Source organism: Diadema antillarum, unplaced genomic scaffold (assembly GCF_040938485.1).
Source record: "Diadema antillarum isolate AM-2024a unplaced genomic scaffold, OU_Dant_1.0 seq00000379_RagTag, whole genome shotgun sequence".
NCBI lineage: Eukaryota > Metazoa > Echinodermata > Echinoidea > Diadematoida > Diadematidae > Diadema > Diadema antillarum.
This window is the reverse complement of record NW_027271378.1, coordinates 349,942-415,086: the sequence shown is the minus strand read 5'-3', so window position 1 is coordinate 415,086 and position 65,145 is coordinate 349,942. Positions and strand designations below refer to the sequence as shown.

At 38.5% G+C, this 65,145-nt stretch overlaps 4 protein-coding genes across 4 annotated transcripts in view; 3 read left to right on the top strand and 1 right to left on the bottom strand.

Annotated features, from left to right (window-relative positions):
- LOC139731564 (metal-response element-binding transcription factor 2-like) overlaps positions 1-9,236 on the top strand; it is a 15,801-nt gene extending 6,565 nt beyond the window's left edge. Inside the window, exons 9-15 of the mRNA XM_071642454.1 lie at positions 1-26; positions 728-796; positions 1,952-2,075; positions 5,460-5,527; positions 5,939-6,112; positions 7,244-7,355; positions 7,992-9,236. The exon at positions 1-26 is cut by the window's left edge and continues 17 nt beyond it. Coding sequence (XP_071498555.1) covers positions 1-26; positions 728-796; positions 1,952-2,075; positions 5,460-5,527; positions 5,939-6,112; positions 7,244-7,355; positions 7,992-8,573 — 1,155 coding nt within the window. The 3' untranslated portion in view covers positions 8,574-9,236. The remainder of the gene's footprint in view (positions 27-727; positions 797-1,951; positions 2,076-5,459; positions 5,528-5,938; positions 6,113-7,243; positions 7,356-7,991) is intronic.
- Positions 9,237-17,704: 8,468 nt separating this feature from the next.
- LOC139731563 (transmembrane protein 141-like) lies at positions 17,705-20,499 on the bottom strand. Its single transcript, XM_071642453.1, has 4 exons — positions 20,455-20,499; positions 19,922-19,988; positions 18,852-18,941; positions 17,705-18,075 (listed from the first exon to the last, which is right to left on the bottom strand). Exons 1-4 carry the CDS (start codon positions 20,497-20,499, stop codon positions 17,846-17,848), a joined length of 432 nt encoding a protein of 143 aa, XP_071498554.1. The 3' UTR covers positions 17,705-17,845.
- Positions 20,500-31,071: 10,572 nt separating this feature from the next.
- Positions 31,072-33,208, top strand: LOC139731573 (carbohydrate sulfotransferase 6-like). Its single transcript, XM_071642463.1, has 2 exons — positions 31,072-32,155; positions 32,730-33,208. Exons 1-2 carry the CDS (start codon positions 31,072-31,074, stop codon positions 33,206-33,208), a joined length of 1,563 nt encoding a protein of 520 aa, XP_071498564.1.
- Positions 33,209-41,688: 8,480 nt separating this feature from the next.
- On the top strand, positions 41,689-62,066 carry LOC139731562 (WD repeat-containing protein 46-like). The gene is made up of 14 exons (XM_071642452.1): positions 41,689-41,752; positions 42,923-43,114; positions 44,009-44,121; positions 45,472-45,559; positions 46,426-46,592; positions 47,279-47,429; positions 48,647-48,782; positions 49,866-49,965; positions 51,887-52,040; positions 53,267-53,414; positions 54,930-55,024; positions 56,461-56,556; positions 58,478-58,585; positions 61,961-62,066. Exons 1-14 carry the CDS (start codon positions 41,741-41,743, stop codon positions 62,063-62,065), a joined length of 1,665 nt encoding a protein of 554 aa, XP_071498553.1. The 5' UTR covers positions 41,689-41,740; the 3' UTR covers position 62,066.
- The last annotated feature ends 3,079 nt before the right edge of the window (positions 62,067-65,145 follow it).

Below are 65,145 nucleotides of genomic sequence, written 5' to 3'. Positions count from 1 at the left end.
GAGATCCCAATGATGTATGGTGATAGGTAAGAAAGAGTTATGTGAATCCTCCTAGACATTCTCTTTTCTTTAGTTAAGCATCTCCATATTCAGTCACGTACATGTGTCATATATGTATTTAGTCAGATTGTCACATACCAGTGACAGCGTCAAGACTCTAAATCTTATTTTCTTGTTCACTGGTATGATTAACAGCTCAGCCTTGGAATTATTTATTACCTTCGCCGAGAAAGGAGGTTATGTTTTCATCAGCGTTGGTTTGTTTGTTTGACTGTGTGCAAAATAACTTAAAAATGGATATGGATGAAACTTATAGGAAACTTTGAGAATGACACAAGGAACAGATAATTAAATTTTGATAGTGATTTGGGAATTTTTATGGATTTTGTGAAGGATTTTCGATATTTTGGCAGGTAGAGTCAATGAACTTGGGAGTTCAAGCTGCGCATTTTTTGAGGTTTGCACACACTTAAGTGCATGCTTTTCTGTGCTGTGTAATAAGGCCAGTGCAATAAGGATTATTAGAATGACTAGTACCTATTCCTATGGATTTAAGGTGAATTTGAGGGCATCTGCATTGAATATCTAGCTAAAAAAGAAAGGGGGGGGGGGAGGAGAAAGCATACCTGCACATATATAATTTTGTGAATGAAAACACTTTGAATTGTAAGGCCGTTTAAAGCTATGACATCATTTTGTACTTCTTCCTTCTGTGTTTTCCTCACAGGTTCTATATATTTGTGTGTTCTGTGTGCAATCGAGGCCCCGAGTACCTCAAGAGGCTTCCCCTGAAATGGTGAGACATTAATCTTTGAATTTGGACATCCAGTGATGATAATGATGAGTGTGATGATGATGGTGATGATAATGGTGATGGTGGTGATGAGGGTGATAGTGGTGATGATGACGATGATAATGGTGATTGTGGTGATGTTAATAGTGATGGCGACGGTGATGGTGATGGTTGATGGTGATGGCGATGATGATGTTAGTGATGATGGCGATGATGATGATGATGAAGATGGTGGTGATGAAGATGGGATAATTGTATTATGATGGTGATGATGATGATGGTGGTGATGTTGATGGTGGTGGCAATGGTGATGGTAATGATGATGGTGACAGCGATAGTGATGGTGATGGTAATGATGATGGTGACGGTGATGGTGATGGCGATGGCGATGGCGGTGGGGGTGACGGTTACGGTGATGATGGTGATGTTGATGGCGATGATGTTAGTGATGATGGCGATGATGATGATGATGAAGATGGTGGTGATGATGATGATGATGAAGATGATGATGAAGGTGATGATGATCATGATGGTGATGTTGATGATAATGATTATGGAGATTATGATGATAATGACTGTGATGATGCAGTATTAGTGATAGTTTTTATTTGCATTGTTACCATTAGACTTCTCTCTGAAGTCATGATGTTGTACTGTTAGCATCCATTAAACTCCCCGATACAACAAAAAGCACAGGCACTCTAAAAACTTCAGAGATGACCAGTGAACACATAACAGTGATAGATCATCTCTGTGATGTTAAAAGCAAACAATATTTTGAAGTTGCCAACAAAATAAAACTAAGTGAGGAAAATTGCAAAGGGCTTTGCTGGTAATTCCACATGAACACTATATACGTGTAATGAGAAGATCCATAAGACAGTCACAATTTTTCCTCTCTCTTTAAAGGTGTCACTTTGCTCAGGTATTTAGTTCTGGAGTGTGACGTAATAAGGACAATGTGAAAGGAAATATTTGCTTTCACTCAACTTATCATGTCAACAGCAAAACCTGACTTTCTCTTCACACCTCACCTTGTGATCTTCCACATTGTAAATATAAATGACTTTATCATGACAGTGTTACATGTTTTATTGAGAATTACTTGATTGTGTATGCAATGTTCCATAATGAAAGATTGTCGTTCTAAATCTGCAGGGTGGATCTGGCACAGCTGGTGTTGTATAATCTAACCCTGCTGCACAAGAAGAAGTACTACGACTTTGAAGACGAGATCCTCCCCAACCTGACCCAGGAATGGAATAACTACCAGGTTCCCCATGTGAGTTTAGAGACAAAATGCTGCTTCAATACTCTAAATTTTCACAGCTCATTTATAGCCTGAAATGTCGCTGTCCTGGGCCCTGTTTCGTAAAGCTGTTCATGAAGTTATGCATGACTTTACGAACGACTGAAATATGAAGTGCCAATATGTGTGCCCATTTTTTTTCCCCTTAGCTTTTAACAAAGTACAATTGTATATCAATATTTCATTTACATTGGGGCAAAAATACACTTTCAACTAAAAATGTGTCTTAACATGTAAGAATAATCATTATCATCTGCAAATTACAACTTTAGCTATGGAAATTAACAATGACTAGGAAACCCACTTGACTTGCCATATTTAAGCCGTTCGTAAAGTCGTGCATAACTTTACGAACAGCTTTATGAAACAGGGACGTGATCATGTGACTCTGACATATTTTCTTATCCAATCAATTGTAGCAAGATGATTTAGATATTATTGAGATCTTGGACAATTGAAGTGATTAAGTGGGTGATTCATGATATTTGCTGCTGTCATGGTTATTGGAAGTTCCTGAACTCCTGAAACCTTGGAAACTTGAAACTTGTCAAAGGACCTTTGTGCAGTATCCTGCATTTTTCTTGTGTACTGCATGAGAGTCTAAAGTCTTTCCTCAATACCGTCTGTCTTCCCAGTATGAGACATTACATATATGTCAAGAGTACAGTTTTTTGCCAGCTTCATACAAACAATTTGTGGCTTCCGTGTCATTGAAGCAACTTTAGAGAAGATTTGTATGTATTATACTGTTGGTTTATTTCACAGAAGGTGTTGTACTGCAGGATTTTGCTCGCATATCTGAGTATCTCAAACAGCTCATTGCTCTATGGTCGGTGAAGCAACTTGGAAGAAGATACAATATTCTTCACTTTATGATTGCAATGAGACTGCTTTACCATAAGATTCTTTTTTTTTTTTGTGCCTCCGCCACGAAGTGGTGCCGGAGGCATTATATTTTCGGGTTGTCCGTCCGTCCGTCCGTCCTTCCGTCCGTCCTTCCGTCCGTAATGAATTTTGTGGACAGCGTAACTAAAAAACCTTTTGAGATATCCTAATGAAACTTGGCATGTATGTGTATTAGGGGGTGAAGTTGTGCTTATCATCTTTCGGGTGCACATGCTCAAGGTCAAAGGTCAAAAGGTCAAGGTCAAATATGTAAAATTTCACTATTTCCACCATATCTATGCAATGCCTGAAGATATTTTTATGCCTCCGCCACGAAGTGGTGCCGGAGGCATTATGTTTTCGGGTTGTCCGTCCGTCCGTCCGTCCGTCCGTCCGTCTTTCCGTCCGTCCGTCCGTCCGTCCGTCCGTCTTTCCGTCCATCCGTCCGTCCGTCCTTCCGTCCGTCCGTAATGAATTTTGTGGACAGGGTAACTACCAAAACCTTTTGAGGTATCCTAATGAAACTTGGCATGTATGTGTATTAGGGGGTGAAGTTGTGCCTATCAACTTTTGGGTGCATATGCTCAAGGTCAAAGGTCAAGGTCAAATGCTTAAAATTTTACTATTTCCCCCATATCTATGCAATGCCGGAAGACATTTTCTTGAAACTTAGTGTATACATGTACTACCCAATTGAGATTCTCTGGTGAAAGTTTGGGGTCATGAGGTCAAAAGGTCAAAGGTCAAAAGGTCAAGCAAAATGTTAAAATTTCACTTTTTTCTCTGTATCATGGAAATTGTTCAAGGTATCTTCATGGAACATAGTATATATGCATCTACTGACTGGCAGTGGTTATCTAGGGAATTTAGGGTTCATGGGGTCAAAGGTCAGGGGTCAAAGGTCAAGGGCAATACTTCAAAATTTTACTATTTTCCTTATATATTCATGCAATGCCAGCAGGATTTTTTTTTTTAACTTGATGTATGCATGTATAACCCAATAGAGATTCTCTGGGATTTTTTTTTTGCCAAGAAGGTCAAAGGTCAAAAGGTCAAAGATCAAGTGAAAGTGCTGAACTTACTTCTTTCTCCATATCTCGGAAGTGGCTCAAGTTATTTTGAAACTTAGTACATGCTGAATTTATGTATGTTCTGCCTGACAGTGATTCTTTTATAAATCAAAGGCCAGATGAAAATGATGACAATTTACTGTTCAATACAGAAATTGCGCTTTTTCTCCATACCTTGAAAATTACTCAGTGCATAAACTTATGAAATGGTCAAAGTCAAGTTAAAGTTTTTAAATCCCAAATACATGCTCTCCTATTCATCCAATTAAACATAGGTCAAGGAAGGTAAACATTCAATACATTTGTGACAAACTTGTCATTTTAATATTTTGCCAATTTTGTGAAAATGTAATCACACATTGTCCACATGTACTATAGACCTATTAGGAGAATCATGCATTATGGCGGAGGCATACCAGTCGCCATAGCGACATTTCTAGTCTTAAAACTTAGTGTATACATGTATTACCCAATTGAGATTCTCTGGTGAAAGTTTGGGGTCATGAGGTCAAAGGTCAAAGGTCAAAAGGTCAAGTAACAATATTAAAACTTCACTTTTTTCTCCGTAACTTGGAAATTGTTCAAGGTATCTTCATGGAACATAGTATATATACATGTACTGACTGGCAGTGATTATCTAGAGAATTTAGGGTTCATGGGGTCAAAGGTCAGGGGTCAAAGGTCAAAGGCAACACTTTAACATTTTACTATTTCCCTCATATTTATGCAATGCCAGCGGGATTATTTCTTTTTTACACTTGGTGTATGCATGTATAACCTAATAGAGATTCTCTGGAAACTTTTTTTTTTTTTTTTTTGCCTCAAAGGTCAAAAGGTCAAAGATCAAGGGAAAGTGCTGAACTAACTTTTTCCTCCATATCTCAGAAGTGGCTCAAGTTATCTTGAAACTTTTTACGTATTTGTGCATGTTCTGCCTGACAGTGATTATCCTATGAATTTTAGGGTCAAAGGCCAGATGAAAATGGTAACAATGTACTTTTCAATACAGAAATTGCACTTTTTCTTCATACCTTGAAAATTACTCAATGCATAAACTTATGACTGGGCAAAGTCAAGTTAAAGTCCTTAAATCCCCAAATACATGCTCTCCTATTCATCCAATTAAACCTAGGTCAAGGAAGGTGAACATTCAACACTCTTGTGACAAACTTGTCATTTTAATATTTTGCCAATTTTGTGAAAATGTAATCACACATTGTCCACATGTACTATAGACCTAATAGGAGAATCATGCATTATGGCGGAGGCATACCAGTCGCCTTAGCGACATTTCTAGTTTATAATAAAAATGTGCGAAATTCTGAATTCCTTATACATATTTTTGAAATGGGATTTTGTTTGCGTGTCCTTAACCGTATGAATATGTTAATGTTTTACGCAGCTCTCGGAAACAACTCGGTCGGAGAAGCAGGAGAGTATGCTGTCTGCCCTCCTGAGCTCTAAGATGAGGTGAGCCACTCTGATATATGTTAAGTGTTTCCTCCATCATGGTTGTCATGGAAACATAATTTTATATGCGATTGAAGAGGACCTTAAGCTTTTGGATGATGGAGATGGACAGGAATGAGAAAATAGGACGTCGTCTGTTTGTTCCATTTTCTTGTCATGTAGCTGCTAACTATGTCATTTCTTTCCCAATTAAAAAAGAAAATATATTTCACTTTTAAAACTCTGAAGATAGCAGGAAAGCAATTCTTTTGCAAAAATCTAAGACATTTTGTGAACAATCAATGAGTGGTCAATTTTCAGAACTGTGCAAAGTAAAGATTTAACGACTACTTGCAGCAAAGATGTATAGTGCCATTTCTCATATGATTTTGTGAAGAATTATGCTGTTTACATGGTGCCCTCCCACCCCAGGTTTGCATGTGGCAAGGAAGTGAAGAAGAAGAAGAACCTATGGGGGTTGAGGGTACGCACACCACCCGTCCCGCCCACCATAGTCCTGCCCGCTATTGGTCAGATCACTGATGAGGTCATGAATGACATGAAGATGAAAGGTCGGAAGGTCGTGACCTTTTTCCCAGTGCAGAGGTGAGCCATTCAGAGCTTGAAGTGTTATTTCGCGTTCATTTCATCTTGTTGGTGCAAGGTTGTTTCAGTAATTTCAAAACCTGTTTGAAAATATTAAAGAAAAATTATGTCTGCACAACATTAGGAAGAACCTAGATTGATATTCATGGTGATATCTAATAGGTCACACTTCTGATCACAATAACTTTGCCATATTATTGTCATCATAGAGGTGCTCTTTAATACAAGCTTAGCATATTCTTGTAATGTTAGTTCTTCCTTTATAGTTCCATTATCATTTCATCTTGTATTCACTTTGGTTAGTGATGAATCCAAATCTTGTCTACCAAAGTCTTTGAGTCTCTCCCATTAATGATACAGTGACCGAGTGGTTGCTTAGCCTTTTCTGTGCCGGAAACTATTTACAGTGTGTACAACACTTTGGGGTTTTCTGTGCCAATCAGCACTCAAAGCACACAAAAGATTAAAAATTGCATTACAAAGACCTGTTGGCAATTTCCATGCTCTGGGGGGTGTTTCATCAACATTTGTCACTGCTGACAACTTGAATCACCATAGTAACAGTCAGTGACCAGAGCATCTCAGCCAATCAAAACCAAGGAGTTTGCTGAAATTAGCGCTGACAAACGTTGATGAAACACCCCCCTGATTGTAGCATCTTCAGTCGTTGAGTCCTTGAATGTCATTTTGACGGACTCGATGAACTCAGTAAGGTTAGCAGTAATGTCAAGGGAGATCAAAAGTCCAGAATTTGAATACTGTTAAGCAAGAAATATTTGCCGTTTGATATTTTTGTAAATTGAAGCTGTCAGCCTCTTTTTCATGGCATGACATTTTCGCAAATTTCCACTGGCATCCAGTGCATTTTAGTGTAGACAAAAAAGTTTGCATGCATTAAAATTTTGGGCATCTTGGCTTTCGCAAAATTAAAATCCATATGAACATTTCTGGTGTTGCAGTACTACTAATGTACAGTGTAGAACAAGGTTAAGACAGTTTCTCTGTATATCATATACAGTCTCGTCACCAAATCTTCCTTTTTTTCTACTCTCTCTTCTCTTTTTTGGAATACAGCAATGACAGAGACTCTTTCTCTTGTTGCTTGCCTTTTCACAAATTTTCATCTGACAGCTTGTCTCCCGTTCCGCTGGAGAGGAGGAGGAAGCAGAAGGGGCTCACCGCCGAGGAGATTGCAGCGAAATCGAAGAAGGCCCGGAAACTTCTCCTGGAGGCAACAAATAATGTGAGTAACCGCTACTCCAAGTTGGAAGGTCAGGCAACTGTGTTATTGAATGTGAACGAGCTAGAACATCAAACCTTGCCTGCTGATAACTGATGTCAGATGATCATGCCTGTATGCTGCACTCTGGATAGATCCAAACTGTTCAATTAATGTTCCCTGTTTCTAGTAGATGCAAAGGAAGAAGAGTTTTCCCTCTTGGCAAGGAAGCATTCTAAAGATATTCCCCCGATGTCCAGGTCTAGTTAATTTTACTCCATGATTTCTTATGCTGCTGTGAATACAACTGTAGGTCTCCACAACACACTTTCAGGATTTGTTTGAACAAAGTATGTATCATATGAATATATCTATATGATTTTTTTTTTCTGCACCCGCCAAGCTCCACCCCTTAAAGAATCTTTCTTGCCTCTCATGATGTCATCAGCAAAAGTCAGCTTGTAGAAGTAAACATAGTTCTAATTGTATTAAATTTAGGTTCTAATTCTTGTCTGATGATATTGTGACTCGAGTTAAGAATTTTTCTTGAGTTTTGTTTGTCTCCCCCTTTTGTTTTCTTCTTTCACTCCCAGCCATAATCTGATTTGAGTTAACTTGCATAACATGTCTCATTGTTTGCATTTCTTCTCTTTGTGACAGAAATTACCTCACCCACTCACAAGCCCCAATCAGTTGTACCGGGGCTATGCAGGGGGAGTGTGCTCATCATCCATAATCACCAGTGGGGGCTGTTCTGTGCTGGACATGATCCCCCCTCTGGAAATGGTCCCCCTGGGCAACAGCGTGGTCCCTTGCTCACCCAGCGTCCCGGAGGAGGGAATGTCATCAAAGAACGGGGCCGGGCAAGACAACGGTGCGGTCAACCAGTATGGCCGCCTGCTCTCGAGACAGTTGGAAGGGAAGAAGCGCAGGGGCCGGAAGAGGAAGCACAGACCCAGCGAGGACGCAGACGACCTCAGTTCGAGCGAAGTCAGCCAAGCGCCAGACATTCACAAACCGTGGCCGGAGAAGCCGCCTCAGGGGACCAGCCCCAGCAAGCTGCGGCTGAATGGCATGTCGGAAACGGCCAATTCGCTCTCCATTCTCCAGAAGTCTGTCTCATCGTACTTTGGCGCAGAGGGGCGGCTGGCTTGCGGGGAAGGCTACAAAGTGCTAGGGAAGCGAATCTGTGTCGACGGCAAGGTGCAGTATCTCATACAGTGGGAGGGATGTTCACCATGAAAAAACAGAAAAGGCCAAAACTCTCGTTTAAACATACTAGAGAGCAACACAGATAACATCAGTGTTGAAAATCACTTTTGTGTAGAACATCTGGAAATGTGAATGATAGTAAAAGGAGACTTGTTTGATTGAGAAGAGCAAGCAAAGGTCATTCGCATGTATGGAAGACACGAGCTCTGTCATTTAAGGGACCACTTCTGAGACATTACGTTTTATTGTGTCATTGTGTATCTTTATGTCATGATGTTACATAATCAAGTGTCCCGAGAGAACAGAAGGGAAAATTACTTACAGTCAATGGAACACCTGTGATAGTAATCTTGTCTCTTTGTTGGCATTGGGCAAAGACGCAGAATGTTCTGGAATATTTTCCAGGTACAGTGGAAGACGAGGAGATCAGCTGATGGTGAAACAGTATGAATTTCATCTCCCGCCTTTTTCTGTCCACTTGCAATTGTGATGTATCATTGGTCTTGGATCTTTTAGCATGAAGATTAACAGAAAACTGGGTTCTGGAGAGAGGTTCATTTCTGGGAAAGTGGTTTGCAGGAATTTTGACTGAAAAACTGAAAGTATCGAGTCATCTATCTGTATTGTCTCATATACATCATGTATCCTAATCATATTGTATGACTGTTTACTTTCACACCGTGTTAAAAATTGTGTTTGTGTCAGGTGCCGGTAATAACCGGAGCAACTGTAGTCTTTGATTTTTATATGACGCCCTGCTTGTTTTGTTTGTTTGTGTTCTGATGTACCTTAATCAGCAAATTCAAAACTTGGTTACTGAATAGATCAAGATCCAGTGTCAAAACGTGTATTGAAGTGGGCACAGTCATTTTAAAGGCTTCACACACATCCCCAGTAAGCAACATTTTACATTTTGTCCCGGTCAGGAAAATCTGATGTAGATGTATTGTGTTATGAGCATATCACGTCTAAATTTCAGTTTTCTAGCTGACAACTTTAGTTGAGGGAAATATTGATGAGTGAAATTGTAAGTGTAATACCCTTTGAGGGAATGCTATTCATGTAGTATAAAGAGGTACCAGTACATCAGTAAAACAGAGGGATTGCCTAACTGGCTTGTCACAGATCCTTGTGACGTTGCCCATTTCAGTTTTTCTCCACTGGTACACATTTCTGTGAATGCACTGAAATATCTTGGGGTAGTTGTAATAGTCTACTGTCCAGACTTCCTTTTAGCTGGCGTGCCTTCGATATCAAGAAGTTAGAATTAAGCTTTTGATTACTGTTCTCAGATAATCACAACAAGAATGTACACAATGTGTGTCTGAATTCTTGCAATTTTGAGGTGCTTTTTTCTTGTTTGTTTTTTTTTAACACATTGGGCCGAATTCACGAAGGTGGTACAAATGAAATCATGGTTTAAACCATGGACAAAAACCATGGAGCGCCAAGTGTCGCACGGAATATTTGGTTACAAAATTGGTCATTTTGTTGACAAAATGACCGTTTCGTTAACGAAATAATAATTTCGTGGACGAAATGTTCATTTAGTTACAAAGTGTTGTCATTTTGTTACAAAAAAGTCATTTCATCGACGAAATGACTGATTTCGTAACGAAATATTCCATGCGACACTTGGCGCTCCATGGTTTTTGTCCATGGTTTAAACCATGGTTTCATTTGTACCACCTTCGTGAATTCGGGCCATTGAAAGGGGTAACATTGTACGAGCCAGTAATCATAGAATGTGAAGAACCAGACACATTCACATGGCGCGCTGTTTTCTTGATGTTCTGATGGCGTATCGGCATTGATGCGATAAAAATCGGAGCTGGTATAAAGACCACTTTTTGTACCACTTTCATGTAATGTCAACCCATGTGTCACACAAGTTATCTGTTCTCTCCTTTCCAAATTTGCTTCACCTCGGTCGACTTCCAGGCACACTTTTTTATCACGATCACAATTAAATTTATGTTCTGGGTCTAGCTTTAAAATAGCCTCCCGAGGGTGCAACTTCGTGATTTCTAGCAACCCTAGAGCATCTCAAGGAATGGCTCTGTGGACTTGTATTTTGCACAAACGTTGCAGTATTGAGTTATTTGCGTTTTTTAGTAGCTATCTTGTGTTTTCAAGGTTTAAATTTCTGTTAAGTATTTCATTGTGTCTGCAGCCCTAGTCACATACTTTTTTTGTTTCTGAGGAATCAAACAATCTGTTCTGTTATTGTGACTATCATGTACTCTCATAATCCTTCCTGTGCTGGTAAGGACCTTGGACAGTGTGTACAATGCTATGGGGTATTCTGTGCCAATTAGCACTCATTGCACTGGCAAAGGGTTAGTAGAACAAAGATGAAGCGTTGTGCATTTTTCCTCAAAGTTGAGTTTTGGAAGTTAACAGTGTAACCGAAATTTCCTTCCCCCCTCCCCCCTCTCTCTCTTTTAACGTCAAACACAGTGTAGTTTTTAAGTTTGTGAGTCCATTTTTGCTTAAAACAAGCAGTATGTTACAGCCAAACCTTACACTTGTGACAGTGAAAAAATGGACAACTACTAGTACTTGAAAATATGATTATTTATTACATAGTGCCATGATTTTAAGTCCTCATTGTGTAATGGATGTGATTGGGCGACTGTACTTATAGTACAAATAAAACTAGAACAAAACATCATGGTGACTGAGTGTTTAAGTGTATGAATAACTGTATGGAAGATTATGAGTGAAATCATATTGTGTTCGAATCAGCAATTGTGTCTTTTCTAGTCTTCGGATTGCTAAATTTTGTCTTTCTGTCTATATTTTTTAGGCTTGTGTGTCTGTAAGGGCAATATGTTTGCAAAACAACTTCAGTCCCACCCTTATCAATTCCAGGCCAGTAAAACTCCATTTATATTTTGTTTTCATTTCTTCCTCAAATATATGGTGACAGAAACAAAATCATGTGGTTGATTTTGTGTTCATGAAACTTTTGTTTACTCTCAACTGTTCATGTATTGCTACCCCCTTCTTTAGGGGTTGAAGTCGGTTTGGCTTACCACATATAAAATGGGGAGGAGCCATTTTGCCATAACGTATCTGAAGTGAAGCCAAATGTATATAGCTGCCTCTCTTGCCTCCATCTCTGTGACAACTTTCTCTGTTGTAGGGAGACATGTACATATGAGGTCCTGTGGTCTGTGTCGTGGGCAATATGCAGGCCCTGGGTTCAAGCATAGATGCATTGAAAGTCCATTAGTTTAGCATGGTATTTATCACTTCTCTCTACTAAAAGAATATGAATGGGTGTACTATTGAGGGCATGCAGGCTGTGTTGTAGAATCGTCGTCACATGCCCCCACGTGAGCGGTCATGGAACGTTCCTCACTGCGAGGAGATGGTGTACATAAATGCATGCTTGGTGTGAAAGACAGACCCCCCATAACCTTCAGTTATATCTTGTACAATACAGGCGACTTCCACTGTAACAAAGTCCTTCAAAGACTGGCAGTTTTTTAACGATATATCAAAATTTTGTAATAGTCGAACAGTCAAGCATATGTATGAGGACATTTAGGTGATAGTTTTCTGACCTAAATTTTTACTTCATTAAGAAAATTTCTTTTTACCGTGCTCGTTATAATGGGAGTACACTGGGTATTATTAAAAAAAAGATTACATTTCATTTTCATAGACACAAATCAAATAAGGCATATGTCTATTAAAGAAAACAAGTATCATGTTTGAACGTGATGATACAGGAAAACATCATTGTAAAGAGGTCAGTGAACCACCGATTTTACCTTGTTATAGACAGTACCTTGTAAGCATACTATGTAAGAGACCAGATACACACAGTAACGAAAAATCGGGATTGCCAGATTGACCCAATTAAAAGCAGTACCTTCTTGTAAGTGAGCTTGTTAAGTATCAGGTTAAGAAGGTTTGTGGTTGTGTTTCCACTTCAGAAGCTTTGGGTCGATTCTCTGCCCTTAGGTGCGATACCAGTGTACAGTGCACTCCTGTTGCGATGAAGTCCTCAGAACCAGCAGTTTTCTTGCGGTGTGTCAAAATTTCGTTCTAACCGAACAGTGAAGTACAGAAGGATATGAAGATGATAATTTTGGAACCGTAATTTTTTGCTTTGTAGTGAGAATGTCATTATATCTGTGCTCATTAACCCTAACTAGGCCGGGGGGGCCTCTGAGCCCCCCCCCCCTCAACGTTCCGCGCGATGTATCGCTATCGCGAAAAGCTATCGCCGCGACGTTTCATGAGTTTTTTCTTTCGAGTCTCCCGCATCTTTTGACACCAGATTTGTAATGCCCGGGCGCGCAGTTCCGAAGTTGCGCATAAATATGTACATATTGTATGTGCATGTCAGACCACAAATTCCTCAAAAACGTGAATTTGAAATGTGAATTTCAATGCAAACTGTGCTTACAGGCAAATTTCATAAAAGCATGATTATTTTGGGGTTTTATTGATTAAAATCAATTAATATCATATTTTCTTGTTCGGAACAGTGTCGCGGACAAATTTCATCGAAAAAACAAATGAAAAACATAAAGTTGAAAAAACAAAGAAATACATAAGAAATTTTAAAAAACAATAAAATACTTCAGAAATTTTTTCTGATAGCACGATTTTTTTCACTTACATTTGCTAAGGACACTAAAAAGAATATTTACACAAAAAATGTGCCTGTTTTGAGCTTTATTTAGTGATTTATACCAACTTGTCTGATTTCATGCATCATTATGTATAAATTAGCATAATTTAGCATAAATGATTAACTTCATGGTACTTTAGATTACGTCATAGGCAATGTACGTGCCAAAAATTCGGTCGACGGCTGAGATCAGGGGTGGGGGGGCCTCAGAGCCGCCCGCCCCCCCCCCCCCCCCCCCCCCCCCCCCCCCCATCTACCTAAATAGCCCGGCCTAGTTAGGGTTAACACACGAGTTTCAAAGTACCGGTATGTCTCTGTTTTTGGACAAACTTTTGGTGCATACAAGGGATAGGTGATACCTTTCACCCGTTGAGGACGGACTGATTTTGCTACAACTTGCATTTCTTATAGACACCTGCCCAAGTATACTCGGAACTTGCCCTCAACGGGTTAAGACAGGTTTACTTTATTTGTCAAGAGCAGACCTGCTTTTGTCATTCCAAGACTCCTTTTCACTTTACCTTCTGTGTTCTTGCACTGCTTTCATTCTGTGATGCGTCATTTAAATTGGAAATGCTGTCCATCCTCATGTTGATGTGAAAGACCAATGTACTTAATGTGGTAATACATATGTTCCCATATCAGTATGCTTAAAGGGATGGAATAGTTTTGGCTGAGATGGGGCTTCAGGAGGTCAACTTTTTTGTGAGATAATGAGAAATCTGTTATGAAATATTAAAGAGCTTACAATTCTTAGAGGGATTGAACGTTTATGTGATGAAAATTGGTTTTGAAATGGCTGAGATATCCAAAAACAAAGAGGTCCTAATGAAAGGTGGGTCCCACCTTTTATTACGACCACTTTGTATACTTTTTACTTTGTTTTTATTATATCTTAGGCATTTCAAAACTGATTTTCATCAAATAAACTTTCAATTCCTCTTAGAATTGTATGCTCTTTAATTTTTCATGAGTGATTTCTAATTATCTCACATAAAAGTTTGAAACGTGAAACCCTATCTCAGCCAAAACTATACCATCCCTATGAGGACAAAAAATGGATGAGGGTAGAAAATAGAGTGGAACCTCATCATAAATAGGTCAGATATTACAAAACTCTTGTCTGACAAGGTGATTTTGCAGGACCCAACTCTTTATATATCCTTGCTTTTGTACCCTAGTATAGTGAGAGATGTGATATAACAAGGCAATTGTCATTGAGGCCCTCATTATAATGATGTTCCCCTGTATGACCTCTGTGGTGCACCCCCTTCGGAAGGGTTTGATCATTAACTTTCCATATGCAAAGATTGTTCACAAACTTTAACAATGTAACTTCTCTAATGCTTGTTCTTCCACCTGGCTGCATTTGAAAGGTAGCCACTATGCACAGGGGTCAGTAGTATTTTTTTTCTTTCTTTCTCTCTCTGCAAGGAAGTGTATATGGGGTTCACTGCAAGCAGGGGCCAGACTAGGTAAATGGGCTGCGAATATGGAAGGGAACTGAACCTCATTACGGGCCGTCCAAATACTGTACATACAAGCTGTTATTTTCGCGTACAGATACACTGTATTTTCACGAATGAGGAGGCTATAAACATTTTCGCGAGATGTTGTTTTCACGAAGTGATGTCAACACTAACGTACTTGCTTTATTACCCTAGCACATGGAGACATTTCCTCTGTTAAATTCACGATCCAACTGTGATACTTGCGAAATTAACGAAAATTAAACCCTCGTGAGTAACAGCTTATACAGTAAATTGAGGTGGGGGAAGCCTCCGCTTCCATTGCACAAGGGGAGGTCAGTGGTGGTCTGTAAAGGAAAAATTGCCTCTTTTTCAGCATAAAAGAATATAAAGCACTAGATTCATGAGCAAAATGTAATATTTAACCTGGAAATTAAACATCGTGTATCCATGGGGATTTTCAGCTCTCTTTGAGGACAATGCACAGTGATGTTTAAATCTGTGAAGACTTGTAGCATTAAATTCAAGAGAAACACATTCCACATGGCAAGTAGTTAGCAACAATAACAACTAACCAAAAACATACATACAAAGAATGGTTTGACCAAATTGAAGTGAAGGTGGCTCACTTCAGAGAGGGTGTATTAGCTCTGAAGTGGACAGGTTTAACATACACAAACACGGCATTCGTGAACTTGAACTCTTTCTTCAAAGGAAATCAATGATTTTTATGAACCTCTAAAACTGCCAATAATGTATTGGGAAATTTTCTCTTTTTGTGAAGCAGTTCATATGACCAAGATGAGTATGTTACTGGTATGTCATTTCTTTAAGTTGTCTTCATTACGACCATACATCCATTGCAAGGTATGATATGTTAAACAAGTGAAATGCATTGTGTAACCTGTAATAATAATAAAAATATGTACTGTATTGTACATACAGCAGTAACGTTCCACTACAGTAGTTGTTTGTTGTGCATGAGAACATTTTGTTCTATTGTATTTGAAAAGTCCAGCGATGATGAATGTGGTGAATATTTCATGTGACAAAATTTGTCAGTTCTTTTTTATTTCTTCCCTTTCACAAAATGTGAGTTTTCTCAGAATTGTCAGTATTTACAATAATGTGGTGTAATATCATAATACATGTATGTGGCTCATTCTGGCTCATGCCCACTCAATATCAGTGTGGAGTTAAGGTGTTCTAAGAAAGAAACAAAATTTACAGATGGATCAAAGTCTACATTCATCTACTGATGTGACCAAAAAAAAAAAAAAGAGTTACATACTGTTACATTTTATATCCAACTTACAGGTAGGAGCATAATTTTGTAAAATGACACTTTTTAACAGATACACTGTAACTTACTTTGTGCTGGATCATTATGTGACTGGGCTATTGTTCTTTGAATGCTACCAATGCAGCAAATACATGTACAAGCATGCAAGGTGGCAAATGATGCACACGATCTAGAAATCAATATGTGACATGGTACAGTTTATTGCTTGACTTTGCATCATCCCATACAAGTGGCATTTTTTTGACATGATTCATACAAGCTGGTACACCACAATTCAAACTCCATAAACCAACTCGAACCTAAACATGCACCATGTATTTCAAGAGAACATCACATCATTCCTACCACTTGGCTACTGTAGGCAGGCATATGCTTGTTTCTTTTTTTCTTTCTTTCTTTCTATATTGCCTTTATGTCACTTATTATTCCTTAAATTCTTGAATGTGCAGGTATAGTATGAAGGTAAATTTGCTAAGTCAAATTTTCATATCCTTGCTCCTTGCAATTTACAATCAGTCTTGAAGTACACGACATATTACAGGTAATTCATTGCTCTCATCATAAGTGATCACACATGAAGGTGAAATTGGTCAAACTTGGGTAGGCCTATTAGTATATTATAATGGTGGCTTACAAGGACAAAAGGGAAAGATGCAATCATAAATCGGAAATCTGATAGGTGGCGCTATTATAATAGGCAACTATGACATGCCATGTGTCTTAAAAGAGCAAATAAAACATATTTAATTCTCGCTGAAGAACATATCAGACAGAATGGGCTTATATGAAGAACGTATCAGATAGAATGGGCTAACTCCTCGACACATACATGTACCGGTATATTGCACATTCTGATATACCTAGTACCCAGTTCCAAGGCATGTTTGGTAAATGTATCAGATGGCTTACAAAGGAAGGTTCTCACACATGTAGCCTTGGATTTCTACCACATGGCATGAATACCTATTCACTTATTTTGAATTGAGTTTGTTTTCTGATATCATTAATATTCAGGAGACTATCCAAACATACAATACACAAGAACATGATCCAGAACACTTGAGTTCACTTGTCTCATAAACGTCTTTGAAAAAAAAAATGTGATTGACAAATTGCCCCTCATTGACATAAATATCAATGTCATTCAGTTGCAATAAAAACAACTTGAAGCAAGATGCATTGATTTGAATTTACAATATAATGTACAATATTTGTCATACTTCTAACCTTAGTGATGAAACATGTGACTGATGCCAAGACACAAGTCATCAAAGAAATCATATCTATACAGAATGCTTGTGATCATTCTCCCTTTATACCATCCTTTCACAAGCAAAAGGAATTCTCCCTATACAAGCAAAAAATGAAGATATTAATAGCAACAAAACCTAGAAAATTCTGTCTAGATAATGAAACATTGGTCCTGCCACTGTCTGATTAAATATATTATACCTACACAAAATAATTTCTGAATACCCCTCAAAGAAAACCAGACAAAGTCTCAAGGTTCAATAAACCTCTTCTGAGATACTGTTATCTTCAGTGTATAATTTCTCATCTGGTTAAGCTAGGGCACTATATAAAGTCCTGAGCACACATCAATGAATGGTTTGCATGCACACTGGAAAAGAAAGTGAATACACAATCTGTCCTGATATATGAAAGTTGCATGCATCTTTGGCGTTTCATCATCCTACAAAATGCTGATGACAAGTTAAGCATACATGATGGTGTGCAAGCAGGGCTTCAGTCCCAGACATTGAAAATCATGTCCTGACATTAGAGTCTCCCTGGTTGGGTCACCTTCATCCTCAAAGGCAAGTCCGGGATTCTTCTATTATTTTAATGCCCCATCAATTTCAAGTATCACAAGTTCTTTTCAGCCCATTGTGTCTCCATACTTCGTCTTCTTGAAGACAGGGACATCCGTTTCGTCTTTCCCCACTTCTGATGTCGCGGTGGGCTTTTTGGTCGTCGAATCGGCCTCTTTCTGAGCGGGCACAATATCATAGGAGTTATATCCCTCCGCCTGAGCAGTTCTCACCCAGTTTCTCTGGCATTTCCTTGAGGCAACTGACGCTGTGATGTATCCCAAGACAATGGCCCCACCTGTTGGAGTACAGTAAGTACGCAGAGGTTGCTTTCAAGGACACACAATTTTCTCACTTTCTCCCTCTCACTTGAAGAAAGTTTTAGCATTTCTTGATTTGGACCTACAGCTAAGTTTGAATATATTCTTTAATATCATCATGGCATCAGAGCAAGTGAGTCAGATAACATCTATCATCTTCAGACATGAGATTTAACTACAACTGAGTATTTCATTTCCATTAGCTAACAGCAATACATGTATCAATAACATGATCATTGCTAAGGTGTATAAGTGAGTCAGATAACACCTATCAGACATGAGATTTAACTACAACTGAGTATTTCATTTCCATTAGCTAACAGCAATACATGTATCAATAACATGATCATTGCTAAGGTGTATAATGTTGATTATAAATCGCAATGACAATGCTCTCACACTAGTACAGATGCTTCACTCTCATCATGTAATATGACATAAGTAATGATATTAAAGAGCACACATAAGAAGTAACATGTTATTACCATGCACACTGATATAAAATGTATTTCAGGTGCATTTACCTATATCTTCAGTGAGCCAATTCCAAACCAATCCAAGATAAATGTATGACCTGCATTTTTCTGTAGCTATTTCTGGCAGTTAGTCAATCATGGTGTCTTATTCACCAAACAGCAAGTTTAGACAACCACAGTAATTTCTACCTTAGAATCATTGTCTATTATGACAGTGGTGAAGCTAAGATTGTTGACACGTTAATCAAGCAATGTAAAACAGTCTATACATGTAGTACCTGCCATCACTGATACTGTGTGCTTTGGTGCAAACTTTGAAGCAAACTTCTGACGAGCATAGATACTTCCTGTCAAGCCTGCAGCTCCACCTGAGAATAAGTGAAAATACATGTTGTTTTTTTTTGTTGTTTTTTTTAAATTTTAGATGACCAACAGACATACAATAAAACTTAATCTCCAAGGAGGTACTATGTGAGCTAGTATCTCCTTGGTTTCGAGCTTGTGTTTTCATCTTTCAAATCATCAGAGTTCAATGGGTATTTTTGCAGATACATGCAGACAAAACTGAGGGGATGTGGATGAGTGGATTTATACATGTAACTGGTGATCTCTCAGTGACGTAACAGAACTGAGCTTAGTGTCACAATTAACCCATCAAATCCTAGGGACCACAGTTCTGTGATTTCGTACTGTATCTCAGCAATGTAGCTTTGCTATTCATCGTTAGTATTTCATACGGTACCGAAAAAAAAAACTTCTTGAAGTCAGCAACATATTAAAGAAGACTACAAACTCCTGTCAAAATTCTCTCTCAAATTTGCTCTCTTTCTCAATAAATCTTAGTAGACTTAATGAACATAGCCACTTCTGTGTAACAATTTTCATATAAAAACTACATGCAGTCATAGCAAAGAGGTGTCAGTCTGGATAATGACATATGATGATGATAATGTCTGCAGCAAAATTCTCAAGAATTTAACACTTAAATGCTTGGACTGTGAAAATGTTTAAATGTAAAAACTGCAAGAACACCAACTGATTTGGCAACTTAATGCAAACTATTTCATTGTGGCAATTTATATAAACATCATACACCAATTTTTGTATTTGATGGAATCATTGCAAGGCTTTAATGAAGGAATCATAAAGAAAAATAAGACACAAACAAAAGTTTCAAACAAAAAAATTCAACAAAACCCATGACCAATTTGGGGGGGGGGGGGGGGGAGGGGAGGGGATGAACCAATGCCCCTTGCCTAGACTCCCCCCTCCCCCCCCCCCCCCCCCCCCCCCCATTGCATTGCACAGCCCCAACACTAAAATACATGGGTCCCTGACAGCTTCTTACCTGCGACGAAACCGATGAAACCTTTCATGAAGGCTCTTGATTGACACTTTGCATATTCCTGCACACCCTGGGCGTCAAAATAGAGGAAATTATGATACATGTATAGATCTATTATTATTCTTCTTCTGGTTAATAAGTCTGCCTTCAATACTATAGGCTGAACATGCTGAAGATTCTTGCAGATTCATGAGCATGTCAATGTTATCACAATGATTATTTGGTACCTTATGAAGTACAAGGAAATGGCCACAAAATGTGAGATAAAGAGGAGCTAGATCATCTAATCTAGACTAGATGTTCTAGATGATCTAGTACTAGTATTTTATTCACTGCTGCGAGCTGCGAGCGAGCCTGCCCTGTAACGGTATTCACGCGATCACGAACATCACATTGAACGAATGGGACTAGGCCAGACAACTTGGAAACTCTGAGCAGCTAGCAGGATCTTCTTTTTCCCAAATATGCACCTTTTCACGTTCATCGAATACCAATATGAGCAACTACATTCCCTACAGCTGAGCCATTATACTCACGGGATAGACGTCATCTTCTAGATCATTTAAACTGACCAAAACCATGATTTAGTAGTGCTTCTCGTTAGACCGAGCAAATCTAAACAAACTGCTGATGTTACGCAATTCACTGAAAATGCATTTTGTCGCCCTCTATAGTGTTTCCTGCATACTAAACCCGACAGCGTCGATATCCGACTCTTTTCTGAGATCAATGACGGCTTGGTGTCGATATATGGGCCAGTCACACCGATCTGAAATACTGTAGTACTCGGATTTTTAACAAGAATGATTTCCATTTATGATAACTGCTGGTGCTTCACAAGGAAACTAAGTCAATCTTAAAAGTGAAGGTCAACTTGAAATCATGGTATGCTGTAGGACCTACTAGTATGTGTTTTCAACTGTATAAAACTTCCTAATCAAATCGAAAATTTGGAGACCCTTTCATGCAGCCATGATATGAAAAACAAGAACTAACAAAGGAATTTGTTTGACAATTTTGTTGACAATTTTATTTGAAGTGAATTCTGAAAATATATATCAATGGAGCTGAATAGGAAAGCCAGTGGTATAAAATTATAAAGTTGAGCTAGTGAGCTTAACTTTTAAGATCGACTTAAATTCTTTGTGTAACACCCCCCCCCCTCCACCCACCCACCCATACAGACATAGGTTGATCAAGAATGCTGCGCAAGTTATCATGTCTTTTTAACCTGATCAAAATATCTGCAGTATGTAAGTCAATGAAATAATGGTGTGATTTGTAAACAACATCGCTTTTTTAAAACGAAAAACATTGAATAAATTGGAAATTCCTTTTATTTTTGCTGTCTTACATCCGACATTAATAACGTATTTAGGGCCTACTCATGCTTGCTTCATTTCTCTCCTCTAATAATCAAAAGTTAAGTAGGGTACATAATAATTTCACTTCGAATATTGATTGTATAGGCTACTGAATAGCATGCCTGAACGCGTCCACTTCTCACGGTGTTCCACTGCAGCTTACCATATCGGTAGAGAACCCAACAAAATAATGAATATAGGCCTTTAGGTACGGAATGACCGTGGTACCGCTGCCATGGTATGAAATACGGAATGTATTATGATGACTTCGAATACAGACAATATTATAAACGTTATAGGGCCTATTCTTTGAATGTCAGTGCATGCCTAAATCTCCTTTAATTCATCTATAGGCACTCCGGTCTTCACAGTGTGTGCTTGGGAAATTACTCTCATACCTTCTATTTGCCCTTCAATCATCAGACTTCAGAGTGATATGAAAAACAAAGAAAATATAGACAATATTGCATTTACATTGGATGTATAATGAAAAACTTGGCTGTGGAAACTAAAACAAAAGTGCTTTCATGAAACAGTCATATTGATCACAATAACAAACAATATATGCCGCGATATGATGTCCATGCCCTGCATGGAAGTCTCTTATTTGCCCGCACACAAATATTCCATAAAATTACTTATTTGGCATTCAATTCAAAGAGAAAATATGTCTTCCGCATCATCATACAGAGATTTAATGTTTTAGCGATAATGACTTTCAAACTTTGATTGTCGCATTTTGAGTGCCTCCTTCTTTCCAAATTTGAATGGAACTTTCACGTAAATGCTTGTTAGTTTACCGTAACACTTCCGATTTGTATACTACACAACTCTTATGAATACAGAACGGAGTTAGCGTTGGCAGCATAATTATGAAAATGGTAAAGTTTGTTTGTTTGTTTGTTTGTTTTTATTGTTCCGTATTCCACGTTTCCACAATAATAAACCATAACATAACCCCCCCCCAAAAAAAAAATGCATTGGTGAATTGTCGAATACAGCACTTAAGACAATATATTAAACATGTGAAATATGAGGAATCTACATAAAAGCATTGCTTGTAGGGTGTAGATTCCCAGATACTGATATGAAATTAATTCTTACTTGATATTTACAGTTGAAAGGAATGACGATTTATGAATTTGGGAAATATAAACGACGAAGAATAAAAAAAGAAGAAGAGAAGACAAAGAAAACAATGTCCGCGCCACAAGACTTCTATAGAGAGTTGCGTGATCACCCGAGCGAGGTACAAGTCACATACAGTGTGCAATGGCAGATATACAAAGTATATGCACAAAGAAAGTCCAGGAGAACGAAGAAATTACGGGCGAGGCACATGTTAGATACAATGACAGAATTACGAAGTATATGAACAGAGAATGTCGGGGAGGATTGAAAAATAACAGTAAGTATTATGGATTCAGAAAAACTAGTTTAAGTTTATGCTTAAATGAATTAAGAGACTGAGATTGGATTATTTCTCTATCCAAATCATTCCAAAATTTAGGTAATATGAAAGATCAAGTTTGGTGGGGAGGGAAAAAATATATATATAATAATATTGGAGATGAAGGTTATATATCCACTCTTATCAGCGCAGTTTTCCAGTCCAATCCGTCTCCTCCACATCCAGTGAACTTTCCCGACCCTCACACACTTTCCCCAAAGGTCAAATGCCAAATACGAGCAACGCAGACTCTCTCTCTCCTTGCCCTCATCAACAACACCTCCCCCCCCCCCCCCCGTAATCTCTCTCCCCTTGGGACAATACTACACTTGCGCACATCCATCTGTACACTGCAGTACACTGTGGTAATAGGATGGAAGTCGGCGGATGCTAGTTTTCTGTATAGGGTCTCTGCTTGTCATGATAACGGATAGCTTCGCAGAAATACATCTGGAGTACACCGTGTATTATCATTCACTGGGCAGGCGTCTCTGTGACATGTCAGCATTTCTTTCCCCTATCTGTACACAGGAAAGGAAAACGGAACACAAGACTGCTGTGCATGTGACAAGCGTTGATGTCACTCATCAGTACACACTGAAGTTTAGAAGGTGAGAATTGACATACACATCTACATTCTCGAAGTGTTAAACTATCGATTAGAGGGACCAATATGAAATCCCTGGTGGTATACTCCAGCTAACAATCTGTCTTTCGACGTGCACGTGCTCTCCGTAGACGTCATGAACTTGGCCAGAGTGATCAGTCCCCCGATCAAAGCACGAATTTCGGTCTGCTCTCCCGTCGAAGATCACACTCGACAATAGTTGTAAGGAGTGAGTCACATAAAATATATCATGTTCTTGTTTAGGGATTATTGGATGATAATGGATGGGCATGATTAGATCGAATGGCAATTGGAGAGACAGCTCGTCAAAGTGTGCGGAGAGCTGAGCCAGGTAATTTGAAAGTGTGTGTGTACCGTGTGTGTGTGTGTTTGGGGTATTTCGTGGAGCTAAAAGAGTTCACATTGCTCTTGTACTTGTGGTCCATTTCACTGGAGAAATATCACCTTGCTTACTAGCGCTTCCACAACATCACAACCATTGCTAACCACCACCATTAGGCCTACCATACCACCAACATCAGCTCAGCATCATCACTCCCACGAAATTAATTTACCCGCCCCAACATGACAGCCATCACGACTACCGGCAATCCGTAACAAGAATGTTACCTTTATGCATCACGGTCAACATTTAAGCAGCGACGTCCTCTTCAACAAAATTAGTGATGATGACGGTGATGATAATGATGATAATTTATCGTCATCACCACAGGCCATAACATTTTGTTTTACATCGCCATCTATATCATTCTCGCCGCCGTTGTTGGATGACGTCTGTCAATATAATTTTCATTTACGACACTCTGACTGCTATGATTAATATACCAGGTATTTGGGGGGCTGCTCATTTAGCCGTCTGTTGGGAGAAAACAGAATCTCACATCTGGATGAAATAAAACCATCCGATAATTTGCTGTCTTGAAACAAAATTTCCCTCTATTATGTGATACTTGATATTCGATTATTTTCAATAATTATTGACGTCATTGATAAAGGTTATCCTAAAAATTGTTGTCCTTGTTACATATTGACACTATTATCGTTATTATTATTATTATTAGATTATTATTATTATTATTATTATTATTATTATTATTATTATTATTATTATTATTATTATTATTATTATCATTATTATTATTATTATTATCATTATCATTATCATCATCATCATCATCATCATCATCATCAACGCGACCTGTTCACTCTGAGCCACACTTTGCCCGACAGATGTAATAGACTCCATTATTTAGCGTCACCTATTAGCAATCATTTATTGATTCCCACCAGTCCTGCCAGCCCGCGTGCGACGTAATCAAATTAAAGAAAGTATTCCTCCCAAAAATAAACTCTTTACCGGACAACACAATAGTCAGTGCCACTGACGTGACGAGGCACATAATATACGGGACTATTTTGTGTTCGCGATCATAAATATCGTACCATTACAATGCAAGTCCACTCCATGTTTCAGTAGTCCCTGATAAGAAATATCATAAACTCGCAATAGAGCAGTGAAAGATTCATACAAACTCGAGAAGAAGGTTACGGCGTTAAAATGTCAAATTATCATAACCTTGCCCACACATTGCCGTTCGCTAATATAGCTCATAATCTTCCCTGAAATGAAATGTCTTTGTTTGACGTGAATTCAAGCGAAAGAAATTCGACCTTTATATCATTCATTGATCTGAAGTTGCAACAACGGAGTAGTGACGTTTTACGTATAGAGTTAGAAGCATCGAACAAAAATATGATTGTTTTACCGTACTTTGTTGTGTCCAAACTAACGCAGTTTCGAGACAATAAAATCACCATGTCTAATTTGCATAGGGATTGTCACATTTTGTCACTGTTTCGTTTGAAGCTGTCAAACTATACTGTATTTATACAGTGCGTATATGAAAAAAAAAATGTAACCCAACTTTGGAGGGCTACTATTTCATAATTGTCAGCTATGGAGAGCGCAATGTTGGTTGTTTGGAAAGACAAACTCTTCAATTCAATTTTTTCAATTCAATTCAAAGTTTATTTCATTTTTCGACAAAACATGTGTTTCACTTCTTTTGATAACAGAGAATAAGGTAAATAGAACATAGTGAAATGAAAAGACTGTACAACAATTGAGGACCTATAGTAATCATACATTGTATAGTAAAAAAGATACAGAAGTGATCAAAGTGAAGTACATATACCGTTGCTTAAAGTGCGAAAAATGGAGGGACCCACTAAAAAGACAGAGCTTGTAGTATGTGGGCCCCTCTGAAAAATAACATCGATGGAAAGATAAATTGAATCATCGTAGATACAAAAATAACAAAGTGGAAGAAGTCTGGAAGCCCACTGAAAATTAGATTACCAGATATACACTTTCATAGACGCGAACAAACATGAAACAGGACTAGACAACAAGACAACTACTGAAGAAAAGGTTGTACAGGATAAAACGGAGTGGACAAGACTGACAAACTGAAGACAAAATAGCAGACAAGAATGCACGACAGAAACAGAAACAGAACAACAGAAACAGCGATCTTCGGCAGAAGCATGCCAAGAAAAACAGAAGATAGTTGTGGGGAAAAAGTAATATTTTGACGACTGAAAAAAAGACACACACAAAATAGAAAATAGAGGGACGTATGAACAGGAGTACATACGATAAGTCAACTTCAAGACGCTATGGGCAAAATGGCATAGATGACAACATTGCGAACATCCAGGAAAAAAAAAAAAACCAAACCATTAATTCTTCGAAGAGGGGACAAAGTGAGCAGGTCAGTATGTAAGAAAAAAGGCCACATGGTTAATTCGGTATTGTAGAGTCATACGATTGCAATAAAAAAGACTTCAGTCTCCTCTTGAAAGAATATATGGATGGAGCGTTTTTTATGTGATGATTCAAAGAATTCCAATAATTTGGGCCTTCATAAATAAGTGTGTTTTTAGCAAAAATCGTTCTAAATCTCTTCCTCTTTCCATTGGTACCTAATTGTGTTGACAGATGTCATGCATGACTGAACACAAGAACTTTAAAGACAACAATGACAAATTGCACTTTTTCCAAGTTTGTGTGTTATTGTGAAGGAACAATCTATGCAGTGAGACATGCATTATTATGCATGTCTGATCACTGCATGAATGAGATCTGTTAATGAAAGTGGCCAAATAGGCCAGCCTGTGCGAATGCAGGTTTGTGTTTGGGACTTGTGTTTAGAGTTTCTCCTATAATATTATAATGGTTCATAACCTTGAACATGGCCACCTGTCCGATAACTTTGTCACTCCCACAGAGACCAATCCACACAGCCCATTTTCTCTGTTCATATTCAACACATAGCTGGCAGCGACAAACCATGTCTTGATATGAAGAGAGAAAAATGGTTTAGCCTTTATGGGAAGGACAAAGTTATCGACAACATGGCCATGTTGATGGTTATGAAGCATGGTAGGTTAGAGGAAACCCTAGAAATACGAACGTGCAGTCGTGCAGGCTGGCCTAATGATTTGGCCACGTTCATTGACAGATCTCATCCATGCAGTAAGACATGCTTGTTCCTTCACAATAACACGCAAACTTGGAAAAAGCGCAGTTTGTCATTGTCTGTAAAGTTCATGTGCTCAGTCATGCATGACGTTTGTCAACATAATTAGGTATCAATGGAAAGAGGAAGAGTTCCCCTTTCCTTTCAACTAACATAGCTCTCTCCATAGCTGACAATTATAAAATATTAGCCCTCCAAAGTTCGATTGTTTTTGGATACGCACTTTATTAACTTCTATATCACTTTGGTATTTTTGTCCATCGAACTTATGATATACCAATCTGTTTGTATGACTCTGTTTTTCATATTAGGCCTACCACTTTGAGAGTGAAGTCGAGTGTCCTTTCAAACTTTTCAGAACCACTAACACAAAATAACATCGTTAGTATTGCCCGGAATCGATTTTGATATTGCATAATATATACATATTCATAATAAGAGTTCTAAAATCGAAATAGAGTAAAAATGTAAAGAGGAATTTCAGTCCAGCTATACAAGTTAGTCAGGTTAGTGGTAAGAAAAAGTAAAATCTTACGTGCACAACAGTGAAAATTTGATCAAAATTAAAAGTGTGCAGGCTGAGGTTAAAGGAATTGTACAGTATTGGTGGAGATGAGAAGTGGGCTTTTAACTTTTTGTGAGATACCAAGAAAACACTTGATGAAATAGTACAGAGCATACCATTTTGAGAGGAATTCAAATTTGTTTGCTGAAAATCGGGTTTGGAATAACTGAAACATCCAAAAACAAAGTAAAACAAAGCGCTCGTAATAAAGTGTGGGTCCCACACTTATTAGAATCGCTCTGTTTTGGATATCTCAGCCATTTCAAAACCAATTTTCATCAAGTAAACGTTTAATTCCTCATGGAATTACCTGCTCTTTCATATTTCATAAGAGGTTTCTCATTATCTCACCAGAAAATTGTAGAAACCTGAAATTAGGTCTCAACTAAAACTATACGATCCCTTTAACGGAAACGATCCCTTTAACGGAAAGTGGGGTAATGAACGGGGGGGGGGGGGGGCTTCGTCTACGTAGACGGCCTCCACAATAGCGCCTAATGCACTCAACAGATGGTCCTCATGCGCTACGAATAAGTTTTATTTTGACGCGTATTTAAACATGTGTCAGACCGAATATACGTCCGTTGTTTCCCGATGGTGTAGACCAGGGAGGGGTCTCACCTCCCTGTGTAGACCTTGGGCCCTTGAACGTGGAACACCGCTGAGGTTGTTAATCCCCACAGCGCTACACTCCTTCTTGCAGTTGGCCAACGCAAATCCTGCACGTAGCATTGAATTGGCAATCGAGAAGTGTTCCAGAATATCTCCAACACTAGTGAATTCCGCCAATTCGGAAATGTGCCAGCTGAATAGGCTTAGTGTAGGCTAATTATAGATTTAACATTATTATGACTAAAAGTCATATTATAATCATACACGTGACCACTTGGCATTAACAGTGACTTCGGGAAGTTTGCCATTCATAGGCCTGACCGTGATTGATAAGACAATCATTATGCTGAACGCCTGCAAAAGCTGAGAGAACCTAGCTGCAAACTTGGACAATATAATGGCAGCTCAACTTGCATTTTATACAAGCAATAAATAGAACATACCACAGTAATCACTGCTGTTGGGGCCATGACATTTGTAGTCATACACGTCCGATTTAAGACACACACATATCATGTGATAGAATAATATGGAAATACTCTCCTTTTTCAAGTGTATATTCACAAACACCCCAGAATTTCAAATATATTACCTTTTACATGTGTTAGCACTCTCTTAAATTTGAACTAATATCACATGTAGGTTTATTCCATTTATATTTCAGTTGAAATGGCCGAAAACATTTAACAATCCATTTTGTGTCTTGTATGCGATTATAGATCTATATTTAGATACAAATGTACATTTTCATTTCGTTTTTAATCGATATAATTTTCTTAGTTTTCCATGTATCGTCTCCGAAAACAGTTCCACCGTCGTATCATTTTTTCGTGTGAAGAATCATATTCTCATCATAACGACTGAGAAATAATATATCACAAAGAGAATGTAAAATTCTCTGCACCCAAAAGCGAGGACACTACACATTTCTACATAGGTCTAATTTACTGTGTACGCAAGTAACTTTGAGTAGTTTACATTTGCACGCAACCTACCCTATATAGGTTTTACAGAACTAGACAGATTTTCCCCTTCATACAAGCAGGAAACGACTCCTTCCTGGAGCTTTGGAAAGTGCTAAGGAAGGTCGAGGCCCACGGATTCTGGTCCTCAAAAGGAAGGCACACCAGATTCGGCTGATCTTGTAAAGTCATGAGCTAAAAACAATAGCGATGTGGCATTCATTAACTGACAATTTATACATCAGTTCAGACTGTCCAAGGCCTTACATTTACATACTTCCCTATGACTTTCCGGCTTCTGGTAGACTTCAAGGGAAAAGCAATTTCCCCTAAAAAATGACAGTTCAAGAGAATTTGATGGAAATTCAAATCGGGCGGTAAGGAGATACGAGAAGTAAAAGCCGGGTAAATATATCATTTTTGTTCGATGTTGAAGTACCATGTATAAAGGTAATCATGTTAGATATCAGGGGGTAAGTGATGAGCAGTACCAATAAAATCTTGTAGCCAATGGTACACTTGTCTAAATGCAATATTTTTACTGACATATTGTGGTGGTTTTTGTTTTTTGTTTTGGATTTTCTAATATACTTTTTTGGGTGTCATTTATACCAGTGTCGTGTTTACCTCTGTCGCAGAAATATTGCGAAAATGATGTATTCAAACCTCATACTTTATTTTTTTATACCCTTGCATCGTGATTAATCAGTTGCTCCTTTGGGTGACATACCTTTCCGGGTTGAAGGAAACGTTGATCCACTCAACATTTCCCAAGACTTTTTGAGCCCTGCGCTCACTCATCACTGATATCATAGGCATTTAAGCTCACCCCGCATTTGTGGAGATACTTGACCTTTATTTGAACTCAGTGATAGTGAATTTACCATGACAGTTCTATCCTGTACTAATATATCAAAAACTGAGCAAATTATTTTCATGACAAGACCCATTGCAAGGTGCAGCACGCATGATGTTTACGATGAAATTCTTTTCTTGCACCCCGCAGATTTCGTTCCAGCAACCACGCGGCAGAGTTTCTGAGTTCGACGGTGTTGGTGTACCCGCACGAGAACTTTCAAACGTGAACATACTTCCAACGAGTGCTTCAAATAAGAGCTTCAAGGTTTAATTGCCAAGGAAAACTTCTAATGCCAGCATCAAAATAAGTCCTGCAAACGAGAGCTTCAAACGAAAACTTAAAGGAGAACATTAATCGAGGCGAAACAATTATGAATACCGCCTCTTCGCCTCTGATGTCATTCATTCGAGCGCTTTGCTAATTGGTTTCGTTGCAGTAAACATTATCGGCCAGAACAGCAAACGGGCCGCTTCTCGTGGAAGAAGGGTGTAGCTGCATGCCGAACAACTTGCCCCGTACCATTCGCGTGTGCGTCATCCCAGCTGGCATGAGGAAGAAGAAGTAAACTTTTGAGGGCGTGTTTCTGAAAATGAATCAGCTTGGCACTCGGCTCCATGCATTATTATCACTGATAGTCATATACAAGAAAGACAAAGACAGATACTGTTTGGGAATTCATTAGCCAGTTATGATTAATTCACTAAAACAATCAGTCCATTATCATGGGTGTGAACTATTTTTGAAGACACAAAATGTGCAACAGATGAAAGTGATTTATCAGTGTAATAGTCAACGAATAGCATTTCTTCCCTCTTATGACTTATTGCAGACTACACAGCGGATGCCAACTTTTTTATATGATTGAATGCGTCGCAAATTTGGACCAATGACAGGAACAGTGGAGCGCACGACGAAAACAGTGATTATTATTGCGATGACAATGATTATTTTTAGGAACAGAGAATTGTACTTATAGTGGGTCGCCACAATGAGCATCGGCCTAATATTGTCCAGTGTGTCGTCGATAGGTTTATTCACCGATCGCAGCACCTGTAGGTTGAAGGTGTAAATCACTATAAGTGCCATAACCTTATAGAAAGTCTGATTTTGTTTGAGAAGACAAGGTCACAACTGGAATTCTCAGCTCTATCTTTGAGTCAAAGGCATGAAGATGTGGAATCATTTGAATACGTCCCGCCTTTTCAGGCTGTTTGTGGTGTTCGCCAGTGTCTCCTTCGCGTTTTTCTTCGTGTACCAGACTGCGACACTCAGCTCGGCGCGGCGCCAGAGATCTCCGACCATCACAATGTCCGATCACCTGTCCCTGGCCGGCCGCTCCCGGACCCGTGGTCGCCCAGCCCATCAGTCTCTCCTCCGCACGTTGGGTGCAAGTGGAACAGGGTTAGCTGTCAAAGATCGGCGCCGAGCCGAGGGAACTCTGTGGCCAATCTCCGGAGCGATCGCCAACTCTACCACAACGTCACACAGCAGCGTTTCTTCGAGTCGAGATGGAGAGGCAGATGTCCCCCAATCTATGGGGACTGAAAATGGCACACTCCAAAAGAGGACAGAGCAAAATATTCACAAATTTGACAACAAAACAAGTGATTTAGCCTCGAGAAGGTCCAAGGCGTTAGATGAATTAAAAGCGATACTTCAGCATCGAAAATATCAGCGTGTGCATGATGAGGGATCTAGTGAGAGTGGATCGAAGAAGCCCGTGTTCGTAGTGATTCTCGCCAGAATGCGCACCGGATCCACCATGCTTGGGGAGATATTCAACCAGAACCCGAACATGTTCTACATGTACGAGCCTCTCATCTCACTAGACTCCATGATGCGGCTGGGCGAGCTGAGTTTCGCGGACCACGGAGTGGTGTCATCCAACCTCCTCCTGGAGTACAGCCGATGCATTTTCCCACACGGGTTGACGGAGAATTGGTTGCGATGGCAGGCTGGAAACACCCGCAGCACGAAGCTCAGACCCTCGTGCGCGTCCGCGCGGAACTGCAAGAACATCGTTCCCGCGCACCTCGAACGCGCATGCAAGAGCGTGCATGGGAACGTGTGTATGAAGACGATTCGCGCGGATCTGGACTATTTCCGACCTCTTGTCGAAGCCGGCATCAACGTCAAAATCATTCACCTCGTCAGAGACCCCCGTGGCACCACCAACTCAAGAAGGTTGTACTACATGTTCAATCATCCCAGAGGAATTGCAAGACGTCCGGGTCAGCCAAAAAGACGACTAAGAGGTATACTTTTCATTGTATTATATATTTTTATAAAATCCTACAGCTTTTTCCTAATAATATTTCATAAGTACTTAAGAGGTTTGCAAGTTCATGAAAGTGTTCACTAGAAGCAACTGTCAGCACACTTGCTAATACTTATGATCTAATTGCTGCAGCCTTTTACATCACCGTGCCCGGGAAATATCAATTTCCTTGTGGTCATCACATTTTCGTTTCCTTTTCCCTCACTTGACTGTATCTTGTGTCACAATTTTACTTTCACTTTTTACTTCACTGTTTTACTTTATACTGTCTGACGTTAACGACGCAGCTATAGGCGTTATGTATATTTTTTCCGTGGGGATAAAATTCGTCGACTGTATTCTATTTTTAAGTCATCTTTGGTAACTTCAGAGGTCTCTGTGACCACACATGCCAATATTTTCACAATTTTTGAAAGAAGAAGTTGATAAATTATGTAAATGGCATTTTGTGATGGATCGATCAAGGCTTGACGTTTACATCGTTTTACATTGAGTGAAAAGACACATTTACGTTTGTGTGTCTGCTTTCTTGTTTCCTTCTCTTTCAATAGGAAAATTGGACGCGCTCGGTTTGCTGGGCAACCATCCAGACTACGTCGTCCACACCATCCCACGGCTGTGCCAGTGGACGCGAGACTCAGTGGAAGAGGCGCAGGAGAAACCTGCTTGGTTACGTAATCGCTATAAACTGGTGCGTTACGAGGACTTCGCGCTAGAACCGCTGCGCGTGGCGCGGGACATCTATGACTTCGTGGGCCTCGAATACCCGCGCGCTGTCATGCAGTGGATCGTCGCGAACACGCGCAGTGACGACGCGCGCAGCGTGAAGCTGTTCAGCACGCACAAAAACTCGACGGAAACGGCGATGCGCTGGCGACACGCGATGAAGTTTACGCAAGTTCGTCAAGTTGAGGAACTGTGCGAGGGAGCCATGCGGTTGCTAGGATACAAGGTAGCACCGAGCGAGGAGCATCTGGCCAATGAGAGTGTTTCGCTGATTGACCCGCTGCCCCTCGCCGATTTTGTGTGACGGTAAAGGGCTGTATCAGCCTTGGAAAGAATAATGTTGATGAGAGTGATTGTGAATAGCAAATATACAAATATCTCAGGGATTGTTCTTAGAATACCAATACACTGAGTGATCGATCTTTAATTTGACACCATTTCAGTATATAACTAAGTAAATGAACTGTTGAAGTATTACCCTTTTTGTAGGTGTTCCGATATTGCTCCCTTCTTGAAAGTGTTTTACAACCTGAACGTAACTATGAAACTTGACATTCAAAAAGAGGGTTAAAAGTTATCGACAATGTCGCAACATCTGAGTGCAAACAATGAGAATATAGGTGAAAATTATTTTTATTGTTCTTGCGATTGTGATATATTTGGTATGTAAGTGTTTAAAGAGAGAAATGCACTGGTCAACGACATTTATAGAAAATGATGAGGTAGATTACGATTACACTATAGACAGTAGAGGAGCAGCTTTCACTGTTTCAGAAATCTTATTTTACTAGAAATTATACAATTCTATCCTGTTAATACACATTATGAATACATGACTCTTAAAAGTGCATGTATGAGACAAAACGTTCAGCAAGTCGATGTTTAGTGCCTGTAGCAGCACAACGTCTAGAAAAACATCCAGTAGATTGCTGTAATTAGTCATTAGTAAGAGTTTGTCGTAGCGACAGATAGTTACCAGTCCAAAAAGACCTTAGTGTTAATGAATGTGCGCAGGCGCACAGAAATAGAGTGCGCAGGAAATGTGTAGGCACTGCAGCCATGGAGCACTATAGGCGATCATTGAAATAATGAAATTATTGTCACCGTCAAAACAGATCAGTGGACTTAATGCATGTATAAATGTCTTCCATAAATTTCTTGCGGCGTTCTAACTGGATTGCTGTTACGAAATGTCTGAGCTTTTCAATTGATGGGGTAAATAATATAGTGTTAGCTCTTGCCGTTCATATTGCCATTTACATTGCAATAAGTTGCATTGTTTCAAGTAAAGAGTGCTGTTCTTATTAAATCGACTCAATCGACGCATTGAAGCCCTCAACTATGAATATTTCATGTGTTATTTTCGGTCAAAGAAAGAAAAAATGTCAAGTTTGAACACTGTAGCTTCTACTGTAAGAGCCTTTCAGATTTCTGATGTATTGGTATACCGGGTACGTAATATCTATCTATCTATCTATATCTTTCTATTTGATCTATCTATCTATCTATCTATCTATCTATCTATCTATCTATCTAAATTATCTATCTATCTATCTATCTATCTTTATCTGTCTACATACCTCATCTATATGATATTTGATATAAGAATATATATATATATATATATATATATATATATATATATATATATCAACCTATACATGCATATTAGGGGCCTCTATACACAATATCAAAGAGATGCAATAATTATAACAATAGCGATATCACATTATACAATTACATCGCATGCGCTTCGTCCATATATAGGCCGTGCATTGTCGATTGTGGAAATCATAACATCGGAGTGTGGACAGTATACAATAGGTTCATTGTTGGTTATAATTAGATAAATGTATAATGAAACAATTAAAGTATAGATTTACCTTAGTCAAAAAAAGGTACAAAAACAAACAACAACTATAAACAAAAGCAGTCGCTCTAAAAATACTCCATAGAATCAATTTGAGCAGTGAAACATTGTTAAATGAAGAACAGAATAAGGATAAGCGGATGAATGAATGAATGAATGAATTAATTAATTAATTAATCTGTCAGTAGAAATTAATATAGTATCAATCAGACATTAATGATTTATCATGGAGAGTAAGTGGATGAATTGATAAATAAGCGTTGAAAATTGTGTTTTGTTTTCGTCTTCAAGAAATAATGTCAGCTTTCCTTGAGGTCCTTTGTCGCTTGTAGGCCTACACACCTACTTCAATGCATACATACGATTTCTAAGCTTGCTCATAACTGGCACGATAGACAAACCTAGTAGGACTTGAAGGTTATAGAAGATGTTGGTTGTATTTCTAAATCAGTCCTTGTCAAAAACACTCAAGAGCAAGTGCCGGTTGACGAAATGCGGCAGATGTTATGGTATAGTTGTTTTATGGTGTACTTATTTTCATACATGCGAGTTAATGTTTATGTTATGGTTTAGGCCATGTATGTCATTTACAGACAATTTCATGGGTGTAAGTCTAGCAAATAACCCTCATACACACACTTACACACACACACACACACACACACACACGCACACACATACACACACACATACAACGAAATGAAAAGAAAACAATAGTCGCGAAGTGATTTTCTTTCGACTTTTGTTATATGACGTTTCGAAATTCCTTCGGCTTCGACATTGGAATGAGATTTTTGTTTTATTTATTTATTATCATAATCATTTTTTTTTTGTCTGATAAGATAAGAGCATCTGTGTGCCTCACGGCGTAGTCAGATTTGAGGAAAATGAAACTGAAAATGTTTTAAGCCAAGTCGATAGCAGCATGATGTTTTTACGTAAACATGCACATTATCTTACAAAAAGTTCAAAGAATCAGGGCTGTACGCAGGAAATTTCGGGTATACGAGAGGATGAGGGAAAACTATTATCCGGTACATGTAGCCATGACGCAGTCACGTCGTCTTTTGAAATAGTTGTTACAATATTTTCGTCCTTTATGAAGGAGGGAGATTATGCATTCTAAACATTTGTTTGGTTTCAATGAACAAAGAAATGTTAGCAGAATACATCAGTCAGTCAGTGAAGTTTGAGGAAAATCGGAAAATTCGTTCGAAAGTTTTATGATTTCGCAGAAACTCTTCGTTTATAATCCACATGCCGTCATCCTTGAAAAAGAAAGCCCGCGAAACAGATGGTCTTTGTTCCACTGTAGTGGAGAGTTATACAAAGGTAAAGAAAATGTCAGACAGAATATTCCAGAAATTGTAAATCATTCTCTAGATTTGCAGCGGACGTGTCTCCAGGGAAATATCATTCCCCGTATAGCCTTCTGAAGGAGTTTGTCAGTTAAGTGCTCTTTCAGTATGAAAGATAACGGAAGTACGTACAGTATAATAATTCTATGTGGAATTAATTCTCCTTATATTCTCTTTTTATCCTGTTTATCGTTCCAATTTTTGTGTCATAAACTATTGTACCGTTCTGATCAAGCGATGGATCAAACCAAAAAAAAATTAAAAGATTCGCAAGTTTTGAATGATATCCCAAATATCCCTCGAACCTCCTTGATGTATTCTACTCTTATTTCAACATTAGCCGTTCATTTCCCTTTAAAATAAGAGAGCATTTTGCCGCATTTCTCGGTCGTTCCCTAAAAGTGTATATAATTTGCATCAGGAAGAGGTCGTTGCACCAGTCATTTTACTCTCCCCTTAAGAGCGATTTTCTAGAATTATACCGGAAGTAAGCATTGGTATCAAACTATCATGTCATTATGTTATTTGCGACAGACAATCAAGTGTATAGGAGAAAACGAAAGATCAATTTCTGGAAGCGCACGGTGAAACGGCTTCCCGACTGATTGATTGCTATACCGTTCAATTTCGACTATTACCGCAAGTATATGGCTCAATCCAGTCATTTGAACTCGTTCGACCTGCACACGTGTTCTTCCCATTGTTAGAGAGAAAAGGTTGAGAGATCATGGACTCTGCGTGTTGTGTGGAGGGAGTCTATTCCAACAGGACTGAAGCGGAAGGCATTTGGCATGGATTCCATCCGACGTATATATTTATTTATTCATTCATATATTTTTTTTTTAAATTCTACATTAAGGGGTTATATGAGTATCTTCAAGGAAGTGAGTTGCTCACATTGCACGTATTACAAACACAGCATTATGACCACAACAGAAATCAAAAACAAAAGTGATAAAACAAAAATGGTAAGGTCACCACACAGGAGACAAGCAGTGGAAACCATGTTTGTCAGACTGAGGACAATTATACACAGTGATTCATGCAGCACCTGTTATTATGATTATGCATATCAATGCATTTTTTTTTGGGGGGGGGGTATATAGTCAGAGTTTAAAGCACCCTTTACACATCACACACACACACACATACACACACACACACATACACACACGCACACACACACACACACACACACGCGCACACACACACACTCACACATACACACACAAGTAGCTTATAGGCCTTTGATGTTTATTAACTTAAATGATATATGGGTCTGCCCCTATGCTATAGTGGAAAGAGGCGCAGCTGCCACAGCAGCTAGGCAAGCAAACATGCACTCATTTTATTATTTCATTTACTAGTACATTTACCAAACACATAATGATTATATAGATTACTATAAACATATATACTAAACTGACACCACGATGAAATACACACATACAACATAATCAAAGGCCTACATGAAAATATATCTAGACTTATACACTCATTCGTCCATATATACATCCCCACAACCCCATATGTGTATAATTTTATAACATACTATAATGTGAATATTATATGAATTAGAAAAGTTGACAAATAAAACAACAATAGCAGCAACAACGAAACCAACGACTAGGAAAACAGACTACAAGCGTCTGATTTTGCCCAGCTGATAAAGCAATTCACGAGAGATGCACTGGTACATGGATAGTCAGCGGGAAGTACGAATGCAAGTTGGAGAAGGGGAGCGTAGCACGGGTAACAGATAAGAGGTAGAAGTTTACGGAGGTATTGACCAAACCTGAGTTTTACCAGGGAGGTGAAAGAAGGTATCATAGCTCCTTGGTTTTACAAGCCCCTTTTCTTTCATGAGTACAAACATGCTTCTCATTGAAAGTCCAACAGAACCCCCTTATACGTCCGCCCAGTACCTAACTATACGACGCTGATGTTCCAGTGGCTATAAGAGTTTTCTTTCGTGTCTTTGTTCACATCCTTACCAGAATTGTCCTAATTTCATCCAAGAGGGTCGTTGAAATATCAGGATTTGCAATAAAAACACAGTCAAAGAGACAGACACAGCAAGTAGCTCAGTTGTACAGGGAGATGGACTAAATCAATCTGTGATTTATTTCAATTTCAATTTCAATTTATTTTCGTATTTCTCGATGGAAAATACATGGTATATAACAAAATATAATACAGAATGTCCAGCTTGGATATATACATGAAGAAATAGGAATACAAAAGTAATACATAACGGTCGATGTGTCATTTTCAATCAAAGTAAAGGATGCGAAGAGAAATACGATGGAACCTACTAAAAAGCAAAGCTTGTTGAGTGTAGGTCCCAACAAAAGCCTAGTGAGGGGAACAGGATGAGGAGCACGGGTACAATTAAGACCAAAGTAAGGATAAACAAAAGAGAATGACTCTTACTCGGGGCTCAGAAGATTCTTCTCACATGCATTTATGAAAACAAGTAACCACATGCTGCACACTATAGCAGTTGCTCTAATAGCAATTTAGACATGGGAGTGACAATGACGTGAATACTTAAATACTATTAGGGTTTAAACATTCCGGCTTCCATAGACACGGGGAAAGATTTGAAAAATGGAGAACATGAATCAATTGCAATTCCTATATGTGATATACCAGCCAGCTGCAATGATACATAAAAGAAAGGAAAGAAAGAAAGGAGGGGAAAACTATGCGACACGACCAAGGTCTTACTAGAAGTGGAAGGAAAAACACCGATGGGAAGGAATTTGAGAGAGCATGCAACTAAAATGTATATGCATGAGTCTGCACACATGGCAAAAACCGAGTATAGTATTTATGACGGTATATCAATGTGTACATTTCCAGAATGGGAATTGAATATTAGGATGGTGGAAAAAGTGAATTTTGTTGGTATCGAGTGTATATACTTGATAGAAGTACCCCTATGTATAAAATATAATGACCGCTAACTTTTATTACTTTATGATACATAAAATGACAGAATAACGAAAGGGACATATACATGAGCACGTGACAAGTGGGTGCTGTTCGTTATTCCGAAGGGTCGTTATTCCGAAGGTTCGTTAATCCGGAACACACAAATTCCCTATACCTAGACGTTCGTTAATCCGAAAATGAAAAAGGGTTCGTTAATCCGAACATTTTGTGGCGTTATTCCGAAGGTTCGTTATTCCGAAGGTTCGTTAATCCGAAAATGAAATAGGGTTTGCTATTCCGAAGGCTCCTTTATCCAAAAATGAAATAGGGTTCGTTATTCCGAGGGTTCGTTAATCCGAAAATGAAATAGGGTTCGTTATTCCAAAGGTTCGTTGGTCCGAAAATGAAATAAGGTCCGTAACGAACCGTATGGAATAACTAGCTTTGTTTCATTTTTCGATTAACAAACCTTTGTAATAACGAACCTTATTTCATTTTCGGATTAACGAACCTTCGGAATAACGATTCTTCCGAATAACGAACCTTCGGACTAAAGAACCTTCGGAATAACGAACCTTCGGAATAACGAGCTGTTAACCGTGATAAGTATACTGCACCTAATTATTTCATGCATATAAAAATACGAAATACAATTGTTTTGAAAATTTACATCAAGATAAAGATGCAATTAAAGAATTAGCCTTTGATATTTCAAGCAAGAGTATTTGACAAGGACACGGACAAGAAAGACAACATTAAGATGATTAGACAAGAAGAGAAGAAAAATAAAGAAAACGAACGGGAAAAATGATGATGAAAGTATGAATTTAAAGCATGATGATGTGGAGGACGATATGAGATGATATTTTCTCAACCTAAACACAGTACAACATGCAACTTTATCCCACCAGCATGAAGATAAGTGCACCTCCTTGGCGTGGGGTGTCAACATCCCACTAAAATACATCGTTGTTGAGTTTTATCACCTGCTATGAGTGAATTCTCTCCATAAATACAAACGATTGTGACATCTCGCTCAACATGTTGTACTTTGTGACTTCATGGCTGTTGTTTTTCACTGTACGGAGTAATGAAGTTTACAATTTTTGGAGCAAAATCCCACCCTGACCTATGATCCCTATCAGATTTCGCCGTCTTCCCCCATCCACCACCTGCGTTTTGCAGCTCAAGCATTCCTCTGGGTGTTGAAGTTGAAGTTGAAGTTGAAGTTTATTGACTCATCGACCCTCATTGGGTATGGGAGTATATATACCAATCTCAAATTATTAAACAAAATAGAATTATTTCAAATAAAATGTAACAAATATATACATATACAACACAACTATACACAAGATATCAGCATATCAAATACAATTTGCACAACTATATACAAGATATCAGCATATCAAATACAATTTGCAGAAAAGTATGTTATGAAATATCCTATAATATACAAATGTAAATATTTCTCTATAAAATTACGAACAATGCAGGCACTGCCTGATGCAAATAACCATACAAAGGATACACAGAATATACTAAATCAAACGAAATAATATAGTGTACAGTAACTAAATGAAAAAAGGACATTATTTATAGGCCTACTTTACAAAACCTCGAAATATTCGACAAAGTCTTAGTGGAATCAAGGAGGTTCGAGAGACGGAGTTACAACTGACTATGATTATTCAATCAGCTGTCAGTTTTCTATGGATAAACAAAAGAATTCCACAGGTGCATTTGTGCCTTTGATGTTCAATGCTTGAAGCCGCCATCTTTCTGAGCAATCTGAAGATTCATTTTTAACGCTAACATAATATCGGGTATATGCTGCTCGTTTATATATCAAATGCAATGAAATTTCACCAAATGATAAAGCATATAAAACAAAAGTCAATTCTGTTCGAAAATATGTCCAAAAGTGTAAATCTGAGCTGTATTTTGTGAAAGTGTTTGAAATTCTACCCTCATAGAAAGCCGGTTTTATCACTTTTCTCCTTATTTCTGCAAAATGAAACTAATATCCTATCATCTTCAAGTATAGTTCTCTCTAAATTAATATGTCAGATTAGCGTACAATCACGTACATTCGAGTAATTTTGATATCTTTTTCAGTAATATTTGAGCAATTTCTATTCGCGCACCCCCGTGCCTTTACCATTGTCTACCGCCCATCGTTTGTAAGTAGGGATAGCGAAAAGCAATTACCATCACAAAGACATATCCTCCTTGGAAAGTGGCTGGTAATTATGCAATGAGACACAAGTCAATTGTCTTCGCATCTGAGGGGCAGATCCAGTTTGACACATACTTCAAATATTTTTGAGTGGCGGCTTCGAGCACGGGATCAAAGCGAATAAGACTGTTGTGACTCCATTTCTCGAACCTCCTTGGTTGAATTAAACAATTGATCGTATTTGAATGTGTTAGGATATTTCCTATAATACTTCTTGAGAAATGTTTTGCGTTCCGTCCTGTAGAAGGGACATACAAACAAATAATGGAATTCATCACCAATATCGTTTTTACAACAATGAGTACACAGACGTTCAGTTCTTGGAATGCATCATGTGAACGTCTGGAACCTAGACTATTTTCTTCAGATGTGCATGCTTGTGGCGATCGTTCTCGTCCATGCTTGATCACTTCTCTTCGCCGTTTTCCCAGAATGTCGAAAAAGGTTTGTTTTTCCACGCATCTAATAAAATGGAGCAGTCTTCTCATTTCGTTTGTACAAGTTTTACATGTTAATTAAAATTGCGTTTTCATTGTGAGACAGAAATATGTGGGTGACTTCCAGACGCTCACGATATGATGGTAGTCCCATGCATAACATTTTGTGTCGGGTAGTGTATTACCTGTAGATAAACGTTTGAATTCATGTGTGTGTCTACGGCAGAGGGTCGTCAAATCTAACCCCGGGGCGCTCCTTCATTCTCGTTCGGGTCGTCATGGTCGTAGACGTAGGGCCTATGAACGTAAATTCGAATTATATGCACGCCATCACGGCATCTGATCACCACATGTCAGAGATATTAAACACGTAGTCTAGTCTAATTCTTAATGTTTGTTAAATCTGATAATCTTTAATTTTAGGCGTAAGATTTTTGAAGATGTGCAGTCTTTCATTGTCAGTTACCGTATAGTCGCCATTTGCGTGTATTTCCTATGCACTCCCGGGTTGGCGAACTAATGATAGCACTGAATTAGTTCGCCGCTCATAGTGCGCCATGTATATTAGCGCGTGTGTTATATTGATACACAGTACACACTTCAATGTAGGATGCATTGTGCATCATCGCACTTGAAATACTTTGTTAATCTGCCACCTGAAATCCATTCGAAATCAAAAACATTCTCGCATTAAAAATGGTTTTGTCACCTGTTACATATGGTAAAATACATTTTGATTACAACTATTTGTGTTTTTATTTTTATGGAGGAAAAAGATGAGTTAGGAATGTCTTTTGAGAGCAATGAAAATCCGTCGCCCCAGCTGATCTCTGATCTTGCCGCGCATTACATGCGATGTGAATGTCTGGCGACTTTAGGTAGTGACGACTTAATGGTAATCGACGTTAGACATTTATATGCATTTCAGGCCGTACAAATGTTGACAATATGGCAAATGTGCACACCCCAATCTTTGAAACATAATAGAATTAAAAAGGGATGAAAAAAGAGTGTCATGAATGGCATGATTCAGGTGAATAAGTTTGTGATTTCTTAAGCCTAAAACTACTTCATCAAGACCTCACCTTTGTTGCAAATGGTAACTTTGCAACAACAAGTTTTAGCTTACTTTTTATGTTTGTGCGTTTCTTTCTCCCATACCATGATTTGTAAGCAGAAGCCTACAAGGTACTTTGCTGTACCACCAGAGAAAGATGCTGCTGAGAAACAGCCAAGGGGAGATGGAGAGAAAGAGAAGAGGTGGAAACAGAAAAAAGGGCTGAGGAGGAAGGCTGACCCTTTCCCTGGCCCAGCTCCCATCCCAGGAGAGAAGCTTACGAAGTACAAGAGAGGGGAGAAGAATGAAATGGTGTGTCCAAAACTGTTCTTTGTTCTTTTAGCCTCTTTTTACATTTAGTACTAGCACCTAGCAGCCTGCATTTGAATTTTTGTTTGTTTGTTTTTCTTTTTTATAGGAGACTCAAGTGTGTAAAATTTAGCATAAAGTTCTGCAACCCAGATTCAGTCTAGTGATCACAATGATACATTCATTAATTCAACTATCTTAGAGACTTGTATGGAAAAAAAAATTTAATCTGTAATTTATTTTTTTTTATTATTATCTATACCATGCATTTTGCAAATACTTTGTTAAGCGTATTGGGACTTCCAAGACAGTTTCATGCAAGCTGTTTCATGCAAGTGGATGGTTTGTCAGACACACACCTTAAGTGCTTGTTGTTCTTATCCAAGTTGCTTGATAACTCTTCAGATTGAGAGGGCTAGCAGGAGCTGGCCTTGATGTTTAAAGCCTCATCTTTCTCTTTCTAAAGATTAGTATGTAGGTCTTGTGGTGGACACTGATATAATGATAAAATTCAATGAACAAATTGATGCTGTGATGAAATCTGGAAATTCAGCTGAATGTCAATTTTGTGTGTGTGTCAATGGAATGATTTCCATGGTTATAATAGCTTTTTCATTCAATGAATGATAAAAAAAAAACCTTTGCAATTTTCATATTTTGAGTTTGTTATACATGTGTATGAAAAGGAGATTGTGCTGTTCTTCACTGAAACAGACAATATAGTGATTTTGCTTTTTCATATAGCAACTGGATTTGTTGAAAGTTGTATGGCATGATTAAAACCTTTGCAGACAAGGGCAATGCAGAGGGGGATGAATATTTTGACAGGCAATGTCTTTCTCTTTTTTTTTTACAACTTTTAATTACCTTGCTTTCAATCAAATCAAATTTGTGTAGAAAGAGGTCTTATATGCGCCTCACAAGACCAACCTAAAGAGGAAAGAAGATCGGTATTCGCTGGCTGCGAAGCAAGCAGCTAGAAGTGAACTGCTGTTGCCAGAGGAAACTGGGTAAGACATCAGCAAACACTTCTTTCCTCTTTCTCCCAAGGAGATGAAGGATAGTTGCTGCTTGTACCAAATATTATTTCATGCTTTATTTGTGGTGTAACTGTTTCCCGCACCAGGGACTTTTGACAGCATGTACAACCCTTTGGAGTTTTCTGTGCCATTTGGTGCTCAAAGCACAGAAAAGATCTATATGGAAAATTTCCACTGAACAATGTCTCGGCCTCCAAGCCTGCCTTGGGCATTTTTTAATATTTTTTTGGTTGTTGGCCAAGGAGAGACTAATAGATATGGGGATTCAGATTTTAAGTTTAAGCAAGATGATTAGAAACCAATTTTTGGAAATATTAAAAGAGCATGCAAACATTTATATGACAAATCTTTTTGAAATGGCTGAGATATTCAGAAACAAAGTAGTCCTAATGAAAGATTGGACCCACCTTTTATTAGGACCACTTTGTTTTGTTTTATAGTTTCTGGATATCTCGGCCATTTCATAACTGATTTTCATCAAATAAACTTTAAATTCCTCATAGAAATGTATGCTCTTTAATATCTCATATAAGTTGTTTCTAATCATCTTGCAAAAAGTTCAAACCTGAATCCCCATCTCAACCAAACTAAGAGCAACTGAATGGATTATGACAAACTGTCAATGTGACATGATCAACATATTGTCATCAATTTGTTGAAGGTGATACCGATGATAACAGTATTGATGCATTTCATCATCATCGTCATCGTCACCACCACTAGATGATATGAAATTAGCGCATTGTAGCAAAGACAGACAGATAGAAAGATATCTTTTGCCATCTTTATCAAATCATCTATCTGAGAATCCTATGTTTTCTGAAGCAATCTTTCAGCCATCGATATGTTTGCATTGGTTGTCAAAACTCTCTCATTGGATATGAATGCCTTTGAGACATTATGACATTACTTAGCTTAGTTTAGTCTGCAGGTTAAATTCATAATTTACCATTTGCAGATGAAACAAAAACCTAGCATTGGTGCTTTAAAATAGTTCTAAAATGTGAGTTAGGGATAGAAACAATCCCTGTAATCTGTAAGTGTTGTTAAATACACAAAATGTGAATAATACATTGTAGTTATAATTATTAAAAATGTTTCCAGACTAAACCATCTACAGTTACACTCTATTGAGAAAAACACTGATATCTCCTTATATCTTAGGCTTTATTGCAAAAATTGTATATGGTAGGATGTTTTGTAATACAACAGACCTACACATACGCATGAAATGTGATATCTTGAACATTTTTGAAATCACTGTTCCCAAAGGTAAACTGGACCTTTAAATTTGATTTGTACAATATTCCTGATTTGCAGATATCTGGAGGCAGATGAAGGGGAAGAAACATATGACATTGGCCAGGAGGAGATAAAGAGTGCCGTGGATATTGCAAGTGCAACCAAGGTGAGTGCTTCTTCACCATATCATACATTTGATTACCCAATTTGATGCTTGATTGCTAGTATTCATTTAAGGGTCCTCTTGTTGCAAACTCACAATAATTCCTTTGCTGGTAGATTGATATTCCAAATACCTGTTGTTTCGTAGGCATACAGCACTATTTCTTTTGATAAACTGACCTTCATGTGATTCTCTACATACCATGTAATTTGAAATAAGACCCCCTGGTTTTGATGTATTAAAAACTCAGTGAAAAACACTGACTTTCATCGTATCCATATGCAGCATAACCTTTGGTCTTACTGTTTAACATATCATCGCCAGGGCAACAAGACCTTTTATCTACAAAAGGTCAAATGTTCAGGAGAGCGAAAAAAAAAACAAAAAAACAACCCAACCAACCAACCAAACAAACAAACAAACAAACAAACACCCTCCCCCCCCAAAAAAAAAAATCAAAAAATCAAACAAACAACAGCAACAACAACATGGCAGCCAAAGCATTCTATCAAATGGGATAGCCTTTCCTTTGACATATCATGGTGGCTTCATTTTTGAGGTAAGACAGCTGGATTTGGACAGGACATCACTCAACTGATTATCCAACCATTAATCCAAAAAATGTATTTTCACCAAAATCTGAGATACAAGGTCTTGTCACCCAACGACGATATATGATATTGTTTCTGAAAGTACAATGTGGGCTGTTACACATTATATCCACTTTGATATCTTGTGCCACTGGCATTGTCACCTGTAATATCTGGTAGAAAATAAGAGGTGGCCGCACTCCCCTGTTCCAGGTCATAGTTGTCACATTACCATGCATGATTTGTCCTCGTTGCTCTGTCTGTCCATCTTGTGTCCAGAGCTTCGAGCTCCGCCTGGAAGAATCCGGTCCCTACAGGATCAACTTCACCCGCAATGGACAAAACCTACTCCTGGGCGGTCAGAGAGGCCACCTGGCCGGAATCAGCTGGCTCACCAAGAAACTCGAGTTTGAGATCAACGTGATGGACAATATTCGAGACGTCCAGTGAGTAATCCCAACTCCAGCCAATGAAGAAGACTTTACGGCATGCTTATCACATCAGTGGGTCATCAACCACTTTATATTGAGAATAAATGCATTCACAATTTGCATATTGTGATCACTGCTTATAGAAATATAATCTCTAATGAACAGCAGTGTCAAAATGAATTGAGTCCAGTAACATTAGATGCACATCATGAACGACTATGGGTGTGTTCTAGCACTCTAGGGCCAACCAAAGCTGATCCTACTGAACTGTGCTAGATTTGGAGCATTCGAGTGCTCTATTGAAAACGTGTACCTCATGAGTTGATTTTAGAGGGGGTCATGCATTTTGTAGCAAAAGGTAATTCACCTGATGTGCTTAAACTACTTAGAGATGTCCCAAACAAAAAGAATGAACTCTTCGTACTATGACGCTTACTGCACATTCTACCCCTGCGAACTTTCAGTATGCCTTTGGTGCCCGATAGGAGCACATCAGGAAGTGGTCCATTTTTTTGTTTGGTTCAATACAGTACAATACACTTTAGTACAGCTTGCTTTAGAAGAGCGCTTCAACGCACCCTATCTTTTGTAGGATTAAGGCAACATAAGTTTTTCAATTATTTCACATCAACATGTTGGACTTCAGATTAATCTTCAAGAGTTTTGTGTAATTCTTCTCTTTTTCCCCCGGCATGTTGCAGGTGGTTACATCTGGAAACCATGTGTGCAGTGGCCCAGAGCAAATATCTCTACATCTATGATAACAGCGGCATAGAGCTTCACTGTGTGAAGAGAATGAGTGACATCAGTCGATTGGCTTTCCTACCGTATCACTTTCTCCTGGCTGGCTGTGTGAGTATTGAACTAGCCTTCTTGTAGGTTACTGCATATGCCGAATTTTTTGCGAGGTTTCTATTTTTCGCGAGTCAGGTGCAAATTTTGAGAGTCAGGTGTTATTTGTGAATTTAAAGACATGCAAAAATATTGACTCTGATCTCGATATGAATGCGATGTGCACACATACATTTCTCCATTCAGTACTGTACTCCATGATCGAGAATTTACACTCGCGATATTTTAGACACTCCTGATTCGCGAAAAATTAGACTCGCTAAATATATGGCACATACAGTTGTCAGCTTACACCTCTATTAGAAATTGATAGTTGAAATACAGATGGTGTATAGACTGTGATTTAGATTGTAATTCAACACCCTTCATTCTATCGTATGATGCAAGTATTTCAAACACTGTACTAGTGCCTTCATGCAAGAGAATGGTTGCATAACAGTCTTTCCTGTTGGCGTGAAGTTTAAAGCGATGGTATAGTTTTGGTTAAGATGGAGATTCAGGTTTCCATGTTTTTTTGCGAGATAATGAGAAGCCACTTATGTATAACATTAAATACCATACAATTCTAAGAGGAATTTACAGTTTATTTGATGAAAACCGGTTAGGGTTTTAAAATGACTGAAATATCCAGAAACAAACAGGTTCTAATAAAAGGTGGGACCCACTTTTTTATTAGGACCACTTTGCTTTACTTTTTCGAGTGTTGTTGAATTTGTCGCCAAACAGTGATTCACCAAATTTGCAAATATCAAACCCTCACAAAAATAACCCCTTAGATAATACAGTATATTGAGGATTTAGGTAGATAACATATTCTAAGTATTTCTTGTGCACAACTAACCTAGTACAATGTGTGATAGAAATAGAGGAAGGTGCAAAAAGCAGACAAGGACATCTCTGTGGTTGAACTTTCACACCGAGGATGAAGTTTTGGGATATTACATAAAGGATGTAAAACAACTAATAGACCTGTGGATGAATTTGATGTTGAAAATGTATCATGTAGAACCTCTACTGTTCTTTGGCTGAATTGAAGACTGTATTCCTACCTAGGTCTCAATGTTTATGGAGAAACTGTATTGATTCCAATCATATTGTACGATGCTTAATATCTGAGACTACTGACAATATCAGAGCCAACTACGCATCTGAAATGTAAATTTTAATTCCGTATCATAAATATCGTGTCTCCTCTTACCACATCAAAATCCTGGCAGAACTCTGCGGGATATCTCCACTACTTGGACGTGTCTGTTGGTAAGATGGTCACCTCAAAGTACACCAAGTCCAAGCCGCTCAAGGTCATGACCCACAATCCTCGTAATGCGGTCATCCATCTCGGTCATGCCAATGGTGAGTGGACACTGGTCACCAATATTATATCTTATCATATTTCCACTAGCTGCCCACTCGATCATATGTTTTGGCCATCCAAATGGTGACTGGCCACTGTCTCCCCTATGTGTCCATCTGTGGTTGTCTTTTAACCCATTGAGGAGGAGTCCCGAGTATACTCAGGCAGGTGTCTATGGGAAATGTGTGTTGTAGCATAATCAGCCTGTCCTCAACAGGTTAAATTGTATTAGTGTATACCTGCTGGATAGAGTCCTGTGTCCGTATGTACTTTAAATGCAATGTGTTTTGCAGTGGGTTTTTTTTTTCACAAATTTTGCAAGTATACTGACATTCAGGTGTGAGTTTCTTCACTCTGCCTCCCTCTACAAATGAAAATTTGTTAAGATCGCAACTGCTGATCTGTAAATTAACAAACATGTCGGGAAAAAGGAACCAGTGGGACTCGAACCTGTCACCTACTGCTTTCCGGGCAGCGACACTACCACCAGGCTGTCCCTGGTTGCCAGCAGTGACACGACGAACATGGAACAAATACCCAAGCTCTGAAATTCCGACATTGTTATGTGAAGTAGTCCAAGGCGGACAAGGCATATTAAACGAAAGAAAGATATTATTAAGAGGAGTGAAGGTTCAGGTGCCAGTTTCTTCACTCTGTCATACTGACATTTGCAAAATGAATTGCTCCAAAGTATTGCCTTCTGTCACACAGATCTGTTATATATCATCTCCCAAGGTGGAAAATTGCTTAACTTCTTTAATGATAAAAAAGTGTGATATTGCTTCTTCCTCATTCTGTCGATGCGGTTCTTGTTCACAAATTTGGCCTCTTGCAAAATTGTCTTGAAGGTCCCAATTTGGGAAATATTGTGTTTGCAAAAAAATGGTTTGGCGTGTATAGTACCTACTGCTAAAGTCAGTTCTCACGGCATCAGTAATAATGTGGTCAAGCCTGTAATATAAATGCATGTGAATAATTTGACAGAGAGAGGTTTAAGTGTGATTTATGTGCATTAATTTTTGCTCTGTGTGTGTATGTTTGGTCTCTGTATCTTACCGTCTAATTCAACTCTCTATCAACAGGCACAGTAACTTTGTGGAGTCCAAACTGCAAGGAGCCACTGGTGAAAATGCTGTGCCACAAGAGTGCAGTGAGAGCTCTGGCTATAGACAGACAGGGACAGTGAGTACACCTGCCGTGATTTCATTCGATTCCACTTAGTTCTGATTGAGCCGAGACTCTTATTTTCTTCTTGTAGCCATGGAGGAAACATTCAAATAGTAAGCAAGTATGGGACTGAGGGCTGAAAGGGATGATACAGTTTTGGTTGAGATGGGGTTTCAAGTTTCCAACTTTTTGTGTGTGTGTTTGTGAGATAATGAGAAACCTCTTATGAAATATGAAAGAACATGTAATTCTTAGAGAATTCACAGTTTATGTGATGAAAATAGGTCCTGTAATGGCTGAGATATCCAAAAAAAGCGATCCTGGTAAAATGTGACAGGCCACAATTTTTATTAGGATCTCTTTGTTTTACCTTGTTTATCAATATCTTCGTCATTTCGAAACAGATGTTCATCAAATAAACTTTTCAATTCCCTTTAGAATTGTATGCTCTAAAACATTTCATAGAGTGGTTGCTAAATATCTTACAAAAATTTAAAAACTGAATCTTCACCTCAACGAATACTAAACCATCCCTTTCAGAGTTTCCTCTGGAGGACAAACCAATAAGGATGTAGTACCTTTGCTGAGGGTACTCCTGCTGTTGCTAGTGAACTTTTGAACCAGGGACCTTAGACTTCGGTGGATTCCATATACGGTGCGCCACCTATCGGTTGTAGCGGACAGGCCAAAATCCGCAATGTCATATGGGAAAAAGTCGACATCAAAATTACTCGCATTCTATGCACATGTGCTATATGCAGCAGCGCAGCTCAGCTCAGCCGGCTGCGCCGGGCGGGCAGGCACCCGGGCTGGTTGGCCTGAAGACTGAAGTTAGGCCCTAACATGAGTAACAGATGACAAAATCAACAAATCACAGAAAAAGCAAACTTACGCTGCAACACATCCACAGCCAGCAGAATGGACTAAAGCGTCTGTTGTGAGTAGTACCCAGGTAGCGTACCGTTCTGCCATTTGACGCTGCTCAGGCTTCACAGTTGCCTTGATGTAAATGTGGTCTGGGTTCAGTGGGTGGTTCTGGATGTGTCCCATATGGACATCTTCAACGTGATTGTCCTTAAACATAAGGTAGCCATCATCTTTTTTGAAGCTTGCTAGCCTTTCTGGGGTCCAATCACACTGTTTGATAAGGTAGGCAAACACATCTCCAAGCGACAGATCAGGCATAGTACTCAGATCCCTAGTCCATCTTACTGGCCTATCGTACAACTTACAAGTTCACTTCAGTCCCATCCGCTGATCGTACACACCTTCGTTTCTTTTCCGATTCTGCGCGGTCACACGGTTCAAGAACATCATATTTATCCCCACATTTCTCCGACAGCTGAACAAGTTAGTCCTTTGTTTTTCCTCGGGTTGGTATGCCACGATCATTCAGGTATTTCTTCAGTTTGTCGACTCTAGTTACCGCGTATACCGATCGCCAGGCGCTAGGCCAGTACAGTTATTGTACAGTAAACAGTGCATTGCGCATGCAGCTAGTGTCTGCTGCGCTACAGCATAGCTCTTGTAGCTGCATAGCTAGCGCGATGTCGACCCCAAAGTTGAAAATCCGCCTGTCTGCTACAACCCATAGGTGGCGCACCGTATATGGAATCCACCGAATTGAAGAGAGTCTGTAGACAAATCCACTGAGCCATAGGTGTTTCTCGTGGGTGACGACACCTATGTAGCTCGCAAAATCTTCACTCATTCTCATTTCACTCTTTTCTCATTGTCATATCTTTTTCTCATACTACCTTAGATACCCAGTGATGATCGTACAAAATTGTCGATAATTGTCTGCATGTTGTATTTTGCGTCTAATGATATGTAATTTTTGATGAGATTAATGGTTTTTTGGGAAGACGCAATCACAGTGTAAGTGAAAAGACGTCATATATCTGCTCGTCCCTGAATTAACTCACCACCCCACCAGGTACATGGCAACGAGCGGCACGGATCAGCAGATCAAGATCTTCGACCTCCGGACATACCAGCCCCTACAGTGCTACAAGGTGTCGTACGGGGCGGGACAGCTGTCCTTCAGTCAGAGGGGCCTCCTTGCCGCTGCCTGCAACAATGTTGTGGAGGTATGGATAAGTCCTTGTGTTCTTCTGGAGAGTGCGAGTATGTTTGCCATTTGGTTGTTTTAAAGGGGCATTCCAGACGATTTTCATAATTTCTCATCATGTAATACATAAATTGACAGCTCAGTGTACAGATTTGTGGATCTTATGGTGGTCCTTGAGCAGAGAAACCAATACTCTGAAAAATCTTAAACGAATTACACTGAACAGTGTTGATGACATAGGAGCCTCACATATTTCAGAAATATAGCAGTGCAATTCCATTACAATTACAACATTACATCAAGTTCACATGTGTAAAATCCATGCGTGCCTTCTTCTTTTGTTCTACTTGCTTGAGCCCCCACTCATGCATTCTTGTAATGAGGCTGCCATGTCATCATCCTTGTTTATTGCAATTTGTTAAAAATTTTGAAATCATTCTTATTCCTTATCCCAATCGCTATAAATTCTGAAACTCTGTACTCAGTATAACTAATTTATAGTTGTTCGAATACAAAAGTCTGAAAATCATCTGGAGGTCCCCTTATTGTATGTAGAAATGCCTCTTTGTCAATGTCTCCAGGGGAATGGAAAGGTGGGTTGGCAAGTTGTCATTAGGTCACAACAGTGATTAAAGATTTGTGATGGAGTGGTGCAGATTCGGCAGACTATCAGTAAATGATGATTCAGTGGGAAAACTTCTAAAACTTTGCTTCATTTGCTGTGTAGCACAATTTGAAGTCCCTCTATCAAAACAATATTTAAGAAATGTAGCGGAGATGGGCATGGCATGGGAATTAGATTTTATTCTTTCATCTTGCAGTATGGTGTACTGAACCAAGTTAACATGGTGTGTTAGATGGAAAATGTCTTCAAGGTGAAAATTATGATCCAATTCAGGAACTCTTACATTCCCATAAATGCAGGGCAGGGAAAGCTGTGTTTAGTTTGGATTGCAGAATAGTAGCGCACATCAGAATAGTTTTCCTTTCTATATTATGCGGCATTGTAGATTAAATACCTGTGATGTGTTCACAACAAAAGATTCCAATAGACATTGATATACCTGCATGTACGCGTTAGTGGTTTTGTTGTGCGTGGATGGATGTACAACATGTAGGTACTGACAGACAGAGTCCTGAGCACTCGTCCACATTGTAACGAAATAGAATATTGGATGTACGTACAAATACAACATATCCGTGGTGTCATCTCTTCTTTCACTGGTCAACCATTTCATTCTGTAGGTGTACAAGGACTGTTGTTTGACCAATCAGGAGAAGCCTTACATGAGGCACAGCCTGCGGGACCGTGTGACGGGCCTGGAATTCTGCCCCTATGAAGATGTCCTGGGCGTCTCCCATGTGAACGGTTATGCCAGTCTACTCATTCCAGGTGAGCCTTAACCCTAATCAGGCTGGGCTTTTTTGGCTATGCTATATCTGGGGGGGGGGGGGGGGGGGGGGGGGGGGGGGGGGGGGGGGGGCGGATTCCGCCCCCTCTTCAGATCTCGCCTATGGAACGCGTGATCGCGCCGAAAATCGGCACACGCGACGCCCGCGACGTATACTATCAAAATGTATGGTTGCTTTCTCGGAAAAATTTTTCTTATCCCCCCCTTCAGATCTCGCCTATGGAACGCGTGATCGCGCCGAAAATCGGCACAGGCGACGCCCGCGACATATACTATCAAAATGTATGGTTGCTTTCTCCGAAAATTTTTTCTTATATTTCATATTAATTAATTATTGTAATTTATGCATGAAATCAGTTTTGGGCTCTAAATCACTTATTAATGCTCTAATTAAGCTAATTTCTTTTTTAAAATGTTTTTTGTATCATTCTCCTGAGACATAGGATAAAAAAAAATCTGTATCGAAATTAATTTCTTATGTATTTGATTGTTTTTTGAATTTCTTATGTATTTGATTGTTTTTTGAATTTCTTATGTATTTCTTTGTTTTTCGACCTTTTGTTTTTGTTTGTTTTTTGGCCAAAATTTGTCACAGACATTTTTCGAAGCTTTATTATGCTAAAATGAATTAATTTCGTCCATTCTAAGTCAAGATATGAATTTTTATGTGAATTAATTAAAAAAACACAATTTGCATTGGATTTGTACACAAAATCACGTTTTGGAGCAATTTTGGGGTTGACAAATTTTTTTCGAACGGGCGTCGCGTCAAAATGTTACGCGGCGGGCGCAACAATTTTGGTCTCAAAAGTTGCGCGATACTTGAAAGAAAAAAGTCGTGAAACATCGCGGCGGGAGCTTATCGCGCTGCGAAGATATTGCGCGAAACGTCGAGGGGGGGGGGGCCTGATTAGGGTTAAAGGATAGAATCTTGTCTGAGGAAAATTTTTCCTCAAAAGTGTTCAGCCATGGATATCTAGAGTTTCACTTCATTGCTAGCAATGCTGTATTATCCTTGTTTCACAGGTTATAGCTAAACTATTAGTGTCGCTCTTGATTTTTGAAATGTCAGTCAAATTGTCAAACACAGTGACAACAAAGGTTTCGGCAGGCTCTCTATTTTGTATACTTGTGATCATTAACAAGATTGGCTTACATGCTGTGTTGTGTGGGGTAAAAGTGACAAACTCTGTAATTGTAATATACATGTCACTTTGGCTGGAATAACATGTTTGTTCAAGCAGTCACTACATCAAATTTATGTTAAAACTTCATCAGGTCTTCTTCCTTAGACCCTCTATCTGCTAAACTTGAAGCTAAGATTTAAATTTGATGCCATCTTAGAGCTGAATAAAGAAAATTTTGCCCTTTGACTGACAGAAGTGCATTTCATTTGGCAGATGACACTGAACCTAAAAAAAAAAAAAAAAAAAAAAAAAAAAAAAAAAAAAAAAAAAAAAAAAAAAAAATCGAAATTTCTATCTTTTGTTCCCCAGGTGCCGGTGAACCTAACTTTGACGGCTTGGAGGCAAACCCGTATCGATCCAAGTCTCAAAGGAGAGAATTCGAAGTCAGAGCGCTTCTCGAAAAGGTAAATGAGAATGGACTGGCCAACTCTGTCTTGTTGTATGTCTTGCTGTCTTTACTCGTGGTGCATTGCGCCCTTTGATTGATGTCAATATCATATACAGATTTACAGTGGTACATGCAGATTAGTGCTAGCTAAGTCTTTTAAAGGCCACTGCTGCACCCTCAGAAAGCTACTATTGATAACGATAGCACACCTTTAAGCTTCAAAAAAAAGAGTAACAAGGCCAAACTGGCAAGCAGCTAAGTCAGTCAGTGCTGGTAGGATAGTCTGTTATTTTTCTCAGATGTTTAAATCATGTCCCTGATGAAGTATGATTAAAGAATCTTAGTCCTCAAGTAAACCAACAATTTGTCGGCTGAGAACCAGTAGGGTGTTAACACACTTTTTTGGGGGTATCATGTTATTGGTATCACGTTTTGGAGCTCAATCTCCTCACATTATGGTGTCAATTTTGTATTATTTTCATTTTCAGTAAAATATTCAAAATCAAAATCACAGGGGTGCTTTTTCACCTGATATTTGGAACAGTGCTTATACATCTACCCACTTTTGATCAAATTAATTTGTTATTTTATGAAAACTGATTGTTTTGTTTTTATTCGTAACACTTAAATTCTTAGAACAAGATAGTGCCCTTCTGGTTCTCGCCTGACAATATTATAGTATATGAATGGAAGTATATACATTATATACTTATACGTCATCAGCTGTTGGTTTCATGTTCACATCACTTTGTGTTTTTTTAAAGGGACTGTACAGTACTGGTTGAGGTGGGGATTCATGTTTTGAACATTCCTAAGTGAGATAATGAAAAGCCTCTTATGAAATATGAAAGAGCATGTAATTTTAAGAAGGATCCAACGTTTATTTGATGAAAATTGGTTTTCAAATGGCTGAGATATCCCAAAAAAGTGCTAATAATAAAAGGCGACATGCCACAACTTTATTAGGATCTCTTTGTTTCACCTTGTTTTTGGATATCTCAGCCATTTCAAAACCGATTTTCATCGAATAAACTTTTGATACCCCTTAGAACAGAACTGCATGCTCTTTGACATCTCATAGAGTGGTTTCTGAATATCTCACAAAACGCTGAAAGCTAAATCCTCACCTCGGCCAGAACTGTACACACCCTTTAAATTTTGAACAAAATTTGATTGCCCTAAAACATTTGAATACACATAGGCTAATGACAGTTTAATGTGGATGAAAAAACAAACAAATGTGAACTTGAATACAGTAAATGTTGTGACTTTTATGACAAATATCTGTTAAAGCTGTCCATTTTTTTCTTTCTTTTTGTTTTCTATTCTTTTCTGCTTTGACCAAATGAGACTTTCTGTCTGTAAATGTGTTGTTTATGTTTACGGCTGTGGATTAAGCATCGTGGTTTATTCTATGCACCTTTTTTCTTTGAATTGCTCTTCCTGCTGCAGATTCAACCTGAGATGATAAGTCTGGACCCGACTCAGATCAGCGCAGTCGACAAGGCAACGGTGAAACAGCGTGCCGAGGAGAGGAAAGAACTCTATGTAAGTATCTTTCTCTGATGTTGCACTTCTTCTTTCTCTGATGTTGCACTTCACATCTTCTCGATGGCACAGAAAGTGTATAGTGAATTCCTTTCCAATATTACAGTTATGTTGCATGAGGACCGCGCCATTATTTATCAATTAACCAGAAATGGTTTTGAAGGGGTACATGTCAGATCTTGATTCACCCATTTTACAATAAATAAAGTGTTGATCATGCTGATAGCAGTTGAGTAGATGCAATACATTCTGTATATCAATATGTTCAAACTCACTATACCCACAACAAGCACACACACACACACACACACACACACCCAATCTTACACATATTGAGCTGCGGGACACAATTTTGTATGCTTGTATTGTTCCTTGTAACCCACAAATTGGTTGCTGACATCTGCTATATCCCAGAAGCTTGAGGAGTAAAGCCTGTGTTTGTGCTCTAGCTGTTGTTCCTTACACCCCATGAGCATGTGTAGGAAGACAGAAACAGACCCATATATACACGAACACACACAATTACTGTAAAACATGATATATTGGTGGCATGAATTTTTCGCGAATTGGAGCCGACAGTCTTTTTCGTGGCATGAAATTTTCGCGAAGTGGCACTGGCGTTCATTGCATATAGTGTAAACAAGGACTTTCGCGTGCATTTTAATTTCGCGAATCTTGGCGCTCGCGAAATTCGCGAAATTAAAGTGCACACGAAAATTCCTCGTTTTACAGTACCCTCCTTTTAAGCTATGTTACTTGTCTCTTCCTTCATCATGGGGAAATTTGTACTAACTAGGTTTTTGTTTTTTATTGATCTAGAGACATTCAACTCCAAACTTAAATGTTTCTGTTCCTCTCACATTGAGGATTGTAATTGCTGTCATTAATGTTTGGAACAATATTGTATTCTTTATGTGGTATACTTTGTATTCTTTATTTGGTATTTGTTTTTTGTTTGCCATTTTCTTCTTTGTTGAAATGCTTGAACATGTATGTATGCATGTATATATCTATCTTTTCATTTTTGAAGCACCATGAGCACTGAAAGGTGGACGTGTGCACTATACAAGTAGCCACTATTATTATTATTATTATTATTATTATTGTTATTATTATTATTATTATTATTATTGTTATTATTATTATTATTATTATTATTATTATTATTATTATCATTATATATGATGGGACATATAAATTTTTCTTCCATTGACATTTGTACAATAATACAAACACATCACACATCACAGTTACTTGTTTCCGTAACATTTACAATGAATGCTATGACATAACATATGAATAGATTAACTACAAATGTCCTTATGATTAATGTGCCTCCGCTGTGTCACATTATTTTACAAACAAATTCATACTGCATCCCATCAACAACAACAACAACAACAACAAGATGATATGTCGTAAAGCGGAATCTCAAAATGTCTGTTAAGTTAATCTACCTCTGAGGAGTGTGACTGAAAAAAAAAAATTTAATGTAGTTACGCATACATTTCAGTTATGTGAAAGCACCATAATGATAAAAGGAAACACATGTGTTTAATGAATGTGTCTGCAGTAGCATTATAAAAATATTGTGCAAGCTGAGAGTCATAAATGAATGAAATTATACCAAGCAATGTTTGATAAAATTTCACATGATTAAAAGTATCCATTTGCCAGAGAGTTGATTTCTTGATGAGTTTTGTTTCAATGTTGTATTGTTTAGATGTTAACCACATGAATGGAAAATATTGCACTGCATGAAAAAAATAATAATTTAAAAAAAAAATATATATATAGATATAGATATATATATATATTTCAATGCTTGACTCAATGTTTGAGATGTATATGTTTTTCCCCAAACTGTTCTTTAGGGATTTTATTTAATTATTCTACTGTTGTTTCTCTTGTATTCACAAAGGGTGCACTTCCGCAGGAGAAGTTTGAGCCCCGGTATCGAATGAAGGGGCGGAGCAAGGCGGGCAACCAGGAGAAGCGGAAACAAGGAGTGAAGGAGGAGGAGGGGAAGGTATGAATCAGCCAGGTGCCCTGTTTCTTAACCCTAATCAGGCTTTGGGGGGGCGGAATCCGCCCTCCCCTCGATGTTTTGCGCAATATCTTCGCAGCGCGATAAGCTCCCGCCGCGATGTTTCATGACTTTTTTCTTTCAAGTATCGCGCAACTTTTGAGACCAAAATTGTTGCGCCCTGCGCGTAACGTTTTGACGCGACGCCCATTCGAAAAAAATTTGTCAACCCCAAAATTGCTCCAAAATGTGATTTTGTGTACAAATCCAATGCAAATTGTGTTTTTTTCAATTAATTCACATAAAAATTCATATCTTGACTTAGAATGGACGAAATTAATTTATTTTAGCATAATAAAGCTTCGAAAAATGTCTGTGACAAATTTTGGCCAAAAAACAAACAAAAACAAAAGGTCGAAAAACAAACAAAAACAAAAGGTCGAAAAACAAAGAAATACATAAGAAATTCAAAACATAATCAAATACATAAGAAATTAATTTAGATACAGATTTTTTTTATCCTATGTCTCAGGAGAATGATACAAGAAACATTTTGAAAAAGAAATTAGCTTAATTAGAGCATTAATAAGTGATTTAGAGCCCAAAACTGATTTTATGCATAAATTACAATAATTAATTAATATAAAATATTAATAAAAATTTTTCAGAGAAAGCAACCATACATTTTGATAGTATACGTCGCGGGCGTGGCGTGTGCCGATTTTCCGCGCGATCACGCATTCCATAGGCGAGATCTGAAGGGGGGGGGGGGGGTGGAATCCGCCCCCCCCCCCCCCCCCCCCCCCCCCCGATATAGCATAGCCAAAAAGGCCCAGCCTGATTATATAGGGTTAAAGCTGTTTGTAAAGTGATGCACGACTTTACGAACGGCCCAAATATGACAAGCCAAGTGGGTTTCCAAATCATTGTTAAAGGACAAGTTCACCTTCGTAGACATGTGGGTTGAGTGAATACAGCAATATTAGTAGAACACATCAGTGAGAGTTTGAGCAAAATCGACAATCCGTTAAAAAGTTATGAATTTTTGAAGTTTCTGCTCAGTCACGGCTGGATAAAAAGACTACTATAGCTTGTGATGTCACATGAGTACAACGATATAAAGAAAGAATAAAGAAAATTCAACATATTTCCATTTTTCTCCCATAACAAAAGAACACTCGACTTCTCTCTTTCAGAAGGCAGGGGGAATAATATTACCCTTGACATATGTCAGTAGCAAGTCGAAGAACTGTGCATTTTATTCAAAAAGTAAAGTTTTGTGAAATTCTCTTTTTATTTTTCTTATGTAGTTGTACGCATGTGACATCATACACTGTAGTAGTCTTCTCTTCCAGCAGTGACTGCGCCGATACTTAAGATATTTGTAACTTTTGAACGGATTGTCCAATTTTCCTCAAACTTTCACTGATGTGTTCTAATAATATTGCTGCATTCTCTCAATCCTTATGTATATGAAGGTGGACTTGTCCTTTAATTTCAAAAGCTGAAGTTGAAGTTTGCAGATGATAATGATTATTCTTACATGTTAACATTTGTTTTTAGTTTCTTCGACTTGTTACTGATGTAAAGGGTGATATTATTCACCCTGCCTTCTGAAAGAGAGAAGTGGAGTGTTCTTTTATTTTGCAAGAAAAGTGAAAATATGTTGAATTTTCTTTATTCTTTCTTTATATCCTTGTACACATGTGATATCTCAAGTTATAGTAGTCTTCTCATCCAGCCGTGACTGAGCAGAAACTTAAAAAATTCATATCTTTTGAACGGATTGTCCTATTTTCCTCAAACTTTCACTGATGTGTTCGACTATTATTGCGGCATTCACTAAACCCACAATTCTATGAAGGTGAACTTGTCCTTTAACCCTATTCAAACTGGGGGGGGGGGGGGTCAAATTGACCCCCCCTCGACATTTCGCGCCATGATTCCGCAACACGCAAAGATTTTGCTGCGGCGTTTCATGACTTTTTTTTCATTGAAGTCTCCCGCATATTTTGAGACCAAATTTGCGACGTCCGCGTACACCGTTCTGAAGTTACGCAATGTTTTGCATATGCATGTCAACCCGAAAACAGCTCAAATTCATGATTTCGTGTGCAAATCCAATGCAAATTGTTTTTTTTGTTTAATTGATATAAATTAGATTATTTCAACTTTTAACCATTGAAATTAATCATTTCTAATGTAGATCAGCTTGGAAAAGTGCCTGCAACAAATTTTGGCAAGAAAACAATAGAAAACAAAAGGTAGAAAAAACAATAAAATACATAAGAAATTAACAAAACAATACAAAACAAAAGAAACTGATTTTGATTGCGCTATTTTTTTATAAGAAAATTGTTTGATGTGTCTTGAGGAACTCTGACACAAAAATTTAGCAATCCTTCAATCTTTTTAATGGAGTTATAGGTGAAAATATGATTTCATGCGTAAATTTGCATAATTAATTTATTAAAAAGTATGAAATCAAATTTTTTCTATTGTATGACCATATAATCTTGTAGTTGACATCCGGCTCTATGTACAGGCAAAATTTCGCAGCGATCGCGTAATTGGCGGCCGAGATCTGAAGGGGGGGTCGAAAGTTGCATGAGACTTGAACAAACAAAGTCGAGAAGCCTCGCAACGAGGCCTTCCCGTGTTACAGAATTATAGCGCGAAATGTCGGGGGGGGGGGGGAGGATTCCGACTCAACCCCCCACAGGCCACAAATGTAGACAATATTCTGTATGTTTTGGTCCCCGTATGTTGATACCACAGAAGCCTGGTTTACGAGGTTCCCATATGGGGCAGGTTGAATGACACTGACACCACTGTGTTAAGGATTAGGAGGGGAGGGTTAGACTCCTTTGGGGTAGATCCATCCTCAGTTGTTACCAAACACCAGTTTTGAAGTAGAGGAGGATGAGAAAGTTACTTTGAATTGAGATTATGGATTAGGAGTAAAAAAAATGAATGTGAGGAGTGCAGGTAAGACATAGTATGTTGGGTTATGTAATTGGTTTGATGTCAGGGATAAGTCTCTTTCAATGTCTAATTCCTCCTAAAGAATTATCTTGATTTATTGACTGTGATGTTACATAACTAAAGTACCTTCTGTGTTTTTTTAACGTGAAGACGTGCCTGAAACTAAGTTTTCTTTTCACAGAAAATGGTCCATTTCTCATGATTTTGATCCATGCGTATCGATAAATCTTACTAATCATCTTCTCTTGCTGATCATCCGAGGTCAAAAGAATTCAATTCTCTCTCATATATGAAAGCAGCAACTTGGTCTTAATCATCATCTTATGAATCAAGCTGTCGCTTCTATCCATCGTCGATCCTCTTCACAATATTTGTCTCCATCTTTGTTCCCAGGAAAAGAAGCGTGAAGAAAACGAGGCGATGGAGAAACAGGCGAAGAGTTTGAAAGAAGCACGGAAGCCAGAGTTCAGGTCGGCCTTGGATAGATTTAAGAAGTGAGACGGAGAAGAAGGTGATGGTGTGGATTGATGGCCTTACGGACATTGCGAGAAAGTTGCTGCAACCTCGTGTGGCTCTGGCATCGAAAGTTCAAAGGTTCAGAGTTCACCTCTTGGACATGAAAGCTGACATGATGCAGGGAAGGCTGCAAAGGTGTTTCGCACGAACCTCTGGAATTAATGCAGCGCTCGATCCCGAAGTGGACACCTGCTCATGCTTAGGGACGAACCTGTTTGAGAAACAATGTGTTCCCCTGTGTGAAGCTTGCCCTCAAGCATTTCAGAAAAACTAAGCAGAGGGCTGTTTTATACTCTTTATACTCATGGATATGTGTTAAGACCAAAGCAGAAATTTGAAAATGAAGCTGCTTGATAAGCCTAACTCCAGGACATCCTCCCCCACCAAAAAAAAAAAAAAAACCACACAGAAAGAGAAAAAAAAGAAGAAAAGAATGTGCAAGATCCCAGAGATATTTCCTGTTCATTTTTGTTTGATGTCCATTGTGCTAGGAGTGTCCCTATTAAAAGAATTTTCATGAACCTTCCACGATGTGACTGCGCTAGACTTTATTTGCAGAGGTTTTCTGTATGTGGGGTGGATTGCACAAGATACTTATGGGGCGGGGAGGGGGTACAGTTGTCCAAAGTTATTCTAGAAAATCAGAAGCTGATGTTGAAAGGGACCATTTTGTATGGTGAAAAGATACTAGTAAGCATAAATGGGTTATGCAATTGGAATCCCTTTTTAGGTAACATTTGTTGTCCTGTTTACAGTTTACATATGTACCTTGTGTACAGTGAAAAGAAAAAAGGAAACTGGTTTCATGAAAGGATTAAAACTGAAGGTAACATTTGCTCTTTCAATGTACCCTCCTAGAACTGCTGGCGAATGAATCAATTCATGTGGGTCACATTTTTGTCCCCTCAGGCAGTCTTATATGCATGGGCTATACCCTTCAGGCAGTCTCTTGGTCTAGTAGCATGTTAACCCTAAAAGGGCCGGGGGCAGAATCCGCCCCCCTCGACGTTTCGCGCTATAATTCTGTAATGCGAGGAGGTCTTGTCGCGAGACTTCATGACTTTCTTTGTTCAAATCTCGTGCAACTTTTGACACCAAATTTGTAATTACCGTGCATACTTTTTCTTCGAAGCCACGCCCATTTTTGTAATGGCATGTCACCCCAAAACGGGCACAATTTTTTTATTTTGTGTACAGTTCCTATGGAAAATGGTGCTCTGTCATGAAAGCCATAAAAACCTGATTATTTTTACAATGACTCTTTTTCATTGATTTATTTTATGCTAATTATGGTAGAAAAGTGGTCAGTGACAATTCCATTAAAAAAAGAAAAGAAAAAAAAGTAAAAAAAACCAAAGAAATACATAAGAAATTCCGAAAACAATTAAAATACAGAGGAACTGAAATGACTTTTGGAAGTTTTTATGATGTACAATTGTTGAATAGATTAAACCAAAAAGTAGACTCAATTCTTTTAATTAGGCTAAAATATGGTCGTGGGCTTAATTTGCATAATTAATTAATTAAAATTAGAAATTGATTCTTACAAAATTCTTATGATGCAATCTTGTAGATTACAATGTGGGTGTCACGCATGCCAAATTTCGTCGCGATAGCACCACTGATGGCCGCCCCCCTCCGGTTTTAGCGTAGCCAAAAGAGCCTGGCCTGATTAGGATTAAAGCAAGTAATTGATGGGTAAATTTCTGCTGAAAATAAGTGCTTTGATGTGAATGCAGTAACAAAGTAATTCAAGTAAAATCACTACAGTGGACTCTCAAGAGAAAGATCCCTGATATAACAAACTGCTGGAAACACAACTTAGTTTTTCTTGTCCCAAATTCCTAAGTGTCTTTGCATATCATAGTTACACATGTCCTGATGTGGTAAATTTCAATTTGACAAAAGTGGTTTCACAGGTCCCAGTGAGTTTGTCGTGACAACAATCCGCTTTATTCGTTTCGATCTGAGCAGTAATTGGTGTACAATATGTCTCCCAAAAAAATTAAACCGGTTATCCGCATTGATAACCTTCAATATCATTAAATTACCTGAATGCTATTTCAGGTTCTAAAATATAACATTTTAGCTATATTTTGCAGAAAACACCATTCAATTTGGTTAAGTGGTCACAGAGAGATATGTATCGTTGTAAAGCTTGTCATGGGTTTGTTTCTTCCACGTTATGCACTTGGATGCTTTTGGAACTGCATATTAATGTCGGAACACAATTGACAAAACTTGGAGGGAAGGGATTCCTGACATGCTCTACAAAAACCCTTATTTCTCTTTGACCACTGAAGTGAATCGGACAGGGTTTTCCGTAAGATGCCGGTAATAAGTTATAGTTTTTATACCTGGAAATTGCAGTTGGATTGATTCACTGTTTTTAAAGTTATTGTTGCGGAGGGTCCCGTTTTAATTTTGGGGGGACATACGGTAGTAAAGAGTAAAGAGTACAAAAAAATATATAGTTTGTGGTAGTCAACAAATGGGTGATGTGTCCGAAGCACTGATGTAAAAGACAGGATGTGAATCCCAACATATAACCAGAGCAGTAATGTTACAGCGTAGGACAAGTCAAGACAACAAAAACATGAGTACTTTGACAGCCATCGGCACAAATCTTGTCGTAGAAGATGTATTTATTGAAGTGCACCAGTATTGGAATGGTTGTACCGTCAGAATAAACCAGCTCTTATTCTTTCACAGAAAATATATTCTGTTGTTTGTACCTCCTTCTGTTCACTGTATTGTTACAGTATTTTTATGAATGACTGTCATGTGTCTGAGTGGCTAAATGATAGTACAGTGCACTCCTGTTATAACGAACACGGTTATCGCAAAATTTGCAGTTACAATGAAGTAAAAATTCAGTCCCCAACATTATCCATGCTATGTTTTTTTTTTTCTTCTTCTTTTATTGTGGATTTGTTCGGTTATAACGAAATTTTGATGTAACAAAAGAAATTGCCTTTCCCGAGGACTTCATTTAAATAACAGGAGTCGACTGTACATCTTTTTCAGTATCTCTGATATGATACTGTACTATGGAAAATTGC

Bases quoted from the DNA above. Each gene is read 5' to 3' on its own strand.
- LOC139731563 (XM_071642453.1), bottom strand. From the start codon at position 20,499: ATGGTTTTGGTCAGTTTAAATGATCTAGAAGATGACGTCTATCCC. The intron at 19,989-20,454 runs GTGAGTATAATG...TTTGACGCCCAG, and splicing joins TAGAAGATGACGTCTATCCC to GGTGTGCAGGAATATGCAAA. The intron at 18,076-18,851 runs GTACTACATGTA...GTACTCCAACAG, and splicing joins CACAGTATCAGTGATGGCAG to GTGGGGCCATTGTCTTGGGA.
- LOC139731573 (XM_071642463.1), top strand. From the start codon at position 31,072: ATGTGGAATCATTTGAATACGTCCCGCCTTTTCAGGCTGTTTGTGGTG. The intron at 32,156-32,729 runs GTATACTTTTCA...CTCTTTCAATAG, and splicing joins GCCAAAAAGACGACTAAGAG to GAAAATTGGACGCGCTCGGT.
- LOC139731562 (XM_071642452.1), top strand. The intron at 45,560-46,425 runs GTGAGTGCTTCT...TCTTGTGTCCAG, and splicing joins ATATTGCAAGTGCAACCAAG to AGCTTCGAGCTCCGCCTGGA. The intron at 47,430-48,646 runs GTGAGTATTGAA...AAATCCTGGCAG, and splicing joins ACTTTCTCCTGGCTGGCTGT to AACTCTGCGGGATATCTCCA.